Source organism: Triticum aestivum, chromosome 1B (assembly GCF_018294505.1).
Source record: "Triticum aestivum cultivar Chinese Spring chromosome 1B, IWGSC CS RefSeq v2.1, whole genome shotgun sequence".
Lineage (NCBI taxonomy): Eukaryota > Viridiplantae > Streptophyta > Magnoliopsida > Poales > Poaceae > Triticum > Triticum aestivum.
This window is the reverse complement of record NC_057795.1, coordinates 631,722,491-631,794,579: the sequence shown is the minus strand read 5'-3', so window position 1 is coordinate 631,794,579 and position 72,089 is coordinate 631,722,491. Positions and strand designations below refer to the sequence as shown.

General features: G+C 44.9%; 2 protein-coding genes across 2 annotated transcripts; one reads left to right on the top strand and one right to left on the bottom strand.

The window, feature by feature from the left end:
- The first annotated feature begins 32,920 nt into the window (after positions 1–32,920).
- On the top strand, positions 32,921–36,191 carry LOC123143630 (uncharacterized). Its single transcript, XM_044562572.1, has 4 exons — positions 32,921–33,428; positions 34,140–34,189; positions 34,313–34,365; positions 35,518–36,191. Exons 1-4 carry the CDS (start codon positions 32,956–32,958, stop codon positions 35,887–35,889), a joined length of 948 nt encoding a protein of 315 aa, XP_044418507.1. The 5' UTR covers positions 32,921–32,955; the 3' UTR covers positions 35,890–36,191.
- Positions 36,192–36,941: 750 nt separating this feature from the next.
- LOC123143620 (probable protein phosphatase 2C 71) lies at positions 36,942–43,719 on the bottom strand. Its single transcript, XM_044562561.1, has 9 exons — positions 43,426–43,719; positions 42,831–43,336; positions 41,689–41,750; positions 41,358–41,427; positions 40,927–41,014; positions 37,963–38,132; positions 37,743–37,886; positions 37,526–37,654; positions 36,942–37,430 (listed from the first exon to the last, which is right to left on the bottom strand). The coding sequence occupies exons 1-9, from the start codon at positions 43,598–43,600 to the stop codon at positions 37,263–37,265; spliced, it is 1,512 nt and encodes a 503-aa protein (XP_044418496.1). The 5' UTR covers positions 43,601–43,719; the 3' UTR covers positions 36,942–37,262.
- Between the last annotated feature and the right edge of the window lie 28,370 nt (positions 43,720–72,089).

Sequence of the window (72,089 nt, the reverse complement as noted above, 5' to 3'; positions counted from 1 at the left end):
ACTTCCCCGCGAGGTGATAAGTTTTGTTATGTTCTCCGCTTAATGTTCCCTTGTACTAATAATGCAGCTGAGTACGAAGCCTTGCTCCATGGTCTCCGGATGGCTAAAGAGATGAACTTAAGCCGGGTTAAGTGCTTTGGTGACTCGGACCTGGTGGCTCAGCAGGTATCTGGCACTTGGGATTCCAAGGACCCGCTTATGGCCGCATATCGTCGAGAAGTGGATAATATTGCGGGTTGCTTCAAGGGTTATCAAGTGGATCATGTGGATCGCCGGAAGAACGAAGCGGCAGACGCTTTAAGCCGGTTGGGTTCTCAGCGTAAACCGGTCCCGCCTAATGTCTTTTTGGACGTATTGCACAACCCGTCAGTCCTGCTCCCTGGTGAAGCGGATTTGGCTATTCCTGATCCGGAGGCCCAATTGGTGGCGGCACTGCATGCTATTCAGGATTGGACGGTTCCTTTTCTTGCGTACATGACTCGAGGGGAATTACCAGAAGATGAGATTCTGGCCAGACAGATAATCCGGCGCTCCAAGTCTATGACGATTCTTAATGGTGAGCTGCATCATTGCAGTGTATCAGGGGCATTTCAACGGTGTGTTTCTCCTGAGGAAGGATGTGAAATCTTAAGATAAATCCATGAAGGGGACTGTGGACATCATGCCGGCTCAAAATCTCTGGTGGCAAAGGCGTTTCGTCACGGATTTTACTGGTTGACAGCACATGCTGATGCGGAGGACTTGGTTAAACGGTGTGATGGATGTCAGAAATTTTCCAGGCGTGCTCATGTACCGGCACAAGAGCTGAGGATGATCCCAATAACGTGGCCGTTTGCAACTTGGGGGTTGGATATGGTTGGACCCTTTAAACGGTCCAAGGATAAGAAGACCCACCTGCTGGTGGCAGTGGACAAATTTACCAAGTGGGTTGAAGCGGAGCCTGTCAGCAAGTGTGATGCAGCAACAGCGGTGCAGTTCATCAAAAAGGTGATCTTCCGGTTTGGCTTTCCACACAGTATCATTACTGATAATGGTACTAATTTATCCAAGGGTGCTATGAAAGAGTTCTGTGAACGTGAGCACATCCGGCTGGACGTGTCATCGGTGGCTCACCCCCAGTCCAATGGACAGGCAGAGCGAGCTAATCAAGAGATCTTGCAAGGCATCAAACCCCGTCTTATGGTTCCGTTGCAGAGGACACCGGGATGTTGGGTTGAAGAGCTACCATCTGTACTCTGGAGTATCAATACTACGCCAAACCGGTCCACTGGATACACACTGTTCTTTATGGTTTATGGAGCAGAGGCAGTTCTCCCCAGCGATATCCGGCACGACTCGCCTCGTGTGGCGGCTTATGTTGAAGCGGACAACGAGACGGCACGGCAAGACGCTTTGGACCTGTTGGATGAGGAGCGTGATATGGCGGATGCCCGTTCGGCGATCTACCAGCAAGATCTTCGGCGTTATCACAGTCGCCGGGTTAAAACCAGAACCTTTCAAGAAGGAGATTTGGTGCTTCGGCTCATCCAAGACCAGACAAATATGCACAAGCTATCCCCGCCTTGGGAAGGACCTTTTGTGGTTAGCAAGAATCTACACAACGGGTCATACTATCTGATTGATATTCGAGAGCATCAAGACTCACGCACATCAGAGGAGGAGACCAACAGGCCGTGGAACATAGATCATCTTCGGCCTTACTACACTTGAGCCATCGGCTCTATTTCTGTACATATCATGACAATGTATATATTATCTTCGATATAATAAAACCGGAGCCTCAGCTAAAGCGGGGTCTCTGTCTTTCTCATCATGCGTGGTTACATGGAGTGATTCTGTTTTTAAAGCGGCCTCCGGTTTACCCCTTGACATTTGTTTATTATCACTTGGGGGCTTGGTCGTGTCCGAACCAATGCAACACCTCTTGATAGGCGAAAGCCACCAGATCATTTGGGGACACGGTCAAGTCTGAACCGGTCACGCCTCTTGGTCGGCCTACAGGGCCAGAGTCATTTGGGGGCTTGGTCGAACCCGAACCAATGTCATGCCACTTGGTCGGCATATTGCCACGAGTCTTTTGGGGACCTGGCCGACTGGCACCATCGCTACGCCTTCGGGGAGCTTGGTTGTGTCTGACCATGGTAATGCCATCTGACCAGCTCAGTAAAGCTTTTATTTTGCAAAAAGTTGTTGCTTTTGTTGCCATATTTTCTCATAATTGGTATTCGATTTTTTGTTGCGTTTTTTAAACCGACAACGTTTTTTATCCGGTTCAACTGTCAATTACAAATTGACAGAACACGGTTAAAACTTACTACGGAGTTTATTTACCCGGTTTACCTTTTTCTTGTTATCATCATTAAATAACAAGGGGGCTTGTGCTGATTCAGCACAGGCTATATGGGAGTTGTTTTTTTTCCCCGATTTACCGACGGTCATGGTTTTTAAAGGCCTCCGTTTTCAGCTCGGCTACGCCAGCTTCATGCCCAGATATGGCAGGTATTTGTATCACATATTTGTTGCATTTCTGATATGTATATTCAATATCATAAACCGGCTGGCGGTATCACCGCCACCGAGGTTCAAATTTTTCTGGTTGCAGGAAGTACGAATCAAGCAAAGTTTCACTACTTATGCACGAAGGCATATTCAAACCGGAAGTATTAACTAAAGTTATTACAAGGCAACACGGTGCCCAAGTAAGATCATTGTTCTTTGGGCAACCGCCAACGACAGATATTTGAACCGGCCTCCGGTTCAAGCTTGCTCTTCATCTTCCGCCGCTTCCGCTTCCTCGTCTCTACCCATTGGCTGGAAATCCACAGTTGTCCAGTCGATTCCCATTAACGCTTGAAAAACAGCTTCCTCATGGATCAGGGAAGACGGTTCAATATCAGGGGCGTAGGTATGCTTACGGATTGGAGGGATCAGATTTTCCACTTCAAAAGTTGGGGCTGGCACTTGTTTGTTCTGGTCATTGTATTGTGCTTGATAATGCTCCAAATCTGCTTCTTCGGCCAGCTGACAAGCCAGAGGGCGCACTGCACGGTTTATTGCCCGTAAATCCTCTTCATTAAAATCAGAACCATCTTCCTTCACACTGGGGTAGCCTTGAGCTGCTTCCACCGGATCAAAATCTGGTACCCATGCCTTGGCTCGGATCAAAGCATTAATAGCCCCGGTCCGGGCAGCAGATCTTTTCACCTCCTCAATCCGGGCAGGAAGCATGGACAACCGGTTCAGAGTATCTTGGATCAAGGAAGGTGCCGGGTTGTTATGCGAGGCTGTGGTGATGATACGTTGGGCTCCGGTATATAACTGTTCTACTAAGGTGTAGACAGCCTTCAGCTTCTTCCGCACATCGTTTCCCAAGTGCCCAATGCGTGTGCCTACAACAGTAAAGAATTAGTCTCAAACCGGAGTTATACTACAGCAGATTCGAAACATCACAATTGTTCAAAGGAGCTTACCAAAGATTGCCGCAGTCATAGAGTGTACTTGCCGCTTTACGGCTGTCAGATCATCTACCACCGGTTTAAGGGCAGCTTCAGCATTTTCTGCTCGTTTGATTAAATTGGCCTTCTCAGTGGCCCAGTCAGCCTGTTCTTTCTTGAAGCCTTCCTTCAATTGTTCAGTGGCGTTCAAAGCACTGGTTAATTCTCTCTTGGCCTTCTCTGTTTCGGCCTGCTGGGTTTTCAACGCCTTTTCTAAATCGGCAATCCGGTCCTCCTTGATTTTCACCTCAGCCTGTGTATTGATAGTATGTTCAGCAAGCAATTCAAGATAGTCAAAAGTCTCAACCACACAACAAAGTTATATGCTTGACACTTGGGGGCTAATGTACCTTTGATTTTTTATATCTACTAGATGACAAAAGTCCCAAGCTCAATACAAGTATTCAACTTGGCACTTGGGGGCTAATGGCTATTTGATCTACGTATGTTTCCAAAGGCAGTTTCTTATTGAAGCCCCGGTCTAAGTATGCAAAGTTAAACCGGCCCTTGGGGGCTATGCAGGTGGATTTCAAAATTGTGAAGGAATATATTCAAGTCCCGGTTTGATCAAGATTACAAACCGGCCCTTGGGGGCTAGACGGACTGATATAATGGGAGTAAATAAAGGATTGGGTTACCTCAAACTTGTCTCTCGTTAGCTTGACCAGGCCAGCTTCATAGTCACGGCTAGTATAAAGCCGGTTTAAATAGCCGGAATGAAGGTCTTGGGCGCTCAGAGCAGCATATGTCTCTAGTTCAACATCCCATTTTCCTTTATTCAAAGCGGAAAAATCTTCTTTCACAGTGTGCCTGGTTAAAGTTGCAGGATTCCCCGGTTCAGAACGGCCCATACCAGTAATTACAACGTCATCATCTTTGGACTCGACGGATTGTGTGGGCACGGCCGTTTTGTCAGCAGGACTGTGGGATTTATCAAACCGGACGGTGCTGGCAGGTGGATCGGCAGAGGTTGACGTGTTAACAGGCCTTTCTTCGGGGATAACAGCATCTTGTATCGGAGGATCATTGGGAATGTCTTCAGAGGCAAAATTTTCAAGATCTGGTGCTCTCTCATGATCTAAGGCGGCATCTTCTTCAGCAGTTTTATCCAAACGGGCCTTCTTGCTGGGTTTTGGTTTGGTTCTAAGAGACAAAGAGTCAGGGAAAAGCGTAACCATTATACAAGATATTAGAAGCATATGGTCGGTTTGGCTTACCCGGCGGCTATCTTCAATGGTGGTAACTGAGTAGCCGATGATTCACCAGAGGATGAATGGGAAGTGACCTGATAATCGGAGTCGGACGGATTAAGAGGTTGACGGAAGAAACCTGCTTTAGAATTTAAAGCAATAAAAAGGTCGGAGACCTCGGAGCGGCGTTTTCGAACCGGGCTGTTTGGTAAACCGGCTGAGGTAACTACCTGACCACTGTGCCGGGTTGTGCGGCGAGCTTCATGTTGATGCGTCTTCATAAGAAGTTTGGGATCCAAATAAGCAAGAGGGTGAGAAAAATTAACTTTCCGGTTTGCCTGGCGAAATTTTGGCAAAGGCAAATCTGCTGAATCGGAAGAGAGAATAGTTACCTCAGCGAATCCTGCATTGCTGGCCTCAGCGTCGTCCTGACAAGCATCATCATCAATAAGGCGTGTAAAAAGCAAGCCAAGAGAATCAAGTTCTACCTCAAGATCCGGATTACCCACATCATCGTCAATGGCTGGGTCAGATGAAGCAGTGGTCTTTCTCTTATGGGCTGATTTCTTGACAACTTTTGTTTTGGGCCGGATTGGCCGCCCTGCTTTCTCTGCTTTATCTTGTGAAAGTTTCTTGCTCCAAAACGGATTATCACCCTGGATCAGAAATAATTAAATGTTAGATACATGAAGCAGTAACAGGTTTAATGATGGAACGACTAGAAACTTACCGCAGGCGGTTTGTTGAAGGCGCAGTAAGGAGCTAGACCGGTTTGAGCACAAAGGTGCTCCGGTTCATTCAGCATTCTTTTTACCGAGTCCGTAACTTCATCATCAGAGAGTTGAAGTTTGGTGTGTCGGAGTGGGTCGTCGACACTATCAGTGTACTGGCACATCAAACCGGAGCGCCGGCTAAGAGGTAGTATGCCCCATGATAACCAGCAGCGTGCAAGGTCTATTCCCGTCAAACCGTTAGCCATAAAAGCTCGGAGCTTGGACAGTTGCGGGGCATATTTGCTTCTATCTTTGGCGCTCAATCTTTGTGGAAACGGATGGGTGTTGCTTAACCGCTCTGGACGAAAGCCAGGTAAGGGATTTTCATCTTCAGGAGAAGTATCTTTGCAATAAAACCAAGTCGCATTCCACTCCTTGGGGTGAGTATGGAGTTTGACGTGGGGATAGGTGATCTCCTTCCTCTTTTGAATAGCCATGCCACCCAATTCAGTATTGGGGCCGTCGGTGAATTCAGTGCGACGGTTTAAATGGAAGAGGTCTCTAAACAGTTCAACAGAAGGTTCCTCTTGAAGATATACTTCAGATAGTACTTGAACGTGGCATAAATTGGTGACGGAGTTGGGGCCAATGTCCTGGGGACGGAGCTGAAAATTGGCTAGCATGTCCCGGTAAAATTTTGAACCGGGCGGTTTGAAGCCCCGGGCCAGGTGATCTGCGAAGACCACAACTTCTCCTTCCTGGGGTGTGGGAGTACTTTCCTTTCCAGGGACCCTCCAGTGGACTGTATCTTTGTCATCTAAAGCGCCAATAGAAACTAGATCATCCAGCTGTGACTCGGTGACACGAGAAGGAACCCAGTTGCATTCATACACTTGCTTGGCCATGCTGAGATCTACAAGAAATAATTGATCCGGTTCAAGAGCATGCTTGAGACAAGGTATTGATCTAAGTTATGATAAACCGGAGGCAGTGTCCATAAACCGGTTTCCTGTGATATGATATCAGGTGGATTCTGGCGGTTCAAGGGGACTAATGATATATATGTGCCGGTTTAGCTGTCTTTTCCTATGGTGAGTTAAACCGCCTAATCCAGGTTTTAGAAGCAATTGAAGCAATAGATAGTTAGTATACAGAAACAAGTTTCGCAACATCCTATTATGGCTGCGGATCAAACGTGAGCTTACGGAAAGCAGAAAATATTTCGAGGAATAAGGCAAAAACAGAAGTGAGCTATAAAGCAGGTGTATGCGGAAGATCCGTGGGCGTAGATGAGAAGATTACAGCGGATGCGCAAGGATCACTATTAAAAGCAGCACAGGTTCATGGATTCATTCAAAATCAAAGCAACAGATATGAACATGCGAAGAACACAGCACGGAACTGGAACCCTAAAAGACAGATCTAGGTCAAGAAAGGGAGGAAGTTTACTGGGAATGGAGAAGACGCGGAAAGAAGCCGCAACGCTCTGGTACGATCAGGTTGATGCAGCGGCCTAGGACGAGGCGAAAGTCGACGACGGTGGCGGAGCTCCAAGACCAGCGGCGCGAGGAAGACGAAGGAGAGAGGACGAAGGGAAAGAAAGAAATGACCCTTCGGTCCTATTTATACAGCGACAGAGCTAGGTCAAACGCGCGGATCCAGGAACTGCCGTTTAAAGAAGGCGTTATAAATGATAAGATGATGTCATGCCGGTTTACAGTAACCAGGAGTTGGTGACGACACGGCGGTTTACCAACTACTAGAAGATGTCGAAGATACAAGCTTTGTGAAGGATTGACATGAACTAGTTCAAATCAATCTGGGGCCTAATGTTGGGGATATCACCACTAGGTGTAAACCGGCCAGCCTGGGCCGAGTTAACTCCGTAGTGGTATAAGCAGAGAAAGGCCCAAGGCCTGTAGTCGGTTTAGAACTTGTAGCCGTAAACCGGCCTGATGTATAACTTGTATTGTAAGTCAGGAGAGAGAGATACCAACTGGGATACGAATATGAACCGGTTGGGACTCTATGAACCGACGGGCGTCACCCGTGTATATAAGGGGACGACCCGGCGACGGTTCAGGGGACAGACAACCACAACTCGAGCCTAGGCGAAGCTTGTTTGCTCCCTAGCCATCGAGACCATATCAATTCCATCACAACTAGACGTAGGCTTTTACCTTCATCGAAGGGGCCGAACTAGTATAAACCCTCGTGTCTTTGTGTCCGCTTTAACCCCTTCAAGTAAACCCGTAGCGATGGCTCCACGACTAAGTCCTTTCACTAGGACATCTGCCGTGACAAATCCACGACAATCGCGGTCGGCACGCTACCTCTACATCTACCTTCGGGATTAGTATTAGACCTAAATAATTGTTATTTGGTGCCAGCGTTGAGCATGAACATTATATCTGGATCTTGTTTGATGCGAGACGGTTATTCATTTAAATCAGAGAATAATGGTTGTTCTATTTATATGAGTAATATCTTTTATGGTCATGCACCCTTGAAGAGTGGTCTATTTTTGATGAATCTCGATAGTAGTGATACCCATATTCATAGTGTTGAAACCAAAAGATGCAGAGTTGATAATGATAGTGCAACTTATTTGTGGCACTGCCATTTGGGTCATATCAGTATAAAGCGCATGAAGAAACTCCATACTGATGGACTTTTGGAGCCACTTGATTATGAATCACTTGGTACTTGCGAACCGTGCCTCATGGGCAAGATGACTAAACCGCCATTCTCCGGTACTATGGAGAGAGCAACAGATTTGTTGGAAATCATACATACAGATGTATGTGGTCCAATGAATGTTGAGGCTCGTGGCGGATATCGTTATTTTCTCACCTTCACAGATGATTTAAGCAGATATGGGTATATCTACTTAATGAAACATAAGTCTGAAACATTTGAAAAGTTCAAAGAATTTTAGAGTGAAGTTGAAAATCATCGTAACAAGAAAATAAAGTTTTTACGATCTGATCGTGGAGGAGAATATTTGAGTTACGAGTTTGGTCTACACTTAAAACAATGTGGAATAGTTTCGCAACTCACGCCACCCGGAACACCACAGCGTAATGGTGTGTCCGAACGTCATAATCGTACTTTACTTGATATGGTGCGGTCTATGATGTCTCTTACAGATTTACCGCTATCGTTTTGGGGTTATGCTCTAGAGACAGCCACATTCACGTTAAATAGGGCACCGTCGAAATCCGTTGAGACGACACCTTATGAACTATGGTTTGGCAAGAAACCAAAGTTGTCGTTTCTTAAAGTTTGGGGTTGCGATGCTTATGTGAAAAAGCTTCAACCTGATAAGCTCGAACCCAAATCGGAGAAATGTGTCTTCATAGGATACCCAAAGGAGACAGTTGGGTACACCTTCTATCACAGATCCGAAGGCAAGACATTTGTTGCTAAGAATGGATCCTTTCTAGAGAAGGAGTTTCTCTCGAAAGAAGTGAGTGGGAGGAAAGTAGAACTTGATGAGGTAACTGTACCTACTCCCTTGTTGGAAAATAACACATCACAGGAACCGGTTTCTGTGACGTCAAAACCAACTAGTGAGGAAGTTGATGATGATGATCATAGAACTTCAGATCAAGTTAATACAGAACCACGTAGGTCGAACAGAGTAAGATCCGCACCAGAGTGGTACGGTAATCCTATTCTGGAAGTCATGCTACTAGATCATGATGAACCTACGAACTATGAAGAAGCGATGGTGAGCCCAGATTCCGCAAAATGGCTTGAAGCCATGAAATCTGAGATGGGATCCATGTATGATAACAAAGTATGGACTTTGGTTGACTTGCCCGATGGTCGGCAAGCAATTCAGAATAAATGGATCTTCAAGAAGAAGACTGACGCTGACGGTAATGTTACTATCTACAAAGCTCAACTTGTTGCAAAAGGTTTTCGACAAGTTCAAGGGGTTGACTACGATGAGACCTTCTCACCCATAGAGATGCTTAAGTCTGTCCGAATCATGTTAGCAATTGCTGCATTTTACGATTATGAAATTTGGCAAATGGATGTAAAAATTGCATTCCTGAATGGATTTCTGGAAGAAGAGTTGTATATGATGCAACCAGAAGGTTTTATCGATCCAAAGGGAGCTAACAAAGTGTGCAAGCTCCAACGTTCCATTTATGGACTGGTGCAAGCCTCTCGGAGTTGGAATAAACGTTTTGATAGTGTGATCAAAGCATTTGGTTTTATACAGACTTTTGGAGAAGCCTGTATTTACAAGAAAGTGAGTGGGAGCTCTGTAGCATTTCTAATATTATATGTGGATGACATATTATTGATTGGAAATGATATAGAATTTCTGGATAGCATAAAGGGATACTTGAATAAAAGTTTTTCTATGAAAGACCTCGGTGAAGCTGCTTACATATTAGGCATTAAGATCTATAGAGATAGATCAAGACGCTTAATTGGACTTTCACAAAGCACATACCTTGACAAAGTTTTGAAGAAGTTCAAAATGGATCAAGCAAAGAAAGGGTTCTTGCCTGTATTGCAAGGTGTGAATTTGAGTAAGACTCAAAGCCCGACCACTGCAGAAGATAGAGAGAAAATGAAAAGTGTTCCCTATGCTTCAGCCATAGGCTCTATCATGTATGCAATGCTGTGTACCGGACCTGATGTGTGCCTTGCTATAAGTCTAGCAGGGAGGTACCAAAGTAATCCAGGAATGGATCACTGGACAGCGGTCAAGAACATCCTGAAATACCTGAAAATGACTAAGGATATGTTTCTCGTATATGGAGGTGACAAAGAGCTCATCGTAAATGGTTACGTTGATGCAAGCTTTGACACTGATCCGGACGATTCTAAATCGCAAACCGGATACGTGTTTACATTAAACGGTGGAGCTGTCAGTTGGTGCAGTTCAAAGCAAGGCGTCGTGGCGGGATCTACATGTGAAGCGGAATACATAGCTGCTTCGGAAGCAGCCAATGAAGGAGTCTGGATGAAGGAGTTCATATCCGATCTAGGTGTCATACCTGGTGCATCGGGTCCAATGAAAATCTTTTGTGACAATACTGGAGCTATTGCCTTAGCAAAGGAATCCAGATTTCACAAGAGAACCAAGCACATCAAGAGACGCTTCAATTCCATTTGGGATCTAGTCCAGGTGGGAGACATAGAGATTTGCAAGATACATACGGATCTGAATGTTGCAGACCCGTTGACTAAGCCACTTCCACGAGCAAAACATGATCAACACCAAGACTCCATGGGTGTTAGAATCATTACTGTGTAATCTAGATTATTGACTCTAGTGCAAGTGGGAGACTGAAGGAAATATGCCCTAGAGGCAATAATAAAGTTATTATTTATTTCCTCATATCATGATAAATGTTTATTATTCATGCTAGAATTGTATTAACCGGAAACATAATACATGTGTGAATATATAGACAAACAGTGTGTCACTAGTATGCCTCTACTTGACTAGCTTGTTAATCAAAGATGGTTATGTTTCCTAACCATGAACAAGGAGTTGTTATTTGATTAACAAGGTCACATCATTAGTTGAATGATCTGATTGACTTGACCCATTCCGTTAGCTTAGCACTTGATCGTTTAGTATGTTTCTATTGCTTTCTTCATGACTTACACATGTTCCTGTAACTATGAGATTATGCAACTCCCATTTACCGGAGGAACACTTTGGGTACTACCAAACGTCACAACGTAACTGGGTGATTATAAAGGAGTACTACAGGTGTCTCCGAAGGTACATGTTGAGTTGGCGTATTTCGAGATTAGGTTTTGTCACTCCGATTATCGGAGAGGTATCTCTGGGCCCTCTCGGTAATGCACATCATTATAAGCCTTGCAAGCAATGTAACCAATGAGTTGGTTACGGGATGATGCATTACAGAACGAGTAAAGAGACTTGCCGGTAACGAGATTGAACTAGGTATTGGATACCGACGATCAAATCTCGGGCAAGTAACATACCGATGACAAAGGGAACAATGTATGTTGTTATGCGGTTTGACCGATAAAGATCTTCATAGAATATGTAGGAACCAATATGGGCATCCAGGTCCCGCTATTGGTTATTGACCGAGAACAGTTTTAGGTCATGTCTACATAGTTCTCGAACCCGTAGGGTCCGCACGCTTAACGTTTCGTTGACGATATAGTATTATATGAGTTATGCATGTTGGTAACCGAATGTTGTTCGGAGTCCCGGATGAGATCATGGACATGACGAGGAACTCCGGAATGGTCCGGAAATAACGTTTGATATATGGAATAATAGTGTTTGATCTCCGGAAGGGTTCCGGAATTCACCGGAAGGGTTCCGGAATTCACCGGAAGGGGTTCCGGATGTTTCCCGAAATGTTTGGGTACGAGAACACGTTATTTGGGCCAAAGGGGAAAGCCCACAAGGTTTTTGGAAAGCGCAAAAGGAAGTTTTGCGGAGTCCAGGGGCCGGACGCCAGGGTCCCTGGCGTCTGGGTCCAGACGCCGGGAACCCTGGCGTCTGGCCCTGGAGTCCGAGAAGGACTCTTGCCTTTCGGGTGAAACCGACTTTGTGGAGGCTTTTACTCCAAGTTTCGACCCCAAGGCTCAACATATGAATAGAGGGGTAGGGCTAGCACCAAAGACACATCAAGAAACACCAAGCCGTGTGCCGGCAACCCCGTCCTCTCTAGTTTATCCTCCGTCATAGTTTTCGTAGTGCTTAGGCGAAGCCCTGCGGAAATTGTGCTTCACCAACACCGTCACCACGCCGTCGTGCTGCCGGAACTCATCTACTACTTCGCCCGTCTTGCTGGATCGAGAAGGCGAGGACGTCATCGAGCTGAACGTGTGCAGAACTCGGAGGTGCCGTGCATTCGGTACTTGGATCGGTCGGATCGTGAAGACGTACGACTACATCAACCGCGTTGATAAACGTTTCCGCTTAGCAATCTTCAAGGGTATGAAGATACACTCCCCCTCTCGTTGCTATACCATCACCATGATCTTGCGTGTGTGTAGGAAATTTTTGGAAATTACTACGTTCCCCAACAGATGGTAGCAATTACACGGACTGGGTCCGTAACCTGAGGATTATCCTCATTGTTGCACAGAAGAATTACGTCCTGGAAGCACCGCTGGGTGCCAGGCCTGCTGCTGATGCAACTGACGATGTTAAGAACGTCTGGCAGAGCAAAGCTGATGACTACTCGATAGTTCAGTGTGCCATGCTTTACGGCTTAGAACCGGGTCTTCAACGACGTTTTGAACGTCATGGAGCATATGAGATGTTCCAGGAGTTGAAGTTAATATTTCAAGCAAATGCCCAGATTGAGAGATATGAAGTCTCCAATAAGTTCTATAGCTGCAAGATGGAGGAGAATAGTTCTGTCAGTGAACACATACTCAAAATGTCTGGGTATAATAATCACTTGATTCAACTGGGAGTTAATCTTCCTGATGATAGTGTCATTGACAGAATTCTTCAATCACTGCCACCAAGCTACAAAAGCTTCGTGATGAACTATAATATGCAAGGGATGGACAATACTATTCCCGAGCTCTTCGCAATGCTAAAAGCCGCGGAGGTAGAAATCAAAAAGGAGCATCAAGTGTTGATGGTTAACAAGACCACCAGTTTCAAGAAAAAGGGCAAAGGGAAGAAGAAGGGGAACTTCAAGAAGAACAGCAAACAAGTTGCTGCTCAAGAGAAGAAACCCAAGTCTGGACCTAAGCCTGAAACTGAGTTCTTCTACTGCAAGCAGACTGGATACTGGAAGCGGAACTGCCCCAAGTATTTGGCGGATAAGAAGGATGGCAAAGTGAACAAAGGTATATGTGATATACATGTTATTGATGTGTACCTTACTAATGCTCGCAGTAGCACCTGGGTATTTGATACTGGTTTTGTTGCTAATATCTGCAACTTGAAACAGGGACTACGGATTAAGCGAAGATTGGCTAAGGACGAGGTGACGATGCGCGTGGGAAATGGTTCCAAAGTCAATGTGATCGCGGTCGGCACCCTACCTCTACATTTACCATCGGGATTAGTTTTAGACATAAATAATTGTTATTTGGTTCCAGCGTTGAGCATGAACATTATATCTGGATCCTGTTTGATGCGAGACGGTTATTCATTTAAATCAGAGAATAATGGTTGTTCTATTTATATGAGTAATATCTTTTATGGTCATGCACCCTTGAAGAGTGGTCTATTTTTATTAAATCTCGATAGTAGTGATACACATATTCATAGTGTTGAAACCAAAAGATGCAGAGTTGATAATGATAGTGCAACTTATTTGTGGCACTGCCGTTTAGGTCATATCGGTGTAAAGCGCATGAAGAAACTCCATACTGATGGGCTTTTGGAATCACTTGATTATGAATCACTTGGTACTTGCGAACCGTGCCTCATGGACAAGATGACTAAAACGCCGTTCTCCGGAACTATGGAGCGAGCAACTGATTTGTTGGAAATCATACATACTGATGTTTGTGGTCCAATGAATGTTGAGGCTCACGGCGGGTATCGTTATTTTCTCACCTTCACAGATGATTTGAGCAGATATGGGTATATCTACTTAATAAAACACAAGTCTGAAAATTTGAAAAGTTCAAAGAATTTCAGAGTGAAGTGGAAAATCATCGTAACAAGAAAATAAAGTTTCTACGATCTGATCGTGGAGGAGAATATTTGAGTTACGAGTTTGGTTTACATTTGAAACAATGCGGAATAGTTTCGCAACTCACGCCACCCGGAACACCACAACAAAATGGTGTGTCCGAACGTCGTAATCGTACTTTACTAGATATGGTGCGATCTATGATGTCTCTTACTGATTTACCGCTATCATTCTGGGGTTATGCTTTAGAGACGGCCGCATTCACGTTAAATAGGGCACCATCAAAATCCATTGAGACGACGCCTTATGAACTGTGGTTTGGCAAGAAACCAAAGTTGTCATTTCTTAAAGTTTGGGGCTGCGATGCTTATGTGAAGAAACTTCAACCAGATAAGCTCGAACCTAAATCGAAGAAATGTGTCTTCATAGGATACCCAAAAGAGACTATTGGGTACACCTTCTATCACATATCTGAGGGCAAGATTTTCGTCGCTAAAATCGGATCCTTTCTAGAGAAGGAGTTTCCCTCGAAAGAAGTGAGTGGGAGAAAAGTAGAACTTGATGAGAATAACTGTATCTACTCCCTTAATGGAAAGTAGTTCATCACAAGAACCCGGTTCCTGTGACAACTACACCAAATAGTGAGGAAGCTAATGATATTGATCATGAAACTTCAGATCAAGTTTCTACTGAACCTCGTAGGTCTACCAGAGTAAAGATCCGCAACCAGAGTGGTACGGTAATCCTATTCTGGAAGTCATGTTACTTGACCATGAATGAACCTACGAACTATGAGGAAGCGATGATGAGCCCAGATTCCGCAAAATGGCCAGAGGCCATGAAATCTGAGATGGGATCCATGTATGAAAAAAAAGTGTGACTTTGGTTGACTTGCCCCACGATCGGCAAAGCCATTGAGAATAAATGGATCTTTAAGAAGAAGACTGACGCTGATGGTAATGTAACAGTCCTGTTCTGTCCGAATCATGTTAGCTATTGCTGCATTTCATGATTATGAAATTTGGCAAATGGATGTCAAAACTGCATTCTTGAATGGATTTCTAGAAGAAGAGTTGTATATGATGCAACCAGAAGGTTTTGTTGATCCAAAAGGTGCTAACAAAGTGTGCAAGCTCCAGCGATCCATTTATGGACTGGTGCAAGCATCTCGGAGTTGGAATAAGTGCTTTGATAGTGTGATCAAAGCATATGGTTTTATACAGACTTTTGGAGAAGCCTGTATTTACAAGAAAGTGAGTGGGAGCTCTGTAGCATTTCTGATATTATATGTAGATGACATATTATTAATTGGAAATGATATAGAATTTCTGGATAGCATAAAGGGATACTTGAATAAGAGTTTTTCAATGAAAGACCTCGGTGAAGCTGCTTACATATTGGGCATCAAGATTTATAGAGATAGATCAAGACGCTTAATAGGACTTTCACAAAGCACATACCTTGATAAAATTTTGAAAAAGTTCAAAATGGATCAGGCAAAGAAAGGGTTCTTGCCCGTGCTACAAGGTGTGAAGTTGAGTCAAACTCAATGCCCGACCACAGCAGAAGATAGAGATAAAATGAAAGATGTTCCCTATGCTTCAGCCATAGGCTCTATCATGTATGCAATGCTGTGTACCAGACCTGACGTATGCTTAGCAATAAGCTTGGCAGGAAGGTACCAAAGTAATCCAGGAGTGGATCACTGGACAGCGGTCAAGAACATCCTGAAATACCTGAAAAGGACTAAGGATATGTTTCTCGTATATGGAGGTGACAAAGAGCTAGCCGTAAATGGTTACGTCGATGCAAGCTTTGACACTGATCCGGACGATTCTAAATCGCAAATCGGATACGTGTTTTTATTAAACGGTGGAGTTGTAAGTTGGTGCAGTTCTAAACAAAGCGTCGTGGCGGGATCTACATGTGAAGCGGAGTACATAGCTGCTTCGGAAGCAGCAAATGAAGGAGTCTAGATGAAGGAGTTCATTTCCGATCTAGGTGTCATACCTAGTGCATCGGGACCAATCAAGATCTTCTGTGACAATACTGGTGCAATTGCCTTGGCAAAGGAATCCAGATTTCACAAGAGGACCAAGCACATCAAGAGACGCTTCAATTCCATTCGGGGCCAAGTCCAAGTGGGAGACATAGAGATTTGCAAGATACATACGGATCTGAATGTTGCAGACCCATTGACTAAGCCTCTCTCACGAGCAAAACATGATCAGCACCAAGACTCCATGGGTGTTAGAATCATTACTATGTAATCTAGATTATTGACTCTAGTGCAAGTGGGAGACTGAAGGAAATATGCCCTAGAGGCAATAATAAAGTTATTATTTATTTCCTCATATCATGATAAATGTTTATTATTCATGCTAGAATTGTATTAACCGGAAACATAATACATGTGTGAATAGATAGACAAACACAACGTCACTAGTATGCCTCTAATTGACTAGCTTATTAATCAAAGATGGTTATGTTTCCTAACCATAGACATGTGTTGTCATTTGATTAATGGGATCACATCATTAGGAGAATGATGTGATTGACATGACCCATTCCGTTAGCCTAGCACTTGATCGTTTAGTATATTGATATTGCTCTCTTCATGACTTATACATGTTCCTGTAACTATGAGATTATGCAACTCCCGTTTACCGGAGGAACACTTTGGGTGCTACCAAACGTCACAACGTAACTGGGTGATTATAAAGGAGTACTACAGGTGTCTCCAAAGGTACATGTTGAGTTGGCGTATTTCGAGATTAGGTTTTGTCACTCCGATTGTCAGAGAGGTATCTCTGGGCCCTCTCGGTAATGCACATCACTATAAGCCTTGCAAGCAATGTAACTAATGAGTTAGTTACGGAATGATGCATTACGTAACGAGTAAAGAGACTTGCCGGTAACGAGATTGAACTAGGTATTGGATACTGACGATCGAATCTCGGACAAGTAACATACCGATGACAAAGGGAACAACGTATGTTGTTATGCGGTTTGACCGATAAAGATCTTCGTAGAATATGTAGGAACCAATATGGGCATACAGGTTCCGCTATTGGTTATTGACCGAGAATAGTTCTAGGTCATGTCTACATAGTTCTCGAACCCGTAGGGTCCGCACGCTTAACGTTACGATGACAGTTTTATTATGAGTTTATAAGTTTTGATGTATCGAAGTTTGTTCGGAGCCCCAGATGTGATCACGGACATGACGAGGAGTCTCGAAATGGTCGAGACATAAAGATTGATATATTGGAAGCCTATGTTTGGACTTCGGAATAGTTCCGGGTGAAATCGGGATTTTACCGGAACACCGGGGGGTTACCGGAATCCTCCCGGGGGTTAATGGGCCTTAGTGGGCCATGAGGGAGAAGAGGAGGGCCGGCCAGGGCAGGCCGCGCACCCCCTCCCCCCTAGTCCGAATAGGACAAGGAAGGGGGGGCGGCGCCCCCCTTTCCTCTTTCCCTCCCCCCAAGTCCTAATCCAACTAGGAAAGGGGGGGAGTCCTACTCCCGGTGGGAGTAGGACTCCTCCGGCGCGCCTCCTCCTAGGGCCGACTGCACCCCCTTGCTCCTTTATATACGGGGGCAGGGGGCACCCTAGAACACACAAGTTGATCTATGGATCGTTCCTTAGCCGTGTGCGGTGCCCCCCTCCACCATATTCCACCTCGGTCATATCGTCGCGGAGTTTAGATGAAGCCCTGTGCCGGTAGAAGATCATCATCGTATCCACGCCGTCGTGCTGACGGAACTCATCCCCGACGCTTTGCTGGATCGGAGCCCGGGGATCGTCATCGAGCTAAACGTGTGCTGAACTCGGAGGTGTCGTACGTTCGGTGCTTGGATCGGTCGGATCGTGAAGACGTACGACTACTTCAACTGCGTTGTCTTAACGCTTCCGCTTACGGTCTACGAGGGTACGTGGACAATACTCTCCCCTCTCGTTGCTATGCCATCACCATGATCTTGCGTGTGTGTAGGAAATTTTTTGAAATTACTACGTTCCCCAACATGTCTGGCAAATTATATGGATTGGTTGATGAGTCCAATTTATGGGATAATTTTGGTAGATATTTTGTGCCTACATGGTAGGCTTTGTGGAATTTCACCCTTCTCACGCACCTCTTTTTGTTGATTTCCCTCAGGTAACACTTTTCGGACCACTTAGCAATATGGAGGAAATCCTCAGAAATAGTAGTGAAAACACGTATTTGAAGTGATAATAATCTACCATAAAAGAACTAGGCAAGGAGGCCAAAGAAGGAGTCGTCGCCACGCTTCCAGAGCGAAAGACGGCGTTCCATGCGACCATGCCCGCTCGCATGGGCGGTCGTATGAGGTGCCAGCTTGCCGCCTGGTCGACTACTTCCACGTCGTGAAATCGGATTGGGGATCAGACGCCCAGAGAGATGAAAAACTCGTCCAAAAGGCAGAACGTCTAGCCTCCAGAGATGATCGGAGGACGGATTGGCAAGGAGAAGAGGGTCATCTTCCTCATCAAGCACAAGGGGGCTACAACATCGTCACCATTATCATCGTCATCATCATCATCACCACTGTCATCATCATCATCCACATCCTTATCATTGTAACATCAGGAAACCTAGTGGGTCATCTTGTATGTTATTTATATAATACATTCATGTTTGTCGTCACCTTTGTCATGATGTTTGTTGTTTCCATGTGTGAATAGACCCCTAGTTCTCGGGGATATGGATGAACCTTGGCATGCATAGGATCTAAATTGTTACTTTGGATATGAGATCCTAGGTTGAATGCTTAGTTTAATAACTTCGTGAATGTTGTGAAGGGGCCCCACTCAGCATTTTGCCTTATGGCCATGAAGTATAACACTGTCGTTGTAAAGGGCTAGGGCATGAAGGTAATTTGAGGTGAAAGTAAAAGCCTTTTCTCCTAATCTTTGCAATTGATAGGGGAATTATGAAGAACCCTTAAAGAGGCCGCGTACATGGTGTAAACCCTTAATTATCATGAGTTGTAACCCTACGGGGAGACTATGATAGTGGTGTGCGTGGCACGAAGTCTACTTCGCGTAGAACGTATTCTGTACCCAGCTCCGCCCATCATAATAGTCAAGAGTGGCTCAAGTATCCATCCCATACAATGCACTCACATAGGTACACTAGAATCATACCGATGGGGATTCTGGACTCTCTGAGAACGTCTTACTCCTCTATTGCCCCATCAGTCACTCTAGCTAATGTTCTCTATTTAATTTTATGTATTTACTTTAAAGCTTGTTCCACTACTCAATTACAATTTGTTTCTGCCCTCACTTTGCTTCAAGTCTATAATTATCTGCAGGAATAAAAATACATAATTAATTACAAGAGGCAAAAGTATGATTCATGTGCTCCATGTGGGATCAATACTCTTATTTCAAAAAGGCTTCAACTAAACTCTATGCACTTGCATGCCATCATTGGTGTGCAAACATTTAAGAAAGGATGTATACGGAGGGTTGGATATAGAGTGAAAATTCATATATGGGATGATGGTTGGATCCCTAATATTTCCAATAGGAAAATCATCACTGTGAGGGCCAACAAAGTTCTAACAATGGTGAGTGAGCTCATTGATCCAACCACAGGTTAATGGCATAAACAGCTGATGAGGGATAATTTTTGGCCTATTGATGTTGGCAAAATACTTCAAATTCCAATCTTTCACCAGTCAACAAAGGATCTTGTGGCATGACATTTGACAAAAATGGTATCTTTGGTGTAAGGTCGGTTGTAGGTGTCAAAACCGGCGGATCTCGGGTAGGGGGTCCCGAACTATGCGTCTAGGCGGATGGTAACAGGAGACAAGGGACACAATGTTTTTACCCAGGTTCGGGCCCTCTCGATGGAGGTAAAACCCTACTCCTGCTTGATTGATATTGATGATATGGGTAGTACAAGAGTAGATCTACCACGAGATCAGAGAGGCTAAACGCTAGAAGCTAGCCTATGGTATGATTGTTCTTCTGTCCTACGGACTAAAACCCTCCGGTTTATATAGGCACCAAAGAGGGTTAGGGTTACACAGAGTCGGTTACAATGGTAGGAGATCTACATATCCGTATCGCCAAGCTTGCCTTCCACGCCAACGAAAGTCCCATCCGGACACGGGACGAAGTCTTCAATCTTGTATCTTCATAGTCTAGGAGTCCGGCCGAAGATGATAGTTCGGCTATCCGGACAATCCCTAGTCCGGGACTCCCTCAGTAGCCCCTGAACCAGGCTTAAATGATGACGAGTCCGGCGCACATATTGTCTTCGGCATTGCAAGGCGGGTTCCTCCTCCGAATACTTCATAGAAGATTTTGAACACAAGGATAGTGTCCGGCTCTGTAAAATAAGTTCCACATACCACCGTAGAGAGAATAATATTTACACAAATTCAATCTGCTGACGTATTCCGTGGCGTGACATCACACCACGGCCAAGCCTTTATTCGAATCATTTTTACTATTCCACCTCAGCGCGTTTAGCAAGGCGGTTTCCTTGGCACGTCTTGTCAAAGCAGAGATCGTGTCCCCTTATTCCGAGATTCCCATCAATACGGGCATGGGTAACCCAGTCGTGCCCATTGGCACGTCTCCTCTATCGAAGGCAAGTCCCAAACAGTCACGGGGGAGGATCTTGGTATTCAACCTCTTTATAAAGAGACCAAGGCTCCACTCCCTTCTTTCATTCTCAATCGAATCCGCCCCTCGCCTCGAGTTCCAACACCCAAAGCTCCAGATTCAGGCGCTTCGGACCTTCGATGATGTCCGGCTCCGACCTGAAAGGCCGGTGGATGCCTTCCCCCGTCACGGAAGAAGACGTGCTAAAGCTAAGAGATGCCAGGTATCTAACCGGTGAAATTTTGCATAGGCTGTCTGCCCAAGGGCAGGTTATTCCTACTCCCAAGCCTGGTGAAAGCATGGTGTTCGCGTCTCACTTCCTTCGGGGGCTAAGCTTCCCGACGGACCCCTTCGTGAGGGGGCTCATGTTTTACTATGGGCTGGAATTTCACGACTTGGATCCGGAATCCATCCTCCACATCTCATCGTTCATTGTCGTGTGCGAAGCCTTCCTCCGCATTACCCCTCACTTCGGATTGTGGCTCAAGACCTTCAAAGTGGAGCCGAAGATGATCAAGGGGCAACAGGCAGAGTGCGGAGGGGCTGTTATAAGCAAGAATGCCGATGCTCCGTGGCCCGAGGGCTCTTTTCAAGAGGAGCTCAGCTTATGGCAACAAGAGTGGTTTTATATCACAGCTCCCAGGGGCACCAAATGGGTGGCGCCACCTGCCTTTCGCTCGGGTCCTCCACCGCGACTGACGTCATGGGTCAATAAAGGGCTTGACTGGGGGCCGTCCAAGGACGTGCCCTTGTTGCAGGGCCGCATTCAAGATCTCCTAGAGAGAGAGATCACTCTGGTCATACTGGCGCAGGTCATGTTGATTCATCGCATCCTGCCCTGCAGACGTCGCCCCCTCCGCTTGTGGGAATTTAACCCGGAGGGACCACGAGCTCTCCAACATTTTATGGGCGCGACGCCCGTCGAGATGTACAAGCTTTTCTTCGGATCACAAGCGATGTGTCCGGACTTGACCGAGGACGTAGGTCTGAGCTGCAATTGCCCGGATACTCAAGTACGTAGCCCTGTACCCGGACACGCTATCCCATATTTATCATTAATTTGCTCTCAAAAGAGTTGTCCTTTGAACAGGAGTGGATAGCAAAAGCAAAGCTAATCAGGTGTCCGCCCCCCCCTCCCTGAGACCACGCCGGATCCCGTGTTAACCAGGATGCTGGAGGTTGCGCCTTTGAAAGAAGGTGAAGGGGGGGAACAAGGAAGCTACCGCCTCCGCGAAGGAGGTCGTCAGGAAAGGAGGGATCGAGAATCCCTCCATCCAGGGGAAGAAGAGGACCGCCTCTGAAGACCCGGAGACCAAGGTCTCAAAGCGGGGGAAGAAATCTTCGTCAGAGGGTCCTGCGCCGAGGGATGCCTCGGCCGCATTGTGCCCCCAAGGGGATCAGCCCTCCACCGAGCCATAAGTAAAAAGGGGAGTTCTTTTTAAAATAAAGGATATCCCTACCCTATTTCTGATAATCGAAATTTTACCTTGTAGTTCGGATCTCAGCCCTTCTCAGCAGAGCTCATCTTCGGGGGATCTTCATCCGGAGATGATAGAGAGCGAAACGCCTCCCCCTGTCGTACCGTCTTACGAGGCGAGCAACCCTGAGGTGTCGTCGCGGAGGGTTTCTCCGAGTCCGGTGGGACCGGAAGGTAGTCGTATGTCCCCTCAAAGCCCTCCGCGTCCGGCCTTCGAAAAAGGCCATCGGACGAGTCCGGCACCATATGGTGTACGGTCGGAGGAGCTGAAGGATCTGCTCGGGCGAGCGTCTATCTCAGAAGATCACCGTGCGTTAATGGGTACGGTGATTGAAAGGATTTCATCCGCTAAGAGCGGATTGCATGAAGCCGTCAGAAGTTTACTGACAGGATTTGAGGTACGCAAATGATGTACCATATGACATTCCGCATAAAAAATGCGCCCTATGTAGATAGTAGCGCCTGAGGCTCGGTGTGTTATCAGAAAATGATAGCGCGCCGAGGATCATAATCCCAGGTATAATATGTCGCCCTTCCTATGTAGGTGGCGAAGGGTCCGGTGGCTGGCTGGACTGATGAATTTGCCGAACTAAGGCGGCAGTTTGACGTGGTAGATGCCGACATCGCGCTTGTCAATAAGCGACTTGACGAGTCGCAAGGTATGCAATTTCTCCGCGGACACCTGGTAAGGGAGCTTGATGGCCGTGCCTTACAACATGTATGCTTGATGCAGATGGTGCCGCTGCCATGGAGAACCTTCGGGCGGAGATTGCCCGAGCTAAGGAGCAGGCCAGAAAGAGTGATGCGGCTGCCTTAAAGGCGGCCGAAGAGCTAAAAGCCGAACAGACTACTCACTGCCGAAGCAAGAAGGAAATGGCCGAGATGGCCGTGAAGTTGAAGAATGCTGCCGACCGTTGCCAGCTGCCACTGCCGAGACCAAGGATGCTCGCTCTGCGATGAGAGCTATGAAGGAGGAGCTACGTCAGGCCGGAGATATCGCGGCTGGAAAGCCCTTTCTGCTGTGGAGGAAATTCATGGATCCTAATTATGCTCAGTTGGACCGGTTGTGGAGTGTGGAAGATGCTTATCTGGACTTGGTGGCAAGTGCGGCGGACGCGGACGAATACTTTCGAGATCAAGAGGGTCACGAAACGGGAAAGGTTTTTTGGTCGCAGTTCCATAATCCAGAGCGCCCACTTCCATTAACCGGTCGCTTGGCCGAATGGGCGGAGCTGAATAGGCTATCCGGACTTGCCATGAAGGATGTCGTGAGTCTTTTGTGGCCGAAGAGGCCCGAGCCGAAGAGTTATTTTGGCTTGGTGCAACAGTTCCTTGGTGCGGTGTCGCATATCAATGCAATGAGGAGGTCGGCATGCATAGAGGGTGCGCGGATGGCTCTTGCCCGTGTCAAGACATACTGGGCGGAGATGAAGGCCACCGATGTTGCAACCCAAGATTCAAACGGAAGCCGAGTACCTGTCGAGCACTATTTTCAGGAAGTTCTGCAGGGCGCTCGTTTAATAGAGACGCAGTGCTCGAAGGATATTATGTTCGAATAACATGTATTATTGTGAAACAATGTTTCAATGAAATATAAAAGCTTTTTATACTTGTGCCTTCAAGAATTGAAATACCTCCTGTGCGACCGTTAACTTATATGTGTATATAACCTGAAAGATGGCAGTCTTCGACTTCAGCCCCCACGCATATAATGCAGGGGTGTTTGCAAAAGGCGCGTTTTCACACTTGATCCAACGTCTTGGTCCTATAAATGAGGTGGTGGCGCAACAAACTAGGCAACCGGACTATAATGCTTTATCACTTTCACTTAGCCATAGGAGTTTGACAGTGGGGCTACTATATAGCCCCTAGGGGCACCGCGCTCACCCGAATTCGGGGCGCGTATGTGCCTGACCGAGAAACGGCCCTTCGTTTATGCGGAGGAATCCTAAAGATTTCGGCGGGTCATCGAGTGGTTGACCAGTCTCACGCTATATCATGACAGTCAGTTTTCGGCTTTCCCTACTGAGGTGCTCGCCTGGACAAACCGGGGCACAATCGCAGTAGTTCTCCTGGTGCTGCGTTAGCCGATAGAATGGAACGTAAGGCAACAAAACATAGGAGCCGGGCAAACCCAACATTTGACCAAAGACATGATTCGGAGCTGATGCATATAAGGCCTAACTCGAGACGCCGAACACTCCCTAAGGTATTCGGTCTTTATGGAAACGGGCCGAACAACGCCCTTGGTAATAAGCCCATGGTGTCCAAGTACGCGCAAAATTCTGACGTGACCCATGCCAAAACGCCAGCCTCCTCCTCGGTTATAGCAAGAAAACGGGGGATGTGTATCAACAAGAGACAGTAAAAAAGGTTTACGCAAGGTCTTAATCTGAAAAGAATCCTTCCAATGGGTCCCTACTGCACGTCTGCGCCTGTGTCTCCGTTGTGCCGTATCCTGGACAGGTGTAGCACGGTGTTCATCTGTAAAAGAGAGGAACTTAGTCGAAAAAGATCGTGCGAAAATGTACTTTATATTAAATAAACAAAGTACGATTCAAAAAATGAATGAAATTGAGCTTTAATGTCTCTTGGTGTACATGCGTGGAGCCCCTAGTACGGGGGTATGCGGCTGGTAAGCCCCTGTATGTTTACGCCGGACTCGTCTAACCGTGTCCGGGGTCTGAACGACTTGTTTAGGTGCTCGGATTAGTGAAGCCGGTTTAGTGTGTAGCCGTCGAGGCAGTCACACAATCTTCCGCGCTCGAGGAACACTCGATATTTTCCTTTAAGGAGATGATGCCTCATGGACCAGGCATTTTAAGTGTGAGGGATGCATAATGCGGTATTGCGTTAAAGCGGGCGAAAGCTTCGTGCCCCAGTAGTGCTTGATAGCTACTTGTAAATGGGGCGAGGTGGAAGGTTAACTTTTCACGGCGGAAGTTGCCGGGTGAGCCGAACACAACTTCTAGCAATAGAGAGCCCGTACAATGGGCATATCGGCCTGGCATTACCCCTTAAAAAGAAGTGTTGCTATGGCAAATTTTGGTTGGGTCTATCCCCATTTTGCGGATTGTGTCCTGATATAACAGGTTTAGATCACTGCCGCCGTCCATTAGGACTTGTGTAAATTGGAGTCCGTCGATTATCGGATCTAATATCAAGGCAGTCCATCCTTCATTCCGGATACTTCTAGAGTAATCCTGATGGTCGAAGGTGATTGGTTTTGACAACCAGTGGCAGGACTCCTCTGGGATAGGCCGTATGGCGCGTATCTCTATGGGCGTCGTTCTGTTTTTCCCTTTTGTCACGTAAAGTGAGTTTACTGTTTTGACTTCTTGTGGGAAATTCTTTTGTTTTCCGGTGCTCTGCTTGTGGGGTTCATCATCGTCCTCGCTTGGTGTGTCGAGCCTCTTGTGTTCGGCATTGAATTTGCCGGACTGCTTGAAGACCCAACAATCTCTGTGCGTATGATTTGCAGGCTTCCCGGGGATACTGTGGATTTGGCATACCTTGTCCAAGATTTTGTTTAAGTTAGATAGCTCGTCCCTGTTATCCTTAGGGGGCAGTTTTGTATGATTCTGTCGTGAGCTTTTGAATCCGGCGTTGGCTGCCGTGCTCTTCGGGCTGTTGCCCTTGGTCCGCGTTGTTCTTTGCTGCGTCGCGGTTTCCCATTTCCATCCCTGACTTCGGATGTACTTGGGTCGCTGGTACTGCATCTTGCCAGCCAGCTATCCTCTCCTGCGCAAAAGCGGGTCATGAGGCTTGTTAATGCGGCCATTGTTCTTGGCTTTTCTTGGCCGAGGTGTCTGGCGAGCCATTCGTCTCGAACGTTGTGTTTGAAAGCTGCTAAGGCTTCGGCGTCCGGACAGTCGACTATTTGGTTCTTTTTAGTAAGGAATCTGTTCCAGAATTTTCGGGCTGACTCTCCGGGTTGTTGGGTTATGTGACTTAAATCGTCTGCATCCGGAGGTCGGACATAGGTCCCTTGAAAATTTGCCCGAAAAGCATCCTCGAGCTCATCCCAACTTCCAATGGTGTTTTCAGGGAGGCTTTTGAGCCAATGCCGGGCTGGCCCTTTGAGCTTGAGGGGTAAGTATTTTATGGCGTGGAGGTCATATCCTCTAGCCATGTGTATGTGGAGGATGTAATCCTCGATCCAGACTCCAGGGTCTGTTGTTCCATCGTATGCCTCTATGTTTACGGGCTTGAATCCCGCTGGAAATTCATAATCCAGAACCTCATCGGTGAAACATAGGGGGTGTGCGGCACCCCTATATTTAGGTGTACCATAGTATTCTGATACTTGATGTGTTGCTTTGCTTACTAGAGCTTGCTTTCTTGGCCCGTAGATAGATCTAACTGGGCCATCTTTTTGATGCGAATCCGTGTGCGGATCGCGGGCCGGCTTGTGTGCGGCGCCGTTTGCCGCTCTATGTTTGCCATGGGGTCGTCGTCTATCCGACCGAGTGGTCTCCTTGTTTTTTGATTGCGGGGGCTCTACGGCCTCCTCATCGAATTAGGGCAGTAGTTTTCGCTTCGGGTAGCTCTTTGTTCGGTGACTATCGTCGTATTTGTCTGTGGTGTTGAGTACTTTGCTCCATCTGATTCTGAGCACATCTTCCGCTGTTTTGAGCTTCTGCTTCTGCTTTTTCAGGCTACGCGCAGTGGCGACGAGCCTTTTGTGGAGGTTCTTCTGCTCCAGTAACTTGTCCGGCGTGAGATCGTCCGGACTGTTATCTTCGCCGGGGACGGGTTGTTTATCCAGATTGTCCTGTTCGGACGGTTGCTCGATAGCATGTTCGACGTCCACCGGTTCGCCCTGCTCTATGGCTGGGTCTTTGTCGAGGCGGGACTTTGAGCCGCGCTTACGTCGCCGTTTTGACTGCTTTTCGAGGGAATGATCCCTCGTGACGTCCCGTTGTTCCTCGCTGTCGCTTCCTTTAGGTGTGTCCAACATGTATACATCCTGAGATGAGGTGGCTGTCCAGTGCCTTATAGGTGCTGGTTCATTCTTATCTCCTACATGGTTGTCCATACCGTCGATGTCTTCGGAGTCGAAATCTAGCACGTCGTTTAAACTTTCGACTGTGGCTATGAAGTGGGTGGTGGGTGGGCTTTGAATTTCTTTGTCGTCCGCATCCCAACCTTGCTGACCATAATCCGGCCAGGGCTCTCCTGATAAAGAGAGAGACTTTAGTAAATTCAGGACGTCGCCAAAGGGCGGGTGCTAAAAGATGTCCGCGGCGGTGAACTCCATGATCGGAGCCAAGTTGGATTCGATTGGTAGGAGCGTGGAAGGTGCGGAGCCCGGAGAGGAGTCCGGCACCTTAGAGTCACAAGCTTCGCAAAGGACAGGGTTGGTGTTCGGCTCAATCGCCGTAGAGATCGCAGCCCCCGAGGTGGTGTCCTGCCACCTGTCCTCGATCGGCGCAGTCGGCTCCGAACTAAGGGTCGGAGCGGACACTGGTGCAGCCTCCAGGGCACTGTTCGGCGGCAGAGCTAGATCATGCCCATCGCGACAGTGCGGCGCACTTGGCTGTGGCTTGAACCCGTCGAAGATCAAGTCTCCGCGGGCGTCAGCCGTGTAGTTCAAACTTCCAAATCTGACCTGATGGCCAGGGGCGTAGCTTTCAATCTGTTCCAAATGGCCAAGCGAATTGGCCCGCAGTGCAAAGCCGCCGAATGCGAAGATCTGTCCGGGGAGAAAAGTCTCACCCTGGACCGCATCGTTGTTGATGATCGAAGGAGCCATCGGGCCTAAAGATGACGACACAGAGGAACTCTCAATGAAAGCACCAATGTCGGTGTCAAAACCGGCGGATCTCAGGTAGGGGGTCCCGAACTGTGCGTCTAGGCGGATGGTAACAGGAGACAAGGGACACGATATTTTTACCCAGGTTCGGGCCCTCTCGATGGAGGTAAAACCCTACTCCTGCTTGATTGATATTGATGATATGGGTAGTACAAGAGTAGATCTACCACGAGATCAGAGAGGCTAAACCCTAGAAGCTAGCCTATGGTATGATTGTTCTTCTGTCCTACGGACTAAAACCCTCCGGTTTATATAGGCACCGAAGAGGGTTAGAGTTACACAGAGTCGGTTACAATGGTAGGAGATCTACATATCCGTATCGCCAAGCTTTCCTTCCACGCCAACGAAAGTCCCATCCAGACACGGGACGAAGTCTTCAATCTTGTATCTTCATAGTCCAGGAGTCCGGCCGAAGATGATAGTTCGGCTATCTGGACACCCCCTAGTCCGGGACTCCCTCATCGGTCTACTATAAAACATGGGAGGGCACTTATGCTAATGAGAACCCTAAGAGCATTTATAGTCAAGCACCCCAAAAAATCCTCAAACGGCCGGGCGAACGTCCTGGTCAGTGACCGGTCAAAAACCCGACCCAAACGGGCGCCTCAAAGCGGCCTCAAGCGCCCAAGCTGACCATCACCCTTCATATCCGGCCCAAACCTAGGGCGCACATGGGGAGGCCCGGGCGCGTCTGCCACATCGAACTAACACTCTAGTCCCACACGGAAACACTCCGAAACTCGGCGGTCCGAAGCTTGTCTCCTCCGTTGGACCGATGGCGCCACTCCGGTAGGACGCCTAGTGCCCTAGCTCGGTTATTTAAGCCGACTGCCTGCACTGAAACCCTACCTGTCCACATTTCCTACCCTACCGTCCGCCGCCTCCACTTTTCACTTACCGTCCGCTCGCCGTCCACCACCACTAGTAGCCGTGCCACCACGCCGGCGGGTAAGGAGCTACCGACATCTAACATCATCAGAGTGCCGGCTGCAACTCCTTGAGCAAATCCAGGCAAGGCGCGAAGCCCGGATCGCCCCGAGGCTCGACAAGATTCTCACGTATATGGATGAGGAGGAGGGGCCGGCGCCCTCCTAAGCGCCCATCTAACCAGCGTCTGGCATGGAAGTCGTGGGCATTGCCGACAACGAAGCGTAGTTTAGGTTAGCGTGATTTATCTTGTACGTAGAATCAAGCTTTTAAATCTAGGCCGCTACGACCGATATATCACTTTGAGGCTCCACCGATATAAATATGACATCTCATTTTGTAAATATCATTTTCAAACATATCACCCGATATTGACCAAAATATCGATCGATATGGCCGATATCTAGCCCGATATGTCCAAAGATATAAAATGATACGTAGATGACAACAATTATTTATAAGAATGCAGTGAAATAAGATTATGCATTTACAACTTCATTATATATTATCAAAATCATGCACAATGTTTCGTACAAATGCATATATATCGTATTGTTTTTAATCATAGAGTAAGGATTTTGTGAATCTTTCCTTAATATTTTCTTAGTCAACAAGTTAATAAAATAGGAAGGTAAAAGTGTCATGTTAAAGCATTGCCATCATACATTTTGTTTTACAAAAATAAATGTTTTGAACAAGAATAATGGAAAAAAATAGACATGTTTTCTCCGATATATCACCCGATATCCGGCATCAGATATGTCGAAGCCAAACCGATACGAACCCGATATCCGATACTTTGAAGCTTGCGTAGAATTTTATTTGCATGGTTTGTATGGATTTAGGGGATAAAATATGAGGTAGTCAGATGCATAACACAAAGTATGAGGTTTGACCGGTCAGTGCCCGTGAACACGCCCGGCCATGTCCGCAGACGTTTGAGGTGCTGGATTTGGTGTCCGTGGTTGTAGATGCTCTAACACTTTCTGCCAAGGAGGATCAACACGGCACCCAATATGAAAGAAATTGTGGAGAATGAAGTTACTCCCTTCATTCCACAATGTAATGCGCTCGCGCTTCCCGAGATCTAAATTTGATAATAAATTTAACCCACGAGATCGACTGCGGCGGAAGCAAAAATTATAACACTGAATTCGTATCACACTATATTGTGAAATGGAGGAAGCACCAGGTAAGGTGAAGATCTTTATATGGCGATGCTTGCATAACACGATCCCTTGCTTGTGTGTTTTGGCCAACCGTCATATCGAAAACAGTTGTCAATGTCCCATATGCAAACAGAGTACGTAAGACATCAGCCATGCCTGGTTTAAGTGTGAGAGGGCAAAAGTAGTTTGGGAATCTCTATGCTTGAGAAACGCAATCGTTAGAGCAGCTCTGGTTGAAAGAGCAGGTGCGGCGATCATTGAGTTTTTGCTCCGTGACCCATCTTGCCAAAGAACATATATGGAGATAGTGGCTCCTACATGCTGGTATATTCGGCAATACAAACTGGCTTAACCAATGGAAACTAGATATGTGTGAGTTGCCGGGAAACCATCCAAAACGCCAAGGCTTAACCAATGGAGGATTGGTTTAGCTGGCCAAACTATAATCAACGTCGATGCCTCATTTTCTGACCATGATTTCACAGGGTCTTGCCGAATAGTAGTACAGGACTTCACGGGGCAATTCGTCGCGGCCCTTGAGCATGTGCCCGACGTTGTGTCAGCTGAAGCTGCGGCTTTGTTCCAAGGATTAAAGCTAGCTACGATGTGTGTCATAGTGGGGTTTTGAGTTTCGGGAAGGCTAGTATTGAATTTTGTAATAGAAATCTAATGCAGTAGCGTGTGTGCTAGCAGAGTGGGGACGAGTGAACCAAGCTTCCGAATGGTTCGACACGCCCCGAACTTTATTGTAAAAAAAATTAGCGGACGATATAAGTATGATTTAATATTAATAAAGCTAGCCGTGATGGTCTTCTCCTAAAAAATAAAATGGGTACCTGTGACATGGCACAGCTTAGCTGACCAATACTCACTCTAGTCCTTTTACTCAACATATAAGATTTGACTGAAGTCAAATTTCATAAAATCTGGTCATATTTATATAAAAAGGTTTCAATATCTACAGTACTAAAGTTATAAAATTAAATTCATGATGCATCTAATGGTATTGATATCCTATTGTGAATGTTGATATTTTTCTTTATAAAGTTGGTCAACTTTATAAAGTTGACTTCAGACAAATCTTATATGCAGAGTAAAAAGGACTGAAGGGAGTACAAAAAATCATCACCACCATAGTTAGACTTAGGAGTAGGTGCAGGGGCCGTCGGAGGGTATCGCACCACTGCCACAATTAGAAGTAGGTGGAGGGCGTCGGAGGGTATCCAATACCAAGACCTTACAAGTTGATCCAAACACCCTTACAAGTTGATCCAAACACCCGTGTGTGTGCCGGATCCCCACGGCGCAATACTGGAGCAAACATAGTCAACATATGTCATCGGCAAGGCCGCGAGCTCCGCCATAGGGGCATGCTACTGGAGCAAAGCAACCCGTGAGACCAGCGATGAACAGGATCTTGATTGGGAGCTCCGCCACTAGGACACCTAGAACAATTTGGAGGGTGAAAACGCATCTGGTGCTATCGAAGAATAAAAACCTCCCATCGTGCATGGCTTCCCAGTCATTACTAAGTGACCCATAGACGATTTGGGGATCACCGCACGTTGTACCATGGAGTATCCTCAAAATTGATGCACAATTTAGAATGTTGTATTTTTTTTACTAAGACAGTCAATGTAATTCTGCATAAAGAACAATATCAATGCACAAATCATATAAACACTAATGCAATTTAATGGAGTTTGAGTTCTAAACATTCAAGCAATTTTACAAAGAAACGAGCACTGCCGACATGCCAAGGTAAGGTGGATAAGCAGACAGGGAGACATGCACTAGTTGAATAATTCACAATTTAAAATTATCCTAAAAATTGATAGTCTTGCAAACCTCTACAAGTTATTGCTCGATACATGCACACTAAGCATAAACGCAAATTTCAGTCGCAAAAATGCAGAAGCACAAATGCAAATGTGAACTTGAGACCTGACATACCTAAATCGACGAAGCCTACTACACCGAGATCTAAATATGCGGCCTATTTTTCATATTTGCAATATTGACCACGTATTTAAAGTCAACTCACAGTCCACCTCAGCTAAGTTCTAGTTTCATAATGAAACATGGGTACAGACATACAGTGGACTACATGTTGAGTTTGAGAAAGTATCAAAAAAAGTTTGAGAAAGTACAAGAGACCATTTGCAGAAAATGATGACGGTACAAATTAGATAGAAACTTAAATGTGGTGCACCGGCGGGTTGACTTGAATAAAATACAATGTTAGACGTGCCATTATGATCTCTATAAATCTTTAAACCGAATCCAAAACCATACCACTAATCAAATATAATCTTATGGCTTTCATGATTTTTATTCGTATAGATTATACTCCCTCGGTAAAAAAATGTCTTACATTAAGTTACAAAGATTGTATAATCCAGAGCCATATATATATGGCTCTGGATTCTTCTTAATTTTTAAACGAAAAAAATTCAGAGCCATGTATAGAGAGGTCGCCTTTTCAGTATAAAACCAAAGTTACTGATTAGAGGAGGCCTTCCTACAGACACGGTTGTTCTGATCCCGAGCTCATGTGAGCTCAGATGAATAGTAAAAAAAAAATCTGAAAAGTCTGAAAAACATATTGTGCCAAACATTGACAAATGTTTTGATTGACCACCACTAGATGACATTCGTGGAAAACATGGCAAAAGAAAAACAATGCTTCAAAATATTATTTTTGAAATCATAAAAAAAAATTGCCACATCTTCCACGAATCTCATCTAGTGATGAAGCTTTTCACACAATTAAAAAAATTGTCAGTATTTGGCACAAAAACTCATATTTGTAAATTTCTTTTCAATTCTTTTTTATTTTACTGACGTGAGCTCGGAATGAGAACAGCACTTTCGCCTACCACTTTCCATGGGGAGGCCATGTTCTGCATTTCACTGGCCCAGCCCACCACGGATACTCGTCGAACACCAAAGTCCACCACACCCCCACAGGCCACAAGCCCACACGTCCCGATCCCCCCCGAAGCTGGCGGCGGCTGGCTGTGGCACGCGAGCACCACGGCCGGCGGCCATGCCCCAAAGCCCCTGAAGGCCGCCGCCGTCTCCGACGTGCCCTGCACCCACCACGCGATGCTTCCGGCGCTGAGACCTCGCCTCAGCCTCCCCCTCGCCCACCTCTGCCGCCGCCTCTCCTCGTCCTCTTCCGGCGAGGGAGCTCCACCCGCCGCCCCCACGGACGCCGCGACGCTGGCCGCGGCGAAGGCGCGGGAGGCGTATGCGGCGCGCATGGAGGCGTACAAGAAGGTGCAGGAGTTCGACTGGTCCAGCGGCGCTGATTGGAAGACCGCCGCCAACATCCTCTTCACGGTGCCCCCCAAGCGCAAGGAGTTCGGGTGAGCATTATTCGGCAGTAACCATAGCACATAACTAATTTCTAGGGGAGATGAATGAGCCGGGACACGCATTGTTCGGGGAAAGCTGAGGCGAATAGCTCGTATCGTTTCAGGGTTGATATCTGATGTCTGATTTAGGAATCTGTCATTTGAGTTCGGCATGGAACCTTGTTCGTGGAGCACAGATCATGGAAAAATCATGATGCATTTTGTTCTATTTTGTTTGCCTGTAAATCATACCCTTCTGCCAGGAATTACCCACAAACAAGATTTTCTTTTGTGAAAAATCCTACTTCGCTGAATTCAAGCCCTGAGAGGATTTTCTTTTCTCATACTGAGCTAGCAGTTGATTTAAACCCTAGCTATGTGACTCTTATTCTGTTAACGTTCAACAAATCATGCCTGAAATGAAGCTAGGAAAGTTCCTCATGTGTTCTAATAATAAGGTCATGGAAATACAAGTTGCATATTTCCTCAGAATGAGAAGGCGAGACGAAGGTCAATATTAGTACGGGAGGTCATAGTTTTTATCTCCAGTTCTTCCCATGGTGCTAATAAAAAACGTGTGTGAAATCTAGAATGCCTTTACAAAATTGAGGAGCATTCAATCTGCAACATTTTCTTGGAATGCTGGTTTTGAAGATGATTTCCATTACAAACATATTCCAAATGGCGGCCTTTTCTGATTTCTGTCATTCTTTTGTATTTCAGGCTTGACTTCCACCTTGTACAGCTCTTCTTTGTTTGCATGCCCTCATTAGGTTTGTTTCATGATAAACTCCATTCATTTCTGATATGTAGTAATCTTTGGGATGTCAAATGTGAAATTGCGAGTTCTTTTCAGTTTTCTATGTTTACATTGCGGCTTTTGTTTTGGTGTGCAGCTGTCTATTTGGTAGCCCAGTATGCACGAAGTGAGATCAAAAGGATGGAAGCGGTAATATGCTGTGATTCCCTCATACTGTGCAGTTTCCTTTGGAATAAAGGATCTCTGAAAATTTCAAATCTTGTGCAACAGTGGGCATAATTATGACCTATTGATATCTTATTATTTAGCGAACATTATGCTGAACTTGCTTTCATATATCAATGCTACATAACTGATCCTTTGGAGCTACTAGGTGAAAGAGTTTGACTTGTATGACAATTCTCTTAAGCCAAGAACTCTTAGTCATGATCATTCAGCCTTCTAACTGCGCCCTTGGGTTAAGTGTGGCCATGCTGTCAAATTGGTTAAAGCCCTGTGATGAAGTTTTAGCCTAAATGCACGTACAATGGAACCTGTTAGGTCAGTTCAAATTGTTAGTTCATGTGTTGTGGACTTTTCAAACCATCAATGTTATAGTGATCACTCTCTGCCAGATATGTTATTTATGTTCCAAGGCACATGTAGGCTTGTAGCACATTTTTCAGTTACATTTTATTAGGAGATCCTGCAGGTAGATACTCTATTTTGGACTTCTCTTTCTACATTGTGAAGCATGAACACACCAACCTTGTTACTTTACACTAAAAAGAATTGCACTCTACTACTAATGCTATCAGTTACTTACTAGAAACATGTGTGTTCCCTATGGGCTAAAAACGTTATGCTACATGTTTACATATCCGCAATTTCGTAGATTCCGGTGTTTCCACAAATAAGTATTAAGTGATTGGTGAGCAGTCCCTTTTCAATCCCAATTGTTGGTAGCAAATCTGGCTGTTGGTACGATCTCAAGGCAAACAGACCATCGCCATCAATTGGTTTGTTCACAGGAATTATTATGTGTGATACAGCAGATATATACACCTTAAGCAGTTACAGCTTTCTCAAGAATGTCATAGTTTCTGTTCTGAAAGTATACTTTAAATATCGAGTTGTACAAACAGTTGTTAATCTGAAGGTTGCACGTTTGCTCCAAATTCCATATATTTCAAGAGGAAACTATACTTTTATGTGGAACCATCGCAGTGTTCAAGTAAAACTAAAATTTGCATAACTCCAGACATTCCACATGTTATTCTGGCACTTGGTAGATTCTTGTAATGATATGAAAGGTGTATTCAGTAAACATTTACTGATGGAGTTTTATGTTGCTTGTCTCAGGAAGCAGAAGCAAAAAGGAAAAAAATCGAGGAAGTAGAGAAACAGAAACAACTTGAGGTCGACTCTGTTAAGGTGGATGCCGATTCGAAGCTGGCAACAGTTTTAGTCAGGTTAGATACACTGGAGGGTGTCGTTAAGGAAATTGCAGATGACAAAATGAGAAGTTCTGCCCTTACCAAAGAGGAATCTCTGAAGAAAGGTCAGACATCATCTCCTGATAAGGCCTCTGCTCCAAAAAGTGATGCAAGTGATAGTCAGCTAGCGTCAGTCAAGATTAAGGACATCAAGGATGCTACGAATTCTCCGCCAGATGCGACACAGCAGGACACTAAACGGGACAGAGGCAAGACAAATGGTGAGTCAAATAGTTGACATGCTGTTTTGGGGTGCTTGTAGTGATCTTCTGAAATGTGTTGTAGCCATCAGTTCAATTTGCAGTCTGTGGATCAGGCAAAGGGCTAGATCAGGTAGCACCTTTTCTTTTTGAGGGAGAACAGTTAGCATCATTTCTTTTTGAGGGAGTTCAGTTAGCACTTAGAAGTCATGGCTACGTTGATCCATTTGCCGAAAATTGTGGGAGCTTTGCTCCAGGTTGGTGTATATTCGCTCTGTCAACTATAGAGTAAAAACAACTCATAAAGTAACCTAATCCTGAGGCTAAAGTTTTATTTGAATTTCATTTTTCAAAGTTGCAAGTTTCAAACCTAGGAAAATAATTGTATGCATATCCATTTTTCTGGTTGGCCAAAACATGTTTATTGGTTGGTAGGTTGGCGTAGGCCAACCGTCTTGTGGTTCCAGGTTACACTGGATAATCATAACTAGAGTGTAAGATCTGATGTATTACTGTCTGTGGTGGTAACGCAATGTACCTAACTTCAGGTCTTCCCTGTGAAATACATATATATTGGCTCGTGTTGAGCCAGAATTCCTTGTATCATTTGTCATTTTTGCCCTTCCGATTACCATATCGTGCTATGGGCACTCTGGTCTATATATGTTTTCGTAGGAGGCCAATGAGTTTAATTTTGAGGAAGGAGTGTAATACTTGTCGAAAAACTTCCATTTGCTTTTTTCTTTGAGTACGATATTTGATTCTAATTTTGAAAATAAATTTAACTAATAAATGGTGAGGTATATGCCACAAAGGTTGTTCCACTGAAAACCTCTTTCAAATATGAATTTGATGGTATAAATGTTGTTTCATACTAGTTTATACTTTGTTAGTCAAATTAAGGCTAACAATTAGCCTCAAAATTCGAAGAGACCTTGTATATTTTGATGGAGAGAGTTTTTTCTTTCTTTCTGGAATTCAACGTGGAAAAGGTGTATCATCGCTAATAAAAGGATACAATTGACAGTGTGGAGATGTACCAGTAACAACTTGACGCCAGGAATTTCCGATCATGTGTTGCTCATGAATGTTACAGTTTAAATGCATGATTATATTTCAACTTTGACTAGATGGCTTGGTTCCTTCCTACCACTTCCTCACGATTCAAGAGCACAAAATTACATTTTCATGCATCATATTTCTACAGCCCAAAATTTACACACAGCACCAACACCAAACTTAAATTTATATCACTTAGATAGGCGAATTGTGGTTCTTGAACTAGACTACTTTACACAGGCGAACTTTGCACGTGTCGCAGTTTCTGAACTACTGATGCAACGCTTTCATAGACAGTGCGTGCAGCTGCCTGCAACCAAAATAGCTTGTCACCTCGGGGGCCTTCTATAGCTCAAGCTTCGGATCTCCGGACAATCGACACAACGATGGCTGTGTCGTCCAGTTTCCCCCCGCTGAAACCTAGGTAACCCGCCGCGACGGCAGAGTCTGAAAATGGGCTTCTCCCTGCTCCAGACCTCCCCACCTCATGTGCCCTGGCAGCAAGGTGCTCGGCCATCTCCTGCAAGTAGAATAGTCAGGCGCGCCATCATTTAATCTTGAGACCGAGATTCAGGGTATTTTCTTTTTATTTAGAAAGCAAGTTGATGAATCTACCGCTGGCTTTAGATCTGCCTGCAAAGATTTCGAGATCATGGCTGCCATTTCTTGTTCGTAGACGTTGTCGAAGAGGCCATCGGTCGCTGCTATAATGATATCGCCTTCCTCTATGTCAATGGTATAATTCTGAAAAACTCAGTGGAAACAAGAGTGTTGATTTTCAATTATTTATATGGTGCGAGTCTAGACTTGGTACCAAAAAAAAAAAGATCACCTCTACAAGGGTTAAGGGATCAACCCCTTTCTCGATTTGATGTGGAAAATTGAAGCCATAAACCATTGGTTTTGATTTTGCGCATACTTCTCCATTCCTTATCACCAGAAACCCCGAGTCTCCAATATTTGATACATGAAGAAGCTGTAAAAATGATAGGTCCAATAAGTATGACACAAGGAGAAATAAGAACTGCGGCGGTCTTGATAAAAGAACAGACCTGGCCATCAAAGTGAGCAACTAAGACAGTCGAAGAACCAGGAGAGCTTGCTTCTGCTGCAGCCTTGGAGAGAACTTGCTCAGGCGCAAGCTCAGAGCCTCCTTCACTTTCCGCAATTACCTTTTTACAGCCATCCATAAGCTCTCTTGCATAAAGCCCTGCGTTGATTCCTAAGTACAAATATTACAACAACAAAATTAGCACTGTGGCATGCCTATGAAATTACGAATAACTATGTGCACTGCATTCCAAATACACATTTGCTAGACGTCAGGTAAAAAAAATGAGCTAAAGTCATGATGTTTATAGTTATCCTGAGATCTATGATGCAGTTCTTAATGTTGCCAACAGTACAAACCTATATTGACAATAATGCGCCCTAACTTGAAGTCTGGAACACACATCTCAAGAAGAAAATTGTCTGCACGTCTCATGATAGAGGCTGTGAACAAAGGCTGGCATTTAGGAACTAGGACATTATAATCCCCTAAAGAGTGATGATCCTACTTCTTGTACCCAGAGCCAAATTAAACTGATGTAAACCTTTGGCTGGGAGTAGGTACAAGTATAATGTGTTCGGTAGTGCACATCTTAAATCAATACTCATCTCTCGGATCCTGCAGTTTTCTACTTTTTCTGTTTCAACTTGTCAATCTACATCCCCCGCAAAAAAAAAACTTGTCAATCTACATATTTATCCACATATTTCTGAGGTATAAACATACTAAATATTTTTCTCTTGCAAATAAACATATGGAATTGTAATCCATCACATCTTATGAACTAATTATTACACAAACAAAATAATAAGAGGTAAGAGCACTCAAGGCTTGACACATCTCTTAAGTCTATAGTTGGTGCACATGTCATGCTTTGCTTTTCCAAGGAATTGAATTGTCATTTTGCAGCTCAATGGTCATTGTCTAACCCTTAGAACTTAGTTCTTGTCATCATCCCGGCACTGGTGGTACTTGATCTATGTACCTTCTTATAGCATCGGATGCAAACCAGGCTAAATGGGTTCTTGATTTCTCACTAAATTGTCATAAGTACCTGCTTGCAGCAATATTTCGAGAGAACTTCAACTCTTATTAAGCTTCCAGGGTCCAGAAAAAGAAGATTTATGTTTTAAACCTGAATTATGCAAAAGGTGTTTCTTACTACAAAACAGCATCCCTATCTTATCTATACTCCTATATAGTGTACGAGTAGCAAGTCATATGAACCGTTGGATCTTCCTAATCGGACGGCTCAAATTTAATGGCTTGTGTTACTGGTATACGTGGCTGCATATAAACCGTTGGATATGTTAATCTGATGGCCTACATTGTAGGGATTCGCTGCGCCATTTCCCCGTGCTGCCAGTCTGCCACTCTCAGATGTAGTAGTACTCTCTAGGGTGTGCATGCATGTGATTCTCCTTGCGTTCTTTATAGCCAAGACACTATCCAGAAATTTCCAGCAAACTCCGGTGATGCATGCAGGAGTAGAGTAGAGTGGCGCGAGGAGTACTAGCAGTAGCAACTAGCAAGTACGCATCATGATGAGAGAGAGAAAGCATGTGATGGTGTAGCCTGGGTAAAGGCGCACAAGCTGAAACAAATTAAACAGTGACGAACAAAGTGAAAATGTAATATATGTACAGCTAAATAGCTTTTACTTTCTCTTATAAATTTATTTATTTTACAAATATTTATTACCCTTGTTTTCTTAGTTTTTATCAACAATTATGTGAAAACTCTGATTTGTAAACAGACACAATTAATGTTTAAATTACTATTTTATTTCTAACGATAAATAACTTGCAAACCCATTCTCTCTGTTGCTTAATCTAATATTTCCTCCGATCCTTAATAAGTATCACAGTTCTGAACTGAAGTTAAACTTAAACTTTATCAAGACAAACATTTGAGGACGAACCTGGTATACTTTTTCTCATGGTATTCTATATTGTGTAAATTCGGTATTTCACGGATATATTTATTAAATCATGCAAAATTTTATAATTAATAATTATTTAGTCAAATCATGATACTATTTAACTTTTTTTGTGAAATATGATACTACTTTTTTTTTGAGGGGAAAATATGATACTACTTAAAATTACCCACATGTATGTGTAGTAATAACTACATCTACACGTGCATGGCACGTGCCATTTACTAGTATTGGTATATGTTAGTTACTTCTGCTGAACATCCACAGAAGGTAGAAGTAACGATCAGTCAATAACTTTTCCCCCACATATCGATAGTCGTCTTTCTACTGGCTAAGCAAGGTACCCGTGCTACGGTACCAGAAAAAAAGAGATGGAGCATGGTTAACTGAAGTAATATGTCCAAAAAAATTAGACCACAAATTTGCCTGCTGACATGAACCATTAGAAGTTAAAATCTAAAGACAGAAGCTTGTTGACATGAAAATGAGTGAAGGGATTGGGTGAGGGGTGAGGGGAGATGGCATCCGGCAGGAGGCATGAGGTTCTGGCGGGGATCGCTTGCTGTTGTACATACGTTTGTATGCTCCCACTTTTCAGGGCTTAGAGAGGAATGTTGCTAAAGTTAACGGACGACCACCAACAGTGAGTTAAGACTTATGACCAGTTATCTTATACTCCCTTTGTCCAGAAATATAAGGTGCAGAATTATATGGATTGAGCATTCAAGAATACTATTACTACTGTATTTTTGTTGCAAAAATTTTATGTTATATACCTTGTTACTAATTTTAGGGAATTTACAATTGAAATTATAGTCAAAATTATGCAATGGAGACTGTACAAGGTCAAGAGTGCCTGATATTTCTGGACAAAGGGGGTAACAAACTGCCTTTGTAAAGCAATCTAACATTAAGATTTAAGACTAGCATCACCAACTGAATGGGGGAATTTGGTGTCTAGAAGGTCAGGCATGATACATAAGGTTAAACTACAGAATCAAAACCAAAGAAAATCAACCTACTAACCTTCAAATGACCACTGACCAACTCCATCTGCCACACCAAACCAACCATTGTCTTCAATAAAATAAGCATCTTCTCCGCCTGTCGCTGCCTGGGAAAATTATACAGATATCACAGCCAAAGCGTCAGCGGGAGCTTGGAATAGCATTACGATGGCCCATGAGAGAGATAATAAAATATATGTTATTGGTAGCATTGACTGACACATGGGCAGTTCTAGAGGGTGGGCCAGGTGAGCCCAGGCACACCCAGAAATTTTGAGAAAAGTTTAGGACCAGGTCTACAGAGTAGACTACAGCCCATCAGAAGGCAGCCCAGGAAAATTTGGTGTGCACACCAAATTGACATTATAAATAGGTGAAATTGTGTTTCTTAAAAGAATAAGTGAAATTACTTCAGCCATTCGGAAAATGCAGATGCAGGATAGTTATTACCTTCGAAGGATGAGGCAAGATTGCAGCACCTGACGTCAACAAAAGCGCTGATGAGGCTACTGGAGCCGTCCTATATATGAACATTGAACATGACAGAATGATTAAATTGTTCGTTAAGATTGTGTTTAAAGTTTAAATACAGTAAAAGCCATAGCATAGGTTTTGGTTACAGAGATGCATAACTATATGAAGACAATATATATGCCGAATTCATCTTCGCAAGCAATAGCAGCACACAGCGATTATACGGAAAAGATGATGCTGACCAGTGACCACCTATGGTTTGAAAACTGAAATACTTGAAATAAAAGTTAGATGAAGAAAGTCGTACTTATCAGAACTCTTCACTTCTGAAGTGTTCTTTTCCCAATCCACCTTGTTGTGAACTTCTCCCTATTGTGGAAAAAGGAGCAACGGTTAGCCGCTAACCTGCATGTATCCAACTGAATACCACCAAGAGATATCCAATTCATAGAGTAAGTTCTACGCGCACAAGCCAGAAGTAAACGTCTTGCTCAGAAGGTTATTTCCACTTTACACTTAAGTATCCAGATCATAGTTTCAAGGTGTATGTTTGCATCACTTCAACTGGTACTGGTATGTATGCATTTCATGTGTTAATTTCTCACACAGGCAGTGTTCTTTAGTATAAGATGTGGTCCCTAAGAAGACATGGTCAAGGACATGTCCACTTTGCACTTAAATTTCCAGACCAAAGTTTCATGGAGTATGCGTGCGTCACTTCATCTGGTATACCTATCTCGTATGTTGATTTCTTAGAAAGGCCCTCTTTTCGGGTATGTAAGCCCCCCTCATATTTTGGATAAAACTAGCGAAACATAAGTGGCTACAAAAGAGTATAATATTGGATTCGTATTTGAAATAAGTTTCTAATGGTATGCTTTTTGTTATGCATAACCCATATTTTATTTGTTAGATTAATGCTGAAAGTTTGACCAATAACGCGATGGGCCTTAAATACTGGACCCTGAGCCCTGAGGCAGTAGTACTATAAGACGTGGTCCCTAAAATATATGGTCAATTAGAAGAGGAGAGAGCGAAACAAAAATATCATGACAGCAACACACGAAATCAAGCATGATCCAGAACATCAACAGATGGGGAAAGCGATGGCCCAACAACTGATTCCCACAAAAATAAACATAAAAGGGTATGGTTTGTTGGAGAAAAGATAAAAGGTTATGGTCCGTGATCACTCGAAGCAGAAAACCAGGAGTATGTTCAACGAATGCTGAACGCCTTTGTTCTGTTTGGGGTGTGTTCACAAGCTCAACTACCGTAGCAGGGTCTGGAAAAACGACCATGAATGTGAACTACAGACCTAGATGAGCTGATTAACAATTTTACAAATTTACTGTCTTTTGCAGCATCTCTGAAACACTATCTATAGTACACAGCAAGTGAAGAAATCAGAGAGAAATTGTCTGATTGAGCATGCGGAGGAACACATACCGCTGTTGGTGGGATGGTAACTCTGGATTCCGTGGCCCCTTGGTCGTCGCCTCTAGACTCTGCATCCACGCCAGTGTCAGAATCCTGAGTGGCAGAGCCTTCCGGCGAAGCTCCCGCATCCGCATCCACCTCCTCCAAACCAGCCGGCGCCGTCGTGTCCGATACCACAGTCCCACTCTCCTCCAAGGCACCAAGCTCAACTCCATTGCCGTCAGTATCGAGCTGGCAATCGGCCGGGAGAACCGCCCTTCCACCAGCCAGCTCGGACTCCGCTTCGACACAGACACCGACACCGGAGCCGACGGTCGGTACCGGCGCCTCCGACGAGGCCAGCGTCTCACCGGCGTCAGCTGCCGTGTGTGGAATCTGTGGATTCGGCTCGTCGACGCGCAGCTCCGGCCGCGGCGAGGCCGGGGCATCCGCGCCGGGCCCCGACGGCTTGTGCTCCGGGTGGTCTTTGACAGGCGGGTGCGCGAAGTGGAACACGACGCTCCCGTCCGCCAGCTCTGCGGCCACGGCAAAAGGACTTACGCCGGGGCGAATCGAATCAGGCGGGGAAGGGGACGAGGAGTGAGGGGGCGCCGCAACTGCTTACCGGTGGTGGAGTGGAGCTCGGGGACGGCGCGGCACGGCGATGCCACGGCCGCGGCGACCTGGGAGCGCGGCGGGGTCCGGCGGCAGGGCATGGGCAGCGGCGGGGGCGGGGGCTTCGGGGAGAGCTTGCCGGGGCGCAGGTCCAGCAAGCCCCCCGCGAGCGGCAGCTCAGCCATGGCTCAGCTCACCCCGCGCTGGAGACAGAGAGAGGGAGAGAGATTGTGAGGCGGAGATTAGTTTTCCATTGCTTGAACCAAGAAAAAGACTGTAATGGCGGCTCGCAGGACAGACGGGGCCGGCTTTCATTTTAGGCACAGTATGTTTTTTGTTTTTCCTTTAGACAAAGGCACTATGTTTTTTTTTTTGAGCCAACAAAGGCACTAGGTTTATTTATTTATTTATTTTGAGCGGTAACAAAGGCACTGTTTTTTTAGGGGTTTAAACCAAGTTTTATTGCTCAAATTTCACGAGTTGTGGGATACGCAAGAATAGTGGGGTACCATATCCATATATGTCTTCCCTGATCCAAAGAATACGAGAACTTGGCCAATCCATCAGCATCATTGTTGCTGCTCTACCTTGGAAAGTAAACTTACAATTAAAAGAAAGTGTTCTAGACTTAATCAGTTGGCCTCTGCCAGAGTTAGGCCTTCCCTACATGCAAGTGCTTCAACCGTCGCCATGTCAGTTATTACAAAGGCACTGGGTGAAACTGTGGAAGGCTAGACGGCACCATTTGACATACTCCCTCTTACCTCATATTTTTCATATGAGAGGTAAGAGTATATAATAGATTTGAGCCGTTAATTTCATAAAGTAATGCGTCTGAGTAACTCTTACCTTCTTACCTCTAATGTGAAAATAAGGGGTAAGAGAGAGCATCTTAAAATTTGCCTTGAAATAAACCCTAGCTCGGCCTATAATATAGTTGGGGTTGGGATCGGGCTTCTATTTCCAGACTTTGGGATCAGGCTATGGGCTGGCTTTGCGTGGGCTCTTACTGAAAATTCAGTGTTCGGGTCGAGCAACAAATCTCACTTTTGGCGGAGCATCTTTGGCACAATATTTAAACTTGACCATAATATTATTATTTTGTGGGGCTAGGCGCAACAAAAAGAGGTCTACCCCACCCCCCACCCCCCCATCCCGCCCAAAACAAATCCATTTACCACTTTCGGTTGTATGCCATTTACCACTTAATGTTGGATGTCAATTTTATTAGCATTACTTATCTTAAATCTAATGCAAAACAATGAACCCTAATTGGCAAACTCCAACCCTAAACCAGAAATCTAACCCTAACCCTAAATAAAAAAAATCCTAAAAAAAAGAAGAGAAAAGTCCACGTTACAACCCTGAACTCTAAAATCATATAAGATTCAACTCGAACTACAGAATCAGCTAGGGCTCAACCATTCCTTCCCTTGAAACTGGTTTTCACTAAGTAGGTTGGGTTTGACCCGTCGACCGTCTAGTCAATTAGCCTAGTGAGCAGCCACGTCAACCTAATGCCTTTTTTGGCCAAATATTGTCCAAAAAATGATACTAGAATTTTTTATATTTAAAAACATTACAACCGAGCACTTTTCCAGCCCTCTCGGGCTATTAGTATCTCAACCGTCGGATCTGCACTTCTAGGCGTTTTGGGCCATTGGATGCACCTTTCACCCCGCTGGGAGCGCTAAACAAACTGGGCCGATGCTCCCGCGACAAAATCAGCGATCTGCTGTTGTTTGGGCCTGCCGGGCCGATGCTCCCACCACATGCATGAGCAGTCCTCCCCTCGCCTCCACTCAATGACGGCCTGACCTCTCGTCTGTTTGTCCTCTGGGATTCAGTTGCGCAGCCATCGCCGAAATCCCCATCCCCATCCGTGGAAGGACGCCTCTTCTTCGCCCAACCGCCGTCATCCTCCTTCTCACGTTTTACCCTCAAGATGCAACAGGAAGAATCCCCTCCCCGCACCTTCCACTCCACCCGATGCGGGGCAAGGCGATGTAGGGCTTCACCGATCGATGCGGGGCGAGGCGATGTAGGCAGCCGATGCGGGGAAGGAGATGGGTTTGGAAGCGGCTGTCATGGCGCGCTGGTTGAACTCCGCAAGGGCTACTATGTGGTGGCAGCGGACACCTCTCGGGGAAAACCTAGGCTAGGCACCGACTTCACCGTTCTGGTCCTTCGGCCCCGATCTGATCTCTTCCTGCTTGTCAAGTAGGTCGTCAGCCACATGTGCGTTGCCATCCAAGTTCCAAGATGGCCTCTGCCCTGCTGCACTTACTACACGCTGGTCGTCCTTGCCTACAGGTACATCTCAAGATGGTCGCCGCCCTGCTGCACTTGCTCCACGTTGGTAGTCGCTTGCCTACAGGTACAGTTCTCCTTTCCCCTTATGCCATATGCCTAGGCCACAGGGGAATGCCATGCTTCAGACGACCAAAACACGAGAATCGTCCCAAAAGAAATGGTTGTAGACACTCTCATGCAGCTTGCTAGGTCTTAGAATATCTGCTTTACGCGAGAGCTTTGACATGATACAAGGCCCTTGACAATTATCACTGATACACTCTATTGAATCATGTGAGTTCCATTGTATCTATTTAATCATTTTTTTCTACTTGTTCAAGATATTCCAAATAAACTCAAATTTCTCTTAATTCTTTTATGTACAGTTTGATCGTTTTTTGAAGTGTAAAATTTATGTTGGTGATACTTTTTTAATTGGTTCTTTCTCTTTTACAGAATTGAGCCGAAAGAAAAGAATATGATTTGCTGTGGGGAAACCACATGCAGAAAAATTCAAGAATCAGTTGTATAACCAGGTTTACCAACATATATGTGTTTCTCTTATTTATTTTGTGCATTCATTACTATTTTTAATTTCTCTCTTCATCTCTTGAAATCAGTACAGTAACCAATCCCCTTTCTGATTTGCTGTGCAGCAACTATAGTAGAAGCTGGCATGTACAACGAGGATGGTTACGTGCCTCTTTAAGTTATCCAGTGTTACATTAATTCTTTTCTTTGCACTAATTTGGTAAAAAAATATGTAGAATTGAAAAATTATGTTAGTGAGCATCTCAATTTAAATTTTTACATTCCAAAATAGTCAAGTTTTTTACGTAACATTTATTTGGCTCGCATAATTCTTGAATGCCCATGTAGTTTGGGAAATTTTGCTTTCAGCTTGGATGAAGCTTTGTCATAAATGACGGCACATATAATATTAAAGGTAAGAGGCTTTAGTTGTTTAAGTAATAAGGTTTATACATCTTGCGGTGGATTCAACCTACAAACCTCATAAAGTGCTCCCCCAGTGTCCGACTAATCAAACCCTGAAAGCTTTCGCTGATGGTATTTAAAAAAAGTTGTGTGGTTACAGGTTTCCTACATTTTTTGGTCACCATGCATTTCCTTCCCATTTAATAAATGAATTCGCACAAAATAAATAGTCAAATTTTAACTTCTGAGATAGGGCAAAGTCAATAACAGTGGAACATATAGTATGTTAAATGTTGATTGCTCTAGCTTACATGATGATAGATTGCTTCTTGAAAGCTCTTTTTGTACAGAGTAATGCTTATACTGGATATTTGAGGGGAGGTTTAACTCAATAGATATTGTTACAGATTGTTTTATTTTTATTTTTTGAGTCTACCTGATTTGTGAGTTTAGCACTGTAACGATTGATATCTAGAACTCTTTTAAATTGCTGTCATAGTTGCTTTACCCATTACTGACTTACCGTTCTCAAACTTTTTGTATCACATATTTTTGTGACTCTGCACTTGCCTGTTGCCTCTAGGTAAAAAATTTAAGCAGAGATAACCATTGATATATGTGTTACAATACTTACTATGAGCCACATGTGAGCCCTTTTCCTTGCAGTTTTATGTTTTTTTTTTTCATTTTCTATTGTCCATCAATTAGTTGAACCATTAACACATGTGAGCCCTTTTCCTTGCACTTTTATGTTTTTTTTCATTTTCTGTTGTCCATCAATTAGTTGAACCATTAACATGACTGCAGACTATTTCATAGGTGAGCTTGGGTCCATGACTAAGATTTCGTCCCGCTGGCGCAGCCTGAGCCCACTAAACATTACTTTTATTATACTAGGAAAAATTTAGGCTCAGAGAAAATAAGTAAAGAATAATATTCTTTAGGTTATGAGCTTATCGTTTCTGAAGCTTGGCCAGCTTCGCTCATCATGACCATCTATGACAATAATAAATTGAATATTTCTCCTTTTTTTTTACTATATTTGTAGTGGACTTATCGTTCGTATGGGTAATGTGGTTTACAATTCCGTGAGAAGTACCAAGAGGACACAATGTTACGATTGGAACTATTTGTAGCTCTTGACTTTCCTGGTTAGGTTGTTATCCCATGGAATAACTCTCTTTGCTCTGCCTATTTAGGATAGACTCTGACTTAACCAACTTCGGCATTCTGAAGTTTTGCTACAGTGCTCTTCTCTAGCTGCTGAGCTCCCTCATTTTGTGAGATTTAGTTAATCTATGCGTTCCTCTTATTCCACAAAGTAGAAAGTTGGCAAACTATTTGACCATGTGTACGATTACATGCAATTATGAGTACAACACTTCGTGTATTTCGTTACAGCCCAAGTTAAGATATCTTCATTTTATTATAAGATCAAAGATACATAATCAGTAAATCTACATGTTTTCTTATATCATATTGCTACATATTAATTATTCGTGCTGTACTAATGTAGGATGTGGTGGTATTTGATCGAAAGATCCAGGTTGGGAAAGGCACATTTCTTTGACAAGCACAAGTAATGGAAGGACCAAAAGATCCATATTAGGAGGACACCGTTCCAAGGTACAAGCACATGTCATGGAAGTATTGCTACCAGTGGTTGTAAAGTCCACATATCAGTATGTGATGTGGATGAATGATGTTATATCTTCTTGCTTTGTATGTCCAATTTTATGATGGTGAATTGATGGATGTTGACTATTATTGGACAAGTGATGCCAATTATTTTACCTTGCTAATTTCTAATGAGTAATGCAAAATTTTGTCTCGGATAAAAATGACTTTACTTTCCAATTTGGTGATCAAGGACTCTCTTATATACTTATGGAACTTATTATCACTATATTGTCAAAATAGACGGGTGCGGCAACGCGCGCCATCATGGATCTAGTAATTATATAAAAACAAGACTAAGAGCAACTCTAGCAGACCCCGCATCCGCCCCCGACCCGCAAAATAACCGCCAAAATGCGGGTATGGGCCGGAAAGCCTGCACGACCAGACCCCGCATCCCGCCCCGGCCCGCAAAAATTTTTGGGGGGCGTGGCAAATTCCCGACCCCAACCCGGGAAAACGCGGGTTTCCCCCTCGCGGTTGCGGTGCCCTGCATCACAGAGAAGCAGTTGGCGGGAGGGACATTTCAGCCCCGCAGTCTTTTCTCCCTCCTTCCGTCGCCGCACGCCCTTGCTTCCGCCCGCCTGCCGCCAGCGATTCCGGCCATATCTGCAGGCGGCCGCCCCACACCCTCCCGCGCCGAGCCGCTGCACCCCCCTCCGGATCCGGCGAGAAGAGCCTCCCCCCATCGCCGCCGCCGCTGGGGATCGACCACCGTCGAGCGCACCCCCTCGTCGCCGCCCGGGATCACCCGCCACCGGTTAGTCCCTTTTTGTGATTTTTGCGAGCTATGTAGTAGATTGACGCGCCGGTGTGCGTGTAGATGGAGTTGACCCCATGTGAGAAGTTCTTGCTATCCGATTCATCTGATTCGGACGACTCGGATGTGGAGACCATGCTTGCGACCTTTCGGCAGCAAACATTAGTCATGGCGCTTGCCGTGAAGGAGCATGAAGACGAGTACCGGAAGAGGAGGCGGGGATCTACTGTCGGGCGTCTGTGCATTCCTCGGAATCGCCATCTTGGGAACGAGATGTTGATGCAAGATTATTTTGTGGAGAATTCTACATATCATGCACACCTCTTCCGTAGAAGGTACCGAATGCGCCGATCCCTTTTTGTGAAACTTGTTGAAGCTTGCGAGGCAAATTGCCGGTATTTTACTCAAAGAAGGAATGCCGCGGGCTTAAAGGGATTTAGTGCATATCAAAAAATCTCCGCAGCTATGCGGGTGATTGCATATGGCGTTCCGGCTGACTATGCCGATGAGTATCTTCGCATTGGTGAAGATAGCACAATTGAGTCTGTGCGTAGATTTGCGAAAGTGATCATCTGTGTCTTTGGTCCTGAGTATCTTCGGGCACCCAATGAAGATGACACAAAGAAATTGATGGCAGCTAATGAGAGGAGAGGTTGGCCTGCCATGCTAGGTAGCATTGATTGTATGCATTGGAATTGGAAAAATTGCCCCAAGGCTTGGCAAGGAATGTATTGTGGCAAGTCTCGTGATGCAACAATTGTGCTAGAGGCTGTAGCATCCGAGGATTTATGGATTTGGCATTGCTTTTTTGGTATGCCGGGCACTCTCAATGATATCAATGTGTTGCAATGCTCTCATTTGTTTGCTAGGCTTGCTAGTGGTGATGCTCCTGCTTGCAACTACATTATCAATGGACATGAATACACAAAGGGGTACTATCTTGCAGATGGTATATACCCTCCTTGATGCACATTTGTCAAGAGTATCAAAGAACCCAAAACAAAAAAACAATGTGAATTTGCAAGGGTGCAAGAGGCAGCCCGAAAAGACATTGAAAGAGCATTCGGTGTTTTGCAATCTAGGTTTGCCATTGTCCGTGGTCCTACTCGTTTTTGGGATAAGAAAACCTTGAAGAACATCATGACATGTTGTGTCATCCTGCATAATATGATTCTTGAAGATGAGAGAGGAATGAACTTAGAATTCTTTTACGACAATGTGGGTAGCCGTGTCAAACCAGCTAGAGACCCAAACCGCATTAGAGCTTTTCTTCAGACATACAAGGAGATTGAAAATGCAGACACACTCTTTCAACTTCAGGAAGATCTCGTTTAGCACCATTGGGAAAGGGCTGGACAGTGACTAATTTTTGTATTCATTTGTATTTGTATTCATGACAAGTTTTGTATTGCATTATTTAAGTTTGCTACGGTGATTTGAACAATTATTTATAATGCGGATGATTATTGTTTTATGTTTGATTTGAATAATTCAGTTTATTTTCGATTGTTGAATTATGTTGGACTTGATATTTGCAGGCTGATGATCTGCGGGATGCAGCGGCGCAAAGAGCAGAACCCGCATAGCCGACCCGTAAAAAAGCATATTCCGCGAATATACTTTTTTACGGATCCGTTTGGGGGGTTTGCATCTGTGCCAGCCCGCACCGGCCCGCAAAAGCTGTTTTGCGCGAACTACAAACGAGTTTTGCGGGTCGGCGGGATGCGGGGTCTGCTAGAGTTGCTCTAAGTTCGTTCCTGGAAAATTCCAGACATTTTTTCCAAACATGTCTGGAGAGTTTGTGTTGATTCTTAATCGTTCTTAGTGTTTAAAATTGGTTATTGGACAAAGAGAATTGTTCAAGGTTGTAAAGTGAACTTCTCTCATAAAAAATCTAACCCTAACAATGTACAAAAAACGAGCATTAGAGGTGATCCACAGAGGCGGTTAAGAGTATAAAAATCTCTAACCGCCTCAAATGAGCACACTTAGGCTATTTAGAAAAGTGAAACCGCATCTAATGAACTGACACACTATTGGAGGTGATTCTAGTTGAAAAAACACCTCTAACATGGTTGTATTGTAGGTAGATTCCCCCACGAATCGCCTCAAATGTGAGTTATCGGTTATGTGCCAACCCATCTCATCGTCGTTCTCCTCTCCTTCCTCTTGCATCGGCATCACTATACTAATTTTCTCCACCGCAAAGAATCGGTCGCGCAGGAGTTCGAGTTCGACGATCTGATGAGGGCGAGGGCATGACTGGCGGTGCGTTGGCTAGCATCGCCCGAGGTGGATGGCTCCTCCTCGTGGGCGCCCCGACTGCCTCCAGAGCAGGAGGATTCCTCAGTGTGGCCTCCATCAGCACATCCACCATCAAGCCCGAGGAGGCCCCTGCCACAACTGTCGCAACTGCACTGAGAAGGCGAGGTGGAGCGGCCCATTATATCGGGTCTCGTGGGTATGTAGGCGCTCTTCAGAAGATGTTGACAAAGGCTCCATTAACCTTGACGGGTGTGGCGCCCAATATAGAGTAGATGTAGTGCTCAGGCTTGGAGTGAGGAAGAAGTTGAAGACACTCATTTCTTTTGCGTGCTCTGTTTTAAAAAAAAGAGGTGTGGGGTTCTTTTTGTTAGGCAGAGAAAATATTATGGTTTTGGGAATACCATAGTATCAATATTGTAGTTTTTATGGGTAGCCAAACACCTCACAATAAATTGAACTATAGTATTGAAAAAACTGTAGTATTGTCAGAATACTTTAAAAATACTTTGCTATCAAATGAGGCCTCTTTTTTTATATAAACAAATGGGGCCTCAATGTGGAGACCAAGGAGGGGGGAAGCTAATCATTACCGTCATCTCATTTTTGACACTGTCGTGCTGAATACAGGTGACATGAACACATTAACCATGTGAGGTGTAATGACCCATTTTGTTAGCCCGTTGTTTAAGGACTGTAATGACCTTGCTCATCATCATGTCATCATGTTAAACAAATACAAATGCATTTCTTGGTATCACTTAAATCACTTAGTTGCATGGTCAAAACCTCTCCAAGTTAAAATTTTGTTCTTCTACTCAAATCTGGTCCTAAATGATTCTGCGTGTGTTTAGTCATCAACATCGTTAACCTGGATGTTATGTTAGCTCCTACATGTCATATCTCACCCATAACTTCAATTCCCTAAAAAAATCTGAACAAGTTTTGGTTTTTGATTCAAGTGTTTTTGGTCCACGTTCAAGTCATGGCAGATCTGTGATACCTTGGTTTGGTGATGATTCCATTACTCGAAGTTCATGAAATATTATATCTATGAGTTGTATGTTCAAAACTCCAGTAAAAGTCTCGTGAATTATGGAATTCTATATCATCTGCTTGCAGTTCGAACCCAAACTTGGGGCACATTCAAATTTGAATGTTAATGGCGGCCAAATAATTTTGAAAATCTTTAAATTTTTCACAGGAGTGTTTAAATAACACACTCCCTTTGTTCCTAAATATAAGTTTGTCTAGAGATTCCACTACGGACTACATACAGATGTATATATACATGTTTTAGAGTGTAGATTCATTCATTTTACTTCGTATGTAGTCCGCAGTGGAATCTCTAGAAAGAGTAATATTTAGGAACGGAGGTAGTAAATAACATCTGTAAGTTTTTCTAGCCCTTTCCCTAGTGGTTTGAATCACCAAACATTTAGGGTCCTGAAAATTTATTAAAAGAAATATATATTTATATTTATATATGTAATTATTTTTTCTCCTTTTATCCCTATTCCACTGACCAGTGGGCCCCTCCTGGGTGACCTCCTTTTCCTTCCTCCAGTGAGTTTTCCCCTAGGTTTTTTCGTACCCAGGACGTGCCCCCTTGTTCCCTGCTGACCGGTGGTCGCGTCGGTTGCATGCGTGCAGAAAAATCGGTGGGGCTAGGTCGTCGTGCTCACCTCCGGCAGTGTACCGCTCTTGTCGCCTCCTTCCCCAAGCAAGCGGATGCCCATGATGAGCTCCTCATCGACCGCTTCATCTTCTCAAGAAAGACCTAGAGCTGCGTTGTCTGTCCTCTTGCTGCCCTGCTCCGTCCGACCACGCCATGAACAGGGTGAGAGCCTCCTTTGCCTCCTTCATGCTGCTAGTTGTTGCTGCTTGCTGCTGCTGGACATAGGCTGAGAATAGTCGTTTGAGATGGGTTTATTTCAAAAATCCAACTCGGTGCCAGGGCTCATCTAAGCCCATTGAACAGTAACGTGATTTAAAATAGAAAAAAAAAATCTTTTTTTATGCAAGTGCGTGATGCTCGTGTAAAATTTGGTGATGTTTGGACATTTGAGTAGCGCGCGGCAAAAAAGACAAATTCAAAAATTCCAAATATTCAAGTAGGGCGCGGGAAAAATGACATTCTAGCAGTGCGCGGCAAAAATGACAAATTCAAAAATTCCAATCAAGTAGCGCGCAGCAAAAATGACATTCGAAGTAGCGCGCTGCAAAAAAGACTAATTCAAAAAAATTGGAGCTCTTCTTCTTCCTTCTCATTTTGACCAAGGCTGGGCATTTTGTCGAACGGTTGGCGCGCGCAGGGGTGCAGGCGGCCAGGGGACTACGACACAGCTAGGCTCACAAGACAAGAAGGGCCGAGGCGGGATTGTGCTCGCGGGTAGCCGTCCATGGCGCAACGGTGTAGGCCGTCGGCATCTGCGCGTGTGGCATAGATGGCTCAACGCCGGCAGCAACGCAGCCGCGTGCTCTATGGCGTCGAGCTCGACGAGGTCGTGGGGCGGCATACATCTGGGCGCGTCCAGGATGCCGGAGCTCCACGCGTCAGCGCTCTGCGTCGACCCATCCTCTCTGTGCGCCGCGCTCCGGAGCTCGCATCCACGCGACCAGCTCACGGCGCTCATGACATGCGTGACGTGGGAATGACGAATCTTGGCGACGTCGAAAGAGCAAACTCAACATCCAACGGTGCCCACAGACAAGTGTGCGTCCCTCCGACGTGCTCCTGTCCACGTCGTGTTCCATGACGGCGGCCACGTCCGCATCCCCGGACTTGGAGCACATGCTCTTTACCCCGACCTATCTCCCAGACAGCTTCGCCATGGCCCTTCTCTGTATCCTCATCAGCCTCCCGCTTCGCCGCAATCGGTCACATATCACGGGACATTGAGTCCAATTCATAGTAAGACTTGCGTTGATTTTCTTGCGGAAAACAGCGCGATACTAACCCGATTTTTAGATATACACATCTGGCCAGATGACAGGAATAAGTGCTAATATATCTAACTAAGAGCGCTAAGTGATGGATGTGGATGAGAACTGGATCACGGGGAGACATCGACGGCGCCGTCATTTACAATGGCCGAGGCGGACCATGAGAATGAGACAGCAAGGAACAGCAGTTGTGTTACGAGTTTGCCTCTCGGAGACCAAGCCGCCGCTTGCCTCCGTGCCGCTAGAACAGCCCCGCCTCGGCCCTGCTGGTCTTGCGAGACTCGCCGTGCCGCAGCTCCCTTGTCGCCGCACCCTCTGTGTGTGCCGTCACAAGCCACACGAACTCGGTCTACTCCTTTTGTTGCTCGGTGCGCGCCACTGGTTGACAAAATGCCCAGCCGAGGTCAGGAAGAAGAAGACTGACATGTGGGCGATAACCGGTCAAAACCATGCCAAGTCTCAAAAAGGAAGAAGAAGACTGACACGTGGGCGATAACCGGTCAAAACCATGCCAAGTCAGCACGAATCCGCTTTTGTCAAACTTAAGGGACTAAGCTAATCCGTTTTGAGAAGTTGAGGGACTAACTTTTGCCGGTTTTGCAGTTCAAGAACAATTTCTATACTTTTGAGAAAGTTTAGGGACAAGAAATATACGTTTCCCTAAAAAAAATGCATAACTTACTTTCTGGAGCTCCCAAAAATATAGATTCGAATTTTCAGTAGCTTCATTTCATCTTTCTTCATGTCATTACTTGCATTCCTTTCATTGCTAACATGTTGGGCTTCATGGATATTGATTTTGCTTTGTCTGACCCTTTTCTGGGGATTTTTCTTCATCGTTTTGATAGAGTTTGAAAACGAGGGGTACTACGAGATTGACCAGCAACAATACAATAACTTTGATCAACAAGGCAAACATCCACTTGTTGAACTTATCTCATACCTTTATTCATGTTGCAAATAACGATTATCTCTTGTCATGATGACCCTCCTAGTGATCATGTGGTAATTTCCTTTTGTGATATCCCTGCTAGAGTTGCGTGTCTTGTCTAGGAGTTGCTTGTTGTTCATGATCAGTGGGTCATGAAATTAATTTTGAGTAACTCAACTATGGAACTAGTAAAGTGAGTTGCGAGCAACGGTAGTTTATTACAGGTTGGCGGTGGTCGCAATTGTTGATGGTGGGTAACCATGTGTTTGGAGGCTGCTATCGTGAACCAATCGAAGTACCCTCGATGAGCCGGGTAAAAGGATCACGTAAAGCGTATCAATGGTGTCTATGTTGGTCGTCTTCCAACGGACTCACCACCCGTGGTTTGGAGGAGGCACTTAGATACCATTGAGACGTGAACTGAACAGATCACTTCTTTGACAAAAAATGGTGAAATGGAGGTGTATACTTTGTTTTCAGTTGTAGCGAGGTGTATCACAGTGACTTGTTGTATAACAATCTTATAATTTAATTTCCAGGAGTACAAAACCACATGATATGTTGAATGGGCACCTCTTGTGCCATGTGTTTGGTCTAGGTGTTATGTTATGTTTTACATCCATGGACTTGTTGTTAGTTCATTTTAGATAATTGTATAAGTCTTGCAAGTACGAAAGTACTCATTGGAAATTTCAATCCTAATATTTCACAGGTGAGAGTCAAGCATAGGCGATTACTTTGACTCCGGTCATTTGGGCGATGCCTAGTTGTTAGGTCGCTCGGTTGGCTAGCTCGTTCAAGGCGCATTCTTGGGTGGGATGGTGGGGCTGCCATCCCATGTGTTTTATGCTTCGAGATGTTTTGTTTGTAATTATCTACCTACTCATGTATAAGAGATGGGTTGAGATCCTCTGCAGTATCGTATGGTGCTGTAGTGTCGATGACATGTGGGGCTAGGAGTTACAGAATAAACAGAGACTAGTTGAAGGGGAAGTGACGATGAGTGTTGGAAGTAGTTCCAAGATTGATATGATCATCATCGCACACTCCCTATACTTTCGGGATTAGTGTTAAACCTAAATAAATGTTATTTGGCGTTTGCGTTGAGCATGAATATGATTTGATCATGTTTATTGCAATACGATTATTCATTTAAAATCAGAGAATAATTGTTGTTCTGTTTACATGAATAAAACCTTCAGTGGTCATACACCCAATAAAAATAGTTTGTTGGATCTCGATCGTGATAATACACATATTCATAATATTGATGCCAAAAGATGCAAAGTTAATGATGATAGTGCAACTTATTTGTGGCACTGCCGTTTGGGTCATATCGGTGTAAAAGCGCATGAAGAAACTCCATAAAGATGGATTTTCGGAATCACTTGGTTATGAATCATTTGATGCTTGCGAACTGTGCCTTTTGGGCAAGATGACTAAAACTCCGTTCTCCGGAACAATGGAACAAGCTACTGACTTATTGGAAATAATACATACCGATGTATGCGATCCAATGAGTGTTGGTGCTCGTGGCAAGTATCGTTATTTTCTGACCTTCACAAGATGATTTAAGCAGATATGGGTATATCTACTTGATGAAACATAAGTCTGAAATAGTTGAAAGGTTCAAAGAATTTTAGAGTGAAGTGGAAAAATCATCATAACAAGAAAATAAAGTTTCTGCGATCTGATCGCGGAGACGAATATTTGAGTTACGAGTTTGGTCTTCAATTAAAACAATGTGGAATAGTTTCACAGCTCACGCCACCTGGAACACCACAGTGTTATGGTGTGTCCGAACGTCGTAACCGCACTTTATTGGATATGGTGCGATCTATGATGTCTCTTATTGATTTACCATTGTCGTTTTGGGGTTATGCATTAGAGACAGCTGCATTCACGTTAAAAGGGAACCATCTAAATCCGTTGAGATGACACCATATGAACTGTGGTTTAGCAAGAAACCCAAGTTGTCGTTTCTTAAAGTTTGGGGCTACGATGCTTATGTGAAAAAGTTTTATCCTGATAAGCTCAAACCCAAATCGGAGAAGTGCGTCTTCATAGAATACCCAAAGGAAACTGTTGGGTACACCTTCTATCACAGATCCGAAGGCAAGATATTCGTTGCTAAAAATGGATCCTTTCTGGAGAAGGAGTTTCTCTCGAAAGAAGTGAGTGGGAGGAAAGTAGAACTTGATGAGGTAATTGTACCTTCTCTCGAATTGAAAAGTAGTTTATCACGGAAATCAGTTCCAGTGATTCCTACACCAATTAGTGAGGAAGCTAATGATGATGATCATGAAACTTCAAATCAAGTTACTACAAAACCTCGTAGGCCTTCTGTCGGTGTCAAAACCGGCGGATCTCGGGTAGGGGGTCCCGAACTGTGCGTCTAGGCGGATGGTAACAGGAGACGAGGGACACGATGTTTTACCCAGGTTCGGGCCCTCTCGATGGAGGTAAAACCCTACGTCCTGCTTGATTAATATTGATGATATGGGTAGTACAAGAGTGGATCTACCACGAGATCAAGGAGGCTAAACCCTAAAGCTACCCTATGGTATGATTGTTGTAATGTAGGTTGTGTCCTACGGACTAAAGCCCTCCGGTTTATATAGACACCGGAGGAGGCTAGGGTTACACAGAGTCGGTTACAATGGTAGGAGATCTACATATCCGTATTGCCAAGCTTGCCTTCCACGCCAAGGAAAGTCCCATCCGGACACGGGACGGAGTCTTCAATCTTGTATCTTCGTAGTCTTGGAGTCCGGCGGACGATGATAGTCCGGCTGTCCGGACACCTCCTAGTCCAGGACTCCCTCACCTTCCAAAATACAGTCCGCACCAGAGTGGTACGGTAATACTGTTCTGGAAGTCATGTTACTAGACCATGATGAACCTACGAACTATGAGGAAGCTATGATGAGCCCAGATTCCGCGAAATGGCTTAAGGCCATGAAATCTGAGATGGGATCCATGTATGAGAACAAAGTGTGGACTTTGGTGGAGTTGCCCGATGATCGGCAAGCCATATTGTATAAACGGATCTTCAAGAGGAAGACGGACGTTGATAGTAGTGTTACTATCTACAAAGCTCGACTTGTCGCAAAAAGGTTTTTGACAAGTTCAAGGTGTTGACTACAATGAGATTTTCTCAACTATAGCGATGCTTAAGTCTGTCCGAATCATGTTAGCAATTGCCACAATTTATGAAATCTGGCAAATGGATGTCAAAACTGCATTCCTTAATGGTTTTCTCAAAGAAGAGTTGTATATGATGCAACCAGAAGGTTTTGTCAATCCTAAAGGTACTAACAAAATGTGCATGCTCCAGCGATCCATCTATGGACTGGTGCAAGCATCTCGGAGTTGGAATATACGCTTTGATGAGTTGATCAAAGCATATAGTTTTGTACAGACTTACGGTGAAGCCTGTATTTACAAGAAAGTGAGTGGGAGCACTACAACATTTCTGATAAGTATATGTGAATGACATATTGTTGATCGGAAATAATGTAGAATTATTCTGCAAAGCATAAAGGAGTGTTTGAAAGGAGTTCTTTAAAATAAAGACCTCAGTAAAGCTACTTACATATTGAGCATCAAGATCTATTGAGATAGATCAAGACGCTTGATAAGATTTTCAATGAGTACATACCTTGACAAGATTTTGAAGTAGTTCAAAATGGAACAGTCAAAGAAGGAGTTCTTGCCTGTGTTGCAAGGTGTGAAGTTGAGTAAGACTCAAGACCCGACCATGACAGAAAATAGAAAGAGAATGAAAAGTCATTCCCTATGCCTCAGTCATAGGTTCTATAAAGTATGCTATGCTGTGAACCAGACCTATTGTATACTCTGCCCTCGTTTGGCAAGGGAGTACAATAGTGATCTAGGAGTAGATCACTGGACATTGGTCAAAATTATCCTTAGTGGAATAAGGATATGTTTCTCAATTATGAAGGTGACAAATGGTTCGTCGTAAAAGGTTACGTCGATACAAGTTTTGGCACTGATCCAGATGACTCTAAGTCTTAATCTGGATACATATTGAAAGTGGGAGCAATTAGCTAGAGTAGCTCCGTGCAGAGTATTGTAGACATAGAATATTTGCAAAATACATACGGCTCTGAATGTGACAGGCCCGTTGACTAAACTTCTCTCACGAGCAAACCATGATCACACCTTAGTACTCTTTGGGTTTAATCACATAGCGATGTGAAATAGATTATTGACTCTAGTAAACCCTTTGGGTGTTGGTCACATGACGATGTGAACTATGGGTGTTAATCATATACAGATATGAATATTGGTGTTAAATCACATGCCGATGTGAACTAGATTATTGACTCTAGTGCAAGTGGGAGACTGAAGGAAATATGCCCTAGAGGCAATAATAAAGTTATTATTTATTTCCTTATATCATGATAAATGTTTATTATTCATGCTAGAATTGTATTAACCGGAAACATAATACATGTGTGAATACATAGACAAACATAGTGTCACTAGTATGCCTCTACTTGACTAGCTCATTGAATCAAAGATGGTTAAGTTTCCTAGCCATAGACATGAGTTGTCATTTGATTAACAGGATCACATCATTAGGAGAATGATGTGATTGACTTGACCCATTCCGTTAGCTTAGCACTTGATCGTTTAGTATGTTGCTATTGCTTTCTTCATGACTTATACATGTTCCTGTAACTATGAGATTATGCAACTCCCGTTTACCGGAGGAACACTTTGTGTGCTACCAAACGTCACAACGTAACTGGGTGATTATAAAGGAGTACTACAGGTGTCTCCAAGGTACATGTTGAGTTGGCGTATTTCGAGATTAGGTTTTGTCACTCCGATTGTCGGAGAGGTATCTCTGGGCCCTCTCGGTAATGCACATCACTATAAGCCTTGCAAGCAATGTAGCTAATGAGTTAGTTACGGAATGATGCATTACGGAACGAGTAAAGAGACTTGCCGGTAACAATATTGAACTAGGTATTGGATACCGACGATCGAATCTCGGGCACGTAACATACCGATGACAAAGGGAACAACGTATGTTGTTATGCGGTTTGACCGATAAAGATCTTCTAGAATATGTAGGAGCCAATATGGGCATCTAGGTTCCGCTATTGGTTATTGACCGAGAATAGTTCTAGGTCATGTCTACATAGTTCTCGAACCCGTAGGGTCCGCACGCTTAACGTTACGATGACAGTTTTATTATGAGTTTATGAGTTTTGATGTACCGAAGGAGTTCGGAGTCCCGGATGAGATCGGGGACATGACGAGGAGTCTCCAAATGGTCGAGACGTAAAGATTGATATATTGGACGACTATATTCGGAGTTCGAAAAGGTTCCGAGTGATTCGGGTATTTTTCGGAGTACCGGAGAGTTACGGGAATTCGTATTGGGCCTCAATAGGCCATACGGGAAAGGAGAGAAAGGGCCAAAAGGGTGGCCGCACCCCTCCCCTTGGACTAGTCCGAATTGGACTAGGGAGGGGGGGCGCCCCCTTCCTTCCTTCTCCTTCTCTCTTCCCTTTCCTTCTCTCCTACTCCTACTACATGGAAGGGTTCCTAGTTCTACTAGGAAAGGGGGAATCCTACTCCCGGTGGGAGTAGGACTCCCCTAGGGCGCGCCATAGAGAGGGCCGGCCCTCCCCCTCCTCCACTCCTTTATATACGGGGGCAGGGGCACCCCATAGACACACAAGTTGATCTTCGTGATCGTTCCTTAGCCGTGTGCGGTGCCCCCCTCCACTATATTCCACCTCGGTCATATCGTTGCGGTGCTTAGGCGAAGCCCTGCATCGGTAGAACATCATCATCGTCACCACGCCGTCGTGCTGACGGAACTCATCCCCGACACCCTGCTGGATCGGAGTCCGGGGATCGTCATCGAGCTGAACGTGTGCAGAACTCGGAGGTGCCGTACGTTCGGTGCTTGGATCGGTCGGATCGTGAAGACGTACGACTACATCGACCGCGTTGTCATAATGCTTCCACTTACGGTCTACGAGGGTACGTGGACAACACTCTCCCCTCTCGTTGCTATGCATCACCATGATCTTGCGTGTGCGTAGGATTTTTTTTTTGAAATTACTACATTCCCCAACAAGGACGACGAACGGATGTCTCTTGATTCCCACCGCTCACAATCACAGCGTGCAGCCATGGCTGGTGGGATGGTTGTAATGGAACTGGTACGGGGGGTAAGGGCCAGCTAGCCGGAGTGAAAGCCAGGGGTGAAGGTGGGTTCCGGCATGGGATGGAACATGGAAGAAAAAGAAGGCCGGGATGCGGTGACCAGATGGATCAGAGGATAAGGGAGAATACGAGTGGACGAGAGGCTTTTGCGAGTATGTGTATCCATGTGAATACTGAGTGCGCGAGGAGCAAAGCGGTACGACCGGCCAAAAAGTTAGCCGGTCGACCGGATGCAATCGTTTCCCCAAAAGTTTTGCCTCATCTTATTAACAAGGAAATCACTTTGCTTCCACCGGCTGATAATACGCGCTCGTAAGCCGCCTTCTTTGAGCGTCTCTAGCCATTGCCCCCCCCCCAAGTCATCTCCTTAGAGCGTCTCTAGCCGTTGTCCCCCCCCCCAAGGAGACATAAAAATCGCCGCCTGGGGGTGAGCCGATGGTATAATCGGCTATGTGGCGGTTGGGCACCCAGGCATCGATATCGGTCCATTTCTGGCCGCTTTTCGGTCCACCTTCGGCAAAAAAAGGCCGATATTGGCGTGGTTTGGCGTGAATTCTCAACACAAGTAATTTTTTTATCACATAGTTCATCACAGAAAATCAATAAAAATCAAATAGCTTAATACAAATTATATAGTTCAACAAATAAAAACTCATATTTCATCACACGTCGAGCTAGGCGTCGCCCTTGATCCTCCATAGGTACTCCACCAGGTCCTGCTGCAGTTGTTGATGCACCTGTGGGTCTCGAATCTCCTGACGCATATTAAGGTAGGCAGTCCAGGTTGCCCATAGCTGGTGATCAACTTGGGTAAGAGGACCCTGCCTGTAGTATGGTTCAGTGTCAAACAATGGCTCTTTCTGCTCGCTCTCAATGATCATATTGTACAACATGACACAACAAGTCGTGATCTCCCACATTTGATCTTCGACCAGGTCTGAGCAGGATACCAGACAACAGTAATCGAGATTGGAGCACACCAAATGCCCGCTCGACATCCTTCCCGCAAGCCTCCTGAACCTTGGCAAAGTGGGACTTCTTGCCTCCTGGCACATCGTTTGGGATAGTCATCACAAATGTAGACCATCTCGGATAGATGCCATCAGCTAGGTAATATCCCTTGTTGTAGTGCCGCCCATTGACCTCGAAGTTCACCGGAGGAGAATGACCTTCAACAAGCTTGGCAAAGACAAGGGAGCACTGCAGCACACTGATGTCACTGTGAGTTCCTGGGATACCAAAGAAGGAGTGCCAAATCCAGAGGTCATGTATGACCACCGCCTCAAGTACCACACTGCAACCGCCTTTGGCGCCTTTGTACATCCCCTGCGAAGCAAATGCACAGTTCTTCCATTTCCAATGCATGCAGTCACTGCTTCCAAGCATCCCAGAAAATCCTCTTGCAGCATTCTGTGCTAGGATCCGAGCAGCGTCTTCCACATTGGGTGTTCACAAGTATTGTGGTCCAAACACTACCACCACTGCCCTGCAGAACTTGTAGAAACACCCAATGGTCGTGGACTCGGCCATGCGCCCATAGTCGTCGAGTGAATCACAGGGAGCTCCGTATGTAAGCATCCTCATCGCTATCGTGCACTTCTGGATTGAGGTGAATCCAAGTTTGCCGGTGCAATCCTTCTTGCACTTGAAGTAGCTGTCGAACTCCCGGATGGAATTCACAATCCCGACGAAGAGCTTTCGCTCATCCGATAACGGCGCCGAAATACTTTGTCACAGTGCAGTGGAGCGTCGACGAAGTAGTCGGAGTAGAGCATGCAGTAGCCTTCCAGATGATGCCGGTTCTTTGCTTTCATCTACCCCGGCGCCGAGCCACCACGCCGCGGCTTTTCATTGCTCGCGAGCAGGACAGCGAGGGCGGCGAGGACCATGAGATGTTTCTCTTCCTGGACGTCGGCATCAGCTTCCTCCTCCAGCAGTGCGGCGAGCGCCTCCTCGTCGTCTGAGTCCATTGTCGAGCAGGCAAATCGTCGAACACCTTGCGGGCGTAGTGGGCACACATCTTGCCGGTACACTGTCCTGCACGGTCGGAATGCTGGAAAAATCGCCCGGACGGTGGTGGAGAGGCTACCGCGGCGAAACCTCCTGTCTTTTCCGGCGGGGAATGGCCTATCTAGCGGTGGTGGGCGGCGCCGGGATCGGCAGGGTGGCGGCCGAGCACGCGGGGGGTGGGCGGCGAATCTGGACGATTGGCTTGACTTTTCGCCTGACAGTGTGGCCCAGGCGTGTTTTTCCCTTGCGCCGGAGCCCCCGAGCGCTCCCCAGTGCACCGGGTTCGGCCTGCGATCTCTGGGCCCAAAACAGGCCGAGTCGGCGGATTTTGGCGTCCTAGGGGCGCGACTGAGACGCATTTTCGGTGCCGGCGCCTAAAAAGTCGGGGGAGGGGGGGGGGGCTGTTGTTGGCACTTATGACGCGTGTCCCGCCTGGGTCTCACCACTCGCACCCCTGTCACGTGCCTTTTGTTTCCCACCGTAGAAATCTTTATCTTCTTTTCCTGTCGTCTCATTCCTCACCAAGGCAGAAAGCAAGCCACAACTGTGTGCACGGAGACGCCGGAGGCGATGTCCAGCCGCCCCTGTTTCAGGATCCCGCCACACCACTGCTCCGATGCTGCAGGAGGAGGCTCCGCCGGCGAGCGGCGCTCACCCCGGGAACTGCTAGGCAGTGGCTCGGCTGCTGCTAGCCCGCACGAGCTGCTCCACGGGGCAGGCGACGGCCACTAGTGACGCCCTTGTGTTCCCGGTTCCAATAACCCCGAGGCACCGACGAGCGTGTGGAATCAAGCTGCCACAAACCCAGTGTCACGGTCGCGGCATCGCAGCTCCGACGGCGTCGACGACCGCTGCGCCGCAGCTCTGGCGACGTCGTGGCTGCTGCATTGAAGCTCCGACGGCGTCGATGACCGCTGCGTCGCAGCTCTGGCGAAGTCGTGGCCGCTGCGTCGCAGCTCCAAAGGCGTCGACGACCGCTGCGTCGCAGCTCAGGCGACGTCGTGACCGCTGCATTGAACCTCCGACGGCGTCCGACGACCGCTGCGTCGCAGCTCTAGTGACGTCGTGGCCGCTGCATTGAAACTCCGATGGCGTCGACGGCCGCCGTGTCGCAGCTCCGGCGATGTCGTGGCCGCTGCATTGAAGCTCCTATGGCATCGACGGCCGCTGCATTGCAGCTCCGGCGACGTCGTGGCCGCTGCATTGAAGCTCCGACGGCATCAAGGACCTCTGCATGGCAGCTCCAGCGGTGTCGACTCCGACGGGCGCTGCATCGCAGGTCCGGCGACGTCATGACCCCTGCATTGAAGCTCCAACGATGTCGACGATCGCTGCATCGCACCTCTGGCGGCATCGACGGCCGCTGCATCGCAGCTCCAGCAATGTCGGAGGGCGTCTATGACTGCTGCATCGCAGCTCCGGCGGCCGTAGCATCGCAGCCGCAGAGCTGGTAGGTGTGCTTCGAGCGCGAGATGCATGCAAGATATGCGTTGACGGGAAGTGCGATCCACGGGGCATCACGCGAACGGCTACTATGTACACGATCGGATGGTTATCAAGGCGGCTGATAACCGCGAGCCATCAGCCGGCTTACGCCTAGCATCCGCCTATTAACAAAGAAGGCAATGGCACATTTGGAGCAGAGTTGTGCCCGGTGTCCAATGCTGTGGATTGGCAGCAGAGATAAGGGCCTTCGTGTAGAATTTGGAACTGGCCCCACCTTGCTGGCTGAAGCTACAGACGTTAGGCCGATTGACTCATCTACAGATGCTGTTATAATTGAGAATCCAGATGAAGCGACACATATAATACCGAGAAGTTGGTTTATAGGCTGGCAATTGAAGTTGTGAAATTGCTGCAAAGTTGAGAAACTGGATTTGGAACATGCTGATAAGTTGGATTTCTAGATGTAAGGTGCTGGCGTGTAACCGAGAAGGGAATCATGCTGCGCACGAGTTTGCCAGGATTGGTAATCAATGTAATTCACTAGAGAGCCTTCAGTGGGGCAGTGATGTACGTGCCCAAGTGGCAGCCGTTGTAGTGGGTGATATGCACAACCAGACACCGCATCCATCAGCGGTTCGGGGGACTAGTCCGTGGATACGGATGCGGGAGTCAGCTATCCAATGTTATCTGCAAACATTTCAAAGAAGATTTTAAATAACCGGACAAAATTCATGCAAACTAGCTGATTTTCATATAAACTAGATAAAACTCATTACATTTTGGCCATTTTCATTTTTTAAAAAGAGTCCGGACCTAAACCTAGCCTACAACAACGACCGTCATCCACTTTCTTTGTATTCCGCATCTGCGACAACGTCTTCTATCTGTTATCTCCATGAGCAGCGACAGTTGGAGAAAAGGGAAGGTCACTGGCGAGGAAGAGTAGAACACGGGAGACTGACCGACCCATTTGGGACTCGAGCCCCATCGCACCCATGCCTTACTCATCCTAATCATATAGTTTGGCCATGCTTCATTTTCGTCACACAAAATGCTTCCATCATGCTTAAACCCCAATGACAAACCAAACAATTGTTTCATACTTTAATATTCTCAAACTTTTTCAACTTCCACTCAATATATGAGCGCGAGCCATGGACATAGCACTATGGATGGAATAGAATATGATGATGGAGGTTGTTTGGAGAAGACAAAAACGAAGAAAGTCTCACATCGACGCGGCTAATCAACGGGCTATGGAGATGTCCATCAATTGATGTCAATGCGAGGAGTAGGGATTGCCATGCAATGGATGCACTAGAGCTATAAATATATGAAAGCTCAACAAAAGAAACTAAGTGAGTGTGCATCCAACTTGCTTGCTCACGAAGACCTATGGCATTTGAGGAAGCCCATCATTGGAATATACAAGCCAAGTTTTATAATGAAAAATCCCACTAGTATATGAAAGTGACAACATAAGAGACTCTCTATCATGAGGACCATGGTGCTACTTTAAAGCACAAGTGTGGAAAAAGGATAGTAGCATTGTCCCTTCTATTTTTTTGGGCCTTCTCTTTTTTTATTTGGCCTTTCTATTTTTTTTCTTTTTTTCCCTTTCCTTTTTTTATTTGGCCTTTTTTCACATGGGACAATGCTCTAATAATTATGATCATCACACTTATATTTATTTACAACTCAAGGATTACAACTCGATACTAGAACAAAGTATGACTCTATATGAATGCCTCCGGCGGTATACCGGGACGGGCATGAATCAAGAGTGACATGTATGAAAAATTATGCATGGTGGCCTTGCCACAAATACGATGTCAACTACATGATCATGCAAGGCAATATGACAATGATGAAGCGTGTCATAATAAACGAAACGGTGAAAGTTGCATGGCAATATATCTTGGAATGGCTATGGAAATGTCATAATAGGTAGGTATGGTGGCTGTTTTGAGGAAGATATAAGGAGGCTTATGTGTGATAGAGCGTATCATATCATGGGGTTTGGATGCACCGGCGAAGTTTGCATCAACTCTCGAGGTGAGAAAGGGCAATGCACGGTACCGAAGAGGCTAGCAATGATGGAAGGGTGAGAGTGCGTATAATCCATGGACTCCACATTAGTCATAAAGAACTCACATACTTATTGCAAAAATCTACAAGTCATCAAAACCAAGCACTACACGCATGCACCTAGGGGGATAGATTGGTAGGAAAAGACCATCGCTCGTCCCCGACCGCCACTCATAAGGAAAGCAATCAAAGAACATCTCATGCTTCAAATTTGTCACACAACAGTTACCATACGTGCATGCTATGGGACTTGCAAACCTCAACACAAGTATTTATCAATTTCACAATTACTCAACTAGCACGACTCTAATATCACCATCTTCATATCTCAAAACAATCATCAATTATCAAACTTCTCATAGTATTCAATGCACTCTATATGGAAGTTTTTATTATACCCATCTTGGATGCTTATCATATTAGGACTAAATTCATAACCAAAGCAAATTACCATGCTATTTAGGACTCTCAAAATAATATAAGTGAAGCATGAGAGTTCATCTATTTCTTCAAAATAAAACCACCGCCGTGCTCTAAAAGGATATAAGTGAAACACTAGAGCAAATGACAAACTACTCCGAAAGATATAAGTGAAGATCAATGAGTAGTCGAATAAATATGCAACTATGTGAAGACTCTATAATATTTAAGAATTTCAGATCTTGGTATTTTATTCAAACAGCAAGCAAAACAAAAACAAAATAAAATGACACTCCAAGCAAAACACATATCATGTGGTGAATAAAAATATAGCCTCAAGTAAAGTTACCGATGAACGAAGACGAAAGAGGGGATGCCTTCCGGGGCATCCCCAAGCATACCAAGCTTAGGCTCTTGCCACTCCTTATTCCATAGTCCATCGAATCTTTACCCAAAACTTGAAAACTTCACAACACAAAACTCAACAGAAAACTCGTAAGCTTCGTTAGTATAAGAAAATAAATCACCACTTAGGTACTGTTGTGAACTCATTCTAAATTCATATTGAGGTAATATCTACTATATTCCAACTTCTATATGGTTCATACCCTCCGATACTACTCATAGATTAATCAAAATAAGCAAACAACACAATGAAAACAGAATCTGTCAAAAACAGAATAGTCTGTAGTAATCTGTATCATTCGAATATTCTGTAACTCCAAAAATTCTGAAATAAATTGGTGGACCTGAGATATTTGTCTATTAATATTCTGCAAAAAGAATCAACTTAAAAACACTCTCCAGTAAAAAATGTCAGCTAATCTCGTGAGCGCAAAAGTTTCTGTTTTTTACAGCAAGATCACAAAGACTTCACCCAAGTCTTCCCAAAGGTTCTACTTGGCACAAACACTAATTAAAATATAAAACCACATCTAAACAGAAGCTAAGAAATTTGCATTGTATATTTAAATGACCACGTTCATTGCAAAGTTCACAAGGATGGCTAAGAAATTTAAATTTTCAGCACAAACATCTAGCCTTTCTTACAACCATTTAGTTTCTAAATACTTATGCCTTTTGCAAAATTTATCTTCCCTATTGGTGTGTACTTGCAAACTCTATGCACTCCACAAAAATTGACATGCTTATAAGAGACATTTTCATCATGACTAGTGCAATCATCATTAGTACTGTGGATATTTAAAGAGTTCATACTAATAACATTGCAATCATGCTCATCATTCAAAGATTTAGTGCCAAACATTAATTGGTTGTTCCATTTTCTATGAAGTCTGAGATTTTGATAGTGTACTTTTCATCATCTTGCAGTGCACTATTCTCATCTAGTTCCATGTTTCTTCTTTTTGTTGTCTTCAGATCACTAAGCAACTCGTTGGAGTTGTTCAGTCTCACAAACAATGCTGACAAGCTCGAGATTTTTCAAGGATGCTGCCAAGCCTTGTTATCAAAGTGTTGGATTGCTTAGGTGGGTCCTCTTTCAAAGTTAGTGATGGTTTTTCCCCAAGATTGAATGCTGAAGTTAATTTCCAAAATGTATCATCTACTCCAACTTTGAAATTTTCCAACAGTGAGCAGTACTATTCAAGGAAGCAATCTGTAGATTAGTAGAGAGTATCATGTTATCAAGTTTTTTCTTATGTATCTTTATTTGTTCAAGTTTTAAGTAATGTTTTTGTTTTTTGTAAAATTTAACCTTATGTAAATGATCAAAATAAGGTACAGAATGTTTGAAAGGCCGACACCAATTTATGCATTATTTGGTTCAGTCTCTCCCTAAAGTCTTGTTTGTTATCTGTTCTTCTGGCTATCGGGTTTCAAACAGGGGTGGACCCGTTTAGTATTTGTGCTGTTCCCTCTTTAGGATCCCCTGTTTGTGATTCTTGCAGACCCATTAAAAGGGTAGAGCGCATCTGGGATAGATACAACGACAAACAGGGACATGAACATACATAAGGACAGTGGACACTTGTCAAGTTGTGGTTGGTCAAAAAATATGACTGAAGACCAATTTTCATGCGGCTGTCAAATAGACAGTCCTTAAATGTATGAGATCATTTTTTTTGGCAGGAAAAGACAAGATCTCATGCCTAGTGGCGTCGGATAAAATCTGCCGACCAAAACGTCTTTGAGGGCTGGGAAATGACGTTTTTGGTTGCCTGCGTTAGGTTCGACCAGATTCGTGCCAGCCGGTCAATTTGGTTGTCCGTATAAATTATTGGGCCTGCATCACATGAACTTCTATTTGGTTGTCCTTATAAATTATTGGGCCTGCATCGCATGAACTTTAAAATAGCTCTGGGTCTATCTCGCTAAGAATGTTCAGACCGGCAGTTTCAAGCGAGCAAGACCGAATTGAGCCACAATGAGCGCACATGGGCGGGGCCCTTGCACGAGAGGATGCTGGAGGGATGGTGTACGTACTTCTTCTACCTCCAGTGACCTCCTGCCTAAGGGCATCTCCAACGGTTTCTCTTGTGTTGCCTAATCACAAATAGTTCATCCGAGTAAACTGTATGTCGTATATCGCACACATCTTCATCTGGCTACCCATTTCTATTGTTCCGCCTCATTGCAAATAGTTCATTGCAGTGAACTATATGCCACACATTGCACATGCAACTATAATCTGAATCATGTGTGATGTCTCCGCCATCGCAAACGTTTCTTGTCATTTTTGAAGGTTTTTTATATCACCGTTTGCAATTAATGCATCACACACAGTTTCGTCGAAGAGTCTCTGATTGTAGTGTCGCGTTTGGACCATCCTGCAGTAGTGAAACCAAATCGCAAATTGATAGATCGAAGAGAAATACAAAGCTATAATAGATCATGCATAAAAGAGATTAGCAAAGATTCAAATATTTCTCATGGATAATCTGATCATAAACTCACAATTCATCGGATCCCAACAAACACACCATAAAAGAAGATTACATCGGATAGAGCTCCAAGAACATCGAGGAGAACATGGTATTGAAGAGCAAAGAGAGAAAAGAAGCCATCTAGCTACTAGCTATGGACCCACAGGTGGTGGTAAACTACTCACACATCATCGGAGGGGCAACAAGGTTGATGAAGAAACCCTTCGTGAACGATTCCCCTCCGGCAGAGTGCCGAGGAAGGGCTCCATATGGGATCATGGAAGAATAGAGGCTTGCGGCGGAAAGGTTTTCTCGTCTGTCGTCCAGGTATAATGGGAATATTTTGGAATTTATAGAGGCGGAATTAGGTCAGGAGGTGCCACGAGGGGCCCACATGCCCCCCTGGGCGCGCCCGCTGAGCTTTTCGCTCCCTCGTGACTCCTCTGGTCTTCTCCCTAACCTTCTAGGGTCTCTTCTGGTACATAAAAAATTAATCCAATTTTTTTCGATGTTTGGACCTTTTTGATAATCATTTTCTGAAAAGACAAAAACAAGCAAAAAACAGCAACTGACACTGGGCACTGAGTTAATAGGTTAATCCTAAAAAATGATATATAATTGCACAAAGTTGCATATAAAGCATCCAAGATTGATAACTATAATAGCATGGAACAATCAAAAATTATATATACGTTGGAGACGTTCAGCTTGTACCTGCACTTCTCAGGACTTCTTGTTCGTCAAGTAATTCGATGGCGTTTTGTGCCCCCCTCTTTCTCTTTTTGTTCAACGATTGTAAAACATGTTGCCCTTGTCTGGTAAATCTGGAATAGCAAACTAGGTGTGGTTCTTTGAACTGTGCATAGGAGAGTTGTTACTACATGCCCACACAAGGTTTGTACACCTAAGATATATACTTCAGTGGATTACCTGGTGTTTCCCAAAAGGTTGGCTACTTGACCCTTTAACATGGATAGTGTCCTCCTCTATTAACTGATGTTGCCCTTGTCTGGTAAATCTAGAATAGCAAACTAGGTGTGGTTGGTTCTTTGAACTGTGCACAGGAGAATTGTTACTACATGCCCACACAAGGTTTGTACACCTAAGATATATACTATGTTTCCCAAAAGGTTGGCTACTTGTGAAGGAAATATGCCCTAGAGGCAATAATAAAGTTATTATTTAGTTCCTCATATCATGATAAATGTTTATTATTCATGCTAGAATTGTATTAACCGGAAACATGATACATGTGTGAATACATAGACAAAACTATAGTCACTAGTATGCCTCTACTTGACTAGCTCATTAACCAAAGATGGTTATGTTTCCTAACCATAGACATGTGTTGTCATTTGATTAGTGGGATCACATCATTAGGAGAATGATGTGATTGACATGACCCATTCCGTTAGCCTAGCACTTGATCGTTTAGTATACTGCTATTGCTTTCTTCATGACTTATACAAAGATCCTGCAACTATGAGATTGTGCAACTCCCGTTTACCGGAAGAACACTTTGTGTGCTACCAAACGTCACAACGTAACTGGGTGATCATAAAGGTGCTCTACAGGTGTTTCCGAAGGTACATGTTGGGTTGGCATAATTCAAGATTAGGTTTTGTCACTCCGATTGTCGGAGAGGTATCTCTGGGCCCTCTCGGTAATACTCATCACCTAAGCCTTGCAAGCATTATAACTAATGAGTTAGTTATGAGATGATGTATTACAGAACGAGTAAAGAGACTTGCTAGTAACGAGATTGAACTAGGTATTGGATACCGACGATCAAATCTCGGGCAAGTAAC

Excerpts from the sequence above, each read along its gene's own strand:
- LOC123143620 (XM_044562561.1), bottom strand. The coding sequence starts at position 43,600 with ATGGCTGAGCTGCCGCTCGCGGGGGGCTTGCTGGACCTGCGCCCCGGC. Across the intron at positions 41,751-42,830 it reads TTACCATCCCACCAACAGCG|GGAGAAGTTCACAACAAGGT; the intron begins GTATGTGTTCCT and ends TTTCCACAATAG. Across the intron at positions 37,887-37,962 it reads TTGCTCACTTTGATGGCCAG|CTTCTTCATGTATCAAATAT; the intron begins GTCTGTTCTTTT and ends TCATTTTTACAG.
- LOC123143630 (XM_044562572.1), top strand. The coding sequence starts at position 32,956 with ATGTTCTGCATTTCACTGGCCCAGCCCACCACGGATACTCGTCGAACA. Across the intron at positions 34,190-34,312 it reads TGTTTGCATGCCCTCATTAG|CTGTCTATTTGGTAGCCCAG; the intron begins GTTTGTTTCATG and ends TTTGGTGTGCAG. Across the intron at positions 34,366-35,517 it reads AGATCAAAAGGATGGAAGCG|GAAGCAGAAGCAAAAAGGAA; the intron begins GTAATATGCTGT and ends TGCTTGTCTCAG.